This window comes from Pollicipes pollicipes, unplaced genomic scaffold, assembly GCF_011947565.3.
Source record: "Pollicipes pollicipes isolate AB1234 unplaced genomic scaffold, Ppol_2.1 Scaffold_6138;HRSCAF=7277_pilon_pilon_pilon, whole genome shotgun sequence".
Classification (NCBI taxonomy): domain Eukaryota; kingdom Metazoa; phylum Arthropoda; class Thecostraca; order Pollicipedomorpha; family Pollicipedidae; genus Pollicipes; species Pollicipes pollicipes.
In genome coordinates, this window is record NW_023596818.1 from 6654814 (window position 1) to 6725697 (window position 70884).

The 70884-nt window shown below is 53.6% G+C and overlaps 4 protein-coding genes and 1 long non-coding RNA gene across 5 annotated transcripts in view; 3 read left to right on the plus strand and 2 right to left on the minus strand.

Moving 5' to 3' along the window:
- Positions 1–10579: 10579 nt before the first annotated feature.
- On the plus strand, positions 10580–27360 carry LOC119106128 (beta-galactosidase). Its single transcript, XM_037229726.1, has 3 exons — positions 10580–10645; positions 13878–14348; positions 25347–27360. Exons 1-3 carry the CDS (start codon positions 10580–10582, stop codon positions 26688–26690), a joined length of 1881 nt encoding a protein of 626 aa, XP_037085621.1. The 3' UTR covers positions 26691–27360.
- A 5512-nt stretch (positions 27361–32872) lies between these two features.
- Rab2 (RAS oncogene family member Rab2) lies at positions 32873–38719 on the minus strand. The gene is made up of 6 exons (XM_037229423.1): positions 38546–38719; positions 37404–37475; positions 35276–35343; positions 34830–35005; positions 33729–33909; positions 32873–32971 (listed from the first exon to the last, which is right to left on the minus strand). The coding sequence occupies exons 1-6, from the start codon at positions 38589–38591 to the stop codon at positions 32873–32875; spliced, it is 642 nt and encodes a 213-aa protein (XP_037085318.1). The 5' UTR covers positions 38592–38719.
- A 1899-nt stretch (positions 38720–40618) lies between these two features.
- Positions 40619–53933, minus strand: LOC119106401 (uncharacterized). The gene is made up of 6 exons (XM_037230045.1): positions 53670–53933; positions 52997–53113; positions 52237–52401; positions 42282–42464; positions 41504–41684; positions 40619–40937 (listed from the first exon to the last, which is right to left on the minus strand). Exons 1-6 carry the CDS (start codon positions 53706–53708, stop codon positions 40750–40752), a joined length of 873 nt encoding a protein of 290 aa, XP_037085940.1. The 5' UTR covers positions 53709–53933; the 3' UTR covers positions 40619–40749.
- On the plus strand, positions 50860–51749 carry LOC119106402 (uncharacterized). Its single transcript, XR_005095128.1, has 2 exons — positions 50860–51029; positions 51539–51749. It is a non-coding gene; the product is annotated as an uncharacterized LOC119106402 (long non-coding RNA).
- A 9452-nt stretch (positions 53934–63385) lies between the features above and the next one.
- Positions 63386–70884, plus strand: part of LOC119105828 (mucin-5AC) — a 10458-nt gene continuing 2959 nt past the window's right edge. Inside the window, exons 1-3 of the mRNA XM_037229370.1 lie at positions 63386–63672; positions 69214–69330; positions 70239–70646. Coding sequence (XP_037085265.1) covers positions 63577–63672; positions 69214–69330; positions 70239–70646 — 621 coding nt within the window. The 5' untranslated portion in view covers positions 63386–63576. The remainder of the gene's footprint in view (positions 63673–69213; positions 69331–70238; positions 70647–70884) is intronic.

Sequence of the window (70884 nt, forward strand, 5' to 3'; positions counted from 1 at the left end):
GCGGCTGAACTTGTCTGCATTATTACCAGCTTGTACCATTTACATAGTACCTGGACATAGCAAGCATAGCAACATAGTGAACAGCTTACGACGGAAACTTACACAGTAAATTTAAACGTCGGTTGTATAGTTGTAGGTTCAAATACGGCTCCGAGAGTGCTCTGACATGATAATGTCCAGTGTGTGATGCACAGTAGGGTGCGTCATCGAGTTGGTGAATGTCTTGGATTCAACTGAGACAAAGTTTTTCCCTGACACATGGATTAAAATAAACTTTTAGGCCTGTCGCACCGGACCAATGTTCATGTTCGTGGAGCAAGAGCAGTTTTTCTTCGATAGGCCAAGAAAATCATATTCGATACTAGCGTCACCTATATACTATGCACTGGCGTCATCCTCCAAGTTTCAATCTTGTCACTTTCCACCCTATTGGTACCTGGTGGATTAAGTATGAAAAAGATATCCCGAAGAACACCAGGAAAGCATTGCCAAACAGCTATGTAGTGCACTTTTTATCAAAACATGAATTTTTGGTAAGAACCAAAACTGTGTAATTCTGAAACTGCTCCAGCGGACCGGGGTAAGTCCATGGTTACAATTGTTTACGCATCAATATGACGTTGATTTGCAGTTTAAATTTCTGTTGTGTGGGCGATACAATTTCAACGAATAACGAATAACGGATTCCAACACGGGCCCGTATATGGTAGGTGACGACAACGCCGACTATTCGCTCCTGGTGAGACCGCTGTCACTGCAGACCGTAACGTTAACGATCTAACATCGCTCTGGCGGTTGACAGCTACGGTGGTTCAAACCGGGCCGCTGCTGCTGTCATCAATGCCTCCCATCAGGGTGGCACAGACAGGCTGGCTGCTTGAAATCAAATATCGTAGGTCCTAAGAAGATATGGCGCGCAAGAGACAGAGCAAGGAAAGAGACGGCTCATTAAAATGCTGAATCAATCTACGAGTCAGGTTTCACCATTCTCTACTTCGACGACCGCGAAGACAGGACCTACATGAGCCACACACAGCCACGCGTATGCTATCGAAAAACACGTGGTTATCATCACTGAGCCAGGCAGCCGCCCCTGGCTCACTTCACGTCCAAGTCCTGCCTCGCCCTGTACTTGCTCAACCGGCCACACCCCGTGAGCCCGCAGTGCGACGGTCACATCAATGTGCTCGGCTGCGACGGCACGGCCGTCAGCACCCGGACGACAGGCGGCGTGTTCCGGCTGTTTGAGCTGGTCACCGAGTCACCCGTACACTGATTCATCTATCAGCGGCACGACAACGAGCTGAATCTCTCCACCCGCTGCTGAGCCTGGACGGCGAGACCACGTAATCGGAGCCTGGACGGCGAGACCACGTAATCGGAGCCTGGACGGCGAGACCACGTAATCGGAGCCTGGACGGCAAGACCACGCAATCGGAGCCTGGACGGCAGGACCACGCAATCGGAGCCTGGACGGCAAGACCACGTAATCGGAGCCTGGACGGCAGGACCACGCAATCGGAGCTTGGACGGCAAGACCACGTAATCGGAGCCTGGACGGCAAGACCACGCAATCGGAGCCTGGACGGCAAGACCACGTAATCGGAGCCTGGACGGCAGGACCACGCAATCGAGCCTGGACGGCGAGACCACGTAATCGGAGCCTGGACGGCAAGACCACGTAATCGGAGCATGGACGGCAAGACCACGTAATCGGAGCATGGGCGGCAAGACCACGTAATCGGAGCCTGGACGGCAGGACGACGTAATCGGAGCCTGGACGGCAAGACCACGTAATCGGAGCCTGGACGGCAAGACCGCGTAATCGAGCCTGGACGGCAAGACCACGCAATCGGAGCCTGGACGGCAAGACCACGCAATCGGAGCCTGGACGGCAAGACCACGTAATCGGAGCCTGCACAGCAAGACCACGTAATCGGAGCCTGGACGGCAAGACCACGTAATCGGAGCCTGGACAGCAAGACCACGTAATCAGAGCCTGGACGGCAAGATCGCGCAATCGGAGCCTGGACGGCAAGACCACGCAATCGGAGCATGGACGGCAAAACCACGTAATCGATAGGCTATGCCGGGGCACGTGCCGAACCTGCCGTTCGACCTGGTCCAGCGGCTGAGCACCGACTAGCAGCTGCTGTGCCTGCTGGTCTGTGACTTTCAAAACTGTTTCGACCAGACCGCGACAGCCAGTCGGCGAATCGGACCATCGAAGCACGCCTGGTAAATATGAAAAAAAACATTATCTTCGAATCTATAGCCGCGAACATTTCGAATTTATCACGTATCATTTGGTATTTTATGCGTTCACTGTTGAGCATTTACTCATCAGTTGTTGTACCATAGTACGTCAAATCATTCGCTCGTTGGCTTATGCTACGTAGTATATTTGCTGATATGGATTTCGCTGCATTCAAGGATTCTGTAAAGGATCCGGCATGATTACATGCACTAAAGAGGCGTCATCATTTTCGTATGATCTAATGCTCAATTCGAAACGAATTATTGTTATCTATTCGCTTTTCTTTCAGATGGTTGGCTCTGGCCGCTCTGGCTGCTCCTAGCTTACATCTCTGCCGAGACCTCCAGCAGCGCTCTCAGAGACCCCGTCCAGTACGTTATTGACTGTGTGCTGTTGTGGTTCCCCACCAGGCAGAACGGCAGCTACGACTTTGGCCCGCGCAACTTATTCCGAAGCGTCGCATTCTTCCGCGAGCTGCCGCAGTGCATACAGGCCACGGTACAGCCAGTCCCCCAGTGCAAAATGTCGAAAAGGGTCGTAAAAAAGGGTCGTTCTGGGCCCGTCCAGAACAGCTGCTGCTGGCCATGGCGGCGGACGAGAACTGTATGGTCCGCAAGCAGGCGGTTCGGATTGTTGCGCCACGTGTGAGCAGCAAACCGAGGGTCTTCTTCAGCCCAGGGTCTTCGCCATCCCAGCGATAAGTTTCGAGGCCGTAAGGTACAATGAACTGGTCTTCTGGCGCGGACCAGTCACACAGCCTCCACTGCGAGGCCTCAGCGACGGCGTGCTGCGGGACAAGGTGCAGGCTCCGCTGGCCATCCCACCCTATCCGGTTCACACCCAGGCGGTGGAGAGGGCTGCGCGTACTGTCAACCGAGGCGTGTTCGGCGGAGATGGGAGAAGAGGCACGGGGTGTCCTCATCGCGGCCAAGCTCAGGAAACGCTAGATTCTCCCCGGCGTGAACTCGAAGAAAGACCTGTTCTGGATGTAAGCTGGTGGTTGTTAACTTATCACATCCTCAAAAGTATCACACTCCCGTTTCCACTTAAATCCATTATACAATCGCTCTAATCTTTATCTATCTTATGTCTCAATGGGTCAATATGAAAATATGCAACATGCTTCTGGCTCAGCAGCACGGCGCCAGGCAAGTTGGAGACGTGCAGCCCACAGAATGGGGACGGCAGCGCCGCGTATCTCCCAGCCTGGCAGCTGCTAGTGCAGCAGTGCCTGGCACGCGCCGCATCGCAGAGTGAGACCACCGCCACGCTGTCAGGAATGTCTGGGGCTTGAGCTGGAGCTTCGGCAATATGTAGAGTAGGGTGTGTCATCAAGAACAAAACCAAGTGGGACAAAGAAGCTCCTTGGCACTGGAGTCTAAAAGTACACGGCATAGCAAAGGTTCTTCCCAAATTTGCCAAACAATTGGCTACGAACTGAGCATTAGATCATACAAAAATAATTGCGCCTTTTTAGCGTATGTAACTATGCTGATACCCAAAGTCCTCAAATGTGACAGAATACGTATCAACAAATATGCTAGTCAGCATGAACCAACCAGTGAATGATACGACATACTACGGCACAAGGTATGGCAATAAGTAAATGCTCAACAGTGAGCACATGAAAAATCGATTGATACTTGATGGACTTTAAACACTCATTGCTATAAACTCGAAGAAAGTGCGGTCTTCATATTTACCTGACGTGGTGCCATGGTCCGATTCGCCGCTGGGCTGCCACGTTTCGGTCAAAGCAGTTTTGAACTCCGGAGGCCAGAAGGTTGGTGCTCAGCTGCTGAATCAGGTCGACCGGCAAATTTGGCACGCGCCCCGACCCAGCCTTGAATGCTATAACGTCCCTCCCCAGGCCTCTCCGGCACAGGTCTTGCCGATAGGTCCAGAAAAATTTCGATCCCGTGGTCGTGCCGTCCAAGCTCAGCAGCAGATGGAGGAGGTTCGGCTCGTTGCCACGCAGCTGGCAGATGAACCAATGTACGGGTGACTCGGTGGCCAGCTCAAACAGCCGGAACACGTCGCCTATCGCTTTGGTGTTGGCGGCCGTGTCATCGCAGCCGAGCACATTGATGTGACCGTCGCACTGCGGCCTCACGGAGTGTAGCTCGTTGAACAAGTGCGGGGCGCGGCCGAACTCAGGCGTAAAATGAGTCACGAGGCGGCTGCCTGACTCGATGATGACAGCTACGTAATTTTCGACGGCATTCGTCTGGCTCTGCGTGACTCATGTAGCTCCTGCCTTCGCGGCCGTCGGAGTAGAGGATGGTCAAACCTGACTCGTGGATTGCTCCAGCATTTTGACGAGCCGCCTCTTTCTCCCTCTATTTCTTGCGCGGCAGATCCTCTTAGGATCTACGATATTTGATTTCAAGTAGCCAGTCCATCTCTGCTGTCTTGTTGAAAGGCGATGATAGCAGCAGCGACCCGTTTCGAGCCACCTTAGCTGTCAACCGCCAGAGCGGTGTTAGTCAGATCGTTAACGTTATAATCTACAGTAGCATTGGTCTCAACCGGAACGAACAATCGGCGTCGTCGCCATCTTCCACCATGTACGGAATCGTGAATGAGTACATGAGTCCGTTTTCTCACCTGACTCGCCAGCGCTGAGACCACTTGGTCACGTGCAGGCAGGCTCGTGGTCCACGCTAGCAGCCAGCGCTGGCTCGGCAGGCGGCGCGGGCTCGACAGTCGGCGGGGAAGGCGACTCAGGTTCAGCAGCAGACACCGCCTCACGGGCGGCCGAGCCACGACGCCCCTGGAGTTGTCTGGCCACCCTCCGCATCTCGCGAGCCTCCCTAGTCACAATCGTATTCCGTCCATATGACCCCTGGGTAAGCTTCCGCTGCCTGCACTGGTCCTTCATGGCAACCTCCTCCTGATACACTGTGTAGGCAACTGGGCATGGAAAGCTGCACTGAGGCTTGCACTGGTATTTCGCGACAGTAAAAAGCTTGTTGAATTTCGTGGTGGCGGCGTTGCTGTGTCACTCTCTTTCTTTCTTTGATTTCTTGCTGACAGCTCTGTTGGGATGATATCAATCACTCTCGATCAATTTTGTCACATATTTTAGATCATGAATAGGGATCGTCTCGTCGGTCCACAGTACTCTGATTTCTACCGTCGCGGTCTTGGAGATGGTATTAGTGAGATTCCTCTTCGATTCGCTCAGTCACCTGATGTAGCTCAAGGCTTTCTCTTAGTCGGCAGCTGGTGGTGGGACGGTAGAGCCGGGTGGCCTGTCACATATTTTTTTGTGCGCGACCGTGTAGCCTCCGGCATACTCACGCAAGTAATTGTTCGAAAGAAATGTTTCAGTACTGGCAAAACCAAAGTAATAGGCCCATATCCCCCACGCAAAAAGCACAAACTGCAAATCAACATCACAATGATGCGTTAGCAATAACAAACTTGAGCCTAACCCGGTCTGCTGGGGCATTCTCATAGCTGCACAGCTTTGGGTTTTACCAGAAATTAATGTTCTTTACTAAAAAGTTAGCTTAAAAGCTGTTCAGCAATGTTTTGCTGGTGCTCTTTGTGATATTATTTCATACTTAATCTGCCAAGTACCAGTAGTGTGGGAAATGGCAGCTTTGAGACTTGTTGGAGGATGATCCATGTGCGTTGAATAGGTGGCGCTAGTATAGAATGCAGTTTTCTTGGCCTATCAAAGAAAAACTGCTCTCGCCTAACGAATATCAACATCGGTGCGGTACGAGAGACTTGAAAGATTTTCATTAAGCCGTGTGCCAAGGGAAAGCTTTGTCTCAGCTGATTCCACGGGATTCACCCGCTCGATGACACACCCCGATGTAGAGCCCAGCTGCGACAGTATTGTTACCGTGCGACCTCCGCAAACACGCGTTTTGGGTTTCCGGTGTACAAGCAGTCTTGTTTGGGCTGGTGAATCGAATATGCAGACTCGGCCAGGAACAAGTTGTGCTTAGGATCACCACGCCCTCCACGCCCTCCACCCTCCACGCCCGGGGTGCAAACTCTAGGGCCTTGCTATATGCATAAAGTTGTACACCAGATAAAATATTCTGAGTCATATGGTATGCATGGTTTTGTTTTCGGCATGTGAGTTGTCTTCGAGGAATGAACGCCTGAGACAATACTAAACAACATACTCGTGCAACGAGTTCGTACTCAACAACGCATAGCGTTGCCGTGATTAGGCAATCAATCGGCAATGTCTGGTCCGCATATTTGACCTTAGACCGGGACATTTTTGTACGACGGCTTGAGAAGCCCTCGGTAGCGTGGTTTCCATACGCGAAGCTATTTTGAATCGGTTGCCGCCCGCGGCATGGTGCTACCTGCGACGGCCTACGGCGCCCAGCATACGGTGACTGCAACGCCGGGCGCCAGGTTACAGCAACATTTGGATCGGCTTGCGCGTCTCGAATTTAAGTTTTTGGGAAAAACGTTTGCCATGTCGTGTACTTCTGGGCTCAGGTGCAAAGGATTTTTTGTTTTTCCTTGGCTTTGTTTCTGATGACACACCCTCATGCACAATCTGATGTGCATGCCTACTAACGTACAACGCATCGGAGTGGCACTTCCGTGTTTCTTTTGTTAAGTATTATATGCATGCACATGATCCATAGAATGCATGCACATAGTTGAATAGATGCCTGCCCACAACTGAACATACGCGGGTATATGCTCATTATATACATAAATATAATTCAAATGTAAACAAATCATTTAATGGATGTATGTGCATAGCTCAATAGATGTTTGCTTAATTGTGGGTAGTGGGGAAAACAGAAATCACGAGTGGTTGCACGCTTGCTTCGCTGCGCAGATAAAAAACGCAGAAATTTTGATTATCCATCTTTTGCAGTTTAAATCACGGTTCTAGGTGCCCTGGTGGCCGAGATGTGGCACAAAATGTGAAAAACAACCGGCACCGGCCAAATCTGTCTTGCTGGCTCGTGCATGCGTTACACGCAGTACGTGCGACGTGACAATTCATGCAACGTGGTGCACGTGGAACGCGGCACGTGCGACATCACATCTTGCATCACGTGATGGCCAGTTCGAAGTGGCACGCTTCGATAAGGAATTCTGAGTGTATCCGTTTCTTGGGTGCAGAGATTTGGCAGTGTGAACCCGCGGAAGAGAGATAAGTTAATCATTGAGCGCGTGCTGTGTGGTGCATGCGACCGTGGCATTTTGCATGGCACATCTTCTCGTGCCACTCCCGGGCTGCTCTGACCCGCCGTTGTCGAGATCTCGGTGAGAGATGGCGTAATCGGTCAGATGCAAATTATTATGGTGGTCAGTCACGTGATCAGACGGCCGTTCAACCCTTAAACAACCGCAGGCATCACCCGAAACACCGCACAGCGCCGTTCCGTCGCGGCGTAAAAAGCCGCCATGCAACCCATTAATATAGGCTAATTACGGAGCAAACCATTGTAAAGATATGCTATCAACAAAAGGATGGTATAGGGAGAAAATGAATTGGCCAACACGCTGGTGTAGTTTTCAACGCTAAATCATGAATAGTTTTGACGGTAGCGGCTTGTGTTCGGCACTGGTTTTTAAAACTTGGCCGTTTACAGCATGCTTGCAATTTGCAGCGCAACGGTCCGTTGTGTCCACGTGCACAACCAACAGCAGCCTCGCGTCTCCGAGTCCGGTGAGTGCGCGACCATACATAGTAGACAAACGGTGCGCCTTATATACTAGGACCATCGCAAACGAGTCGTCGTCGCATGTTACGGAAATGATGTGATAATTAACCAATGATAACCGAGTACGATTTCGTGCGATGGTCGGCTAAGCCAATTACAGAGTGGGGTATTGCCTTGCGATCCCGGAACTATCTGCTACAGTGGATAGCTGAGTGAGGGCGACTTCTTAAAGGAGGTATTGAACCTCATTGTTCGTGCGAAAGGGTTCGTTAGTATTCCGGAGGACCATCGACTTGAGACGCCGAAAGAATAGAGTCTCTATTAGCCAAAGCGTTGCAAGGCAAAGGTGAGAGGGGCTGGAAGGGCGGCGTCGCACACTCCGAAGTCGTCGTCGTCGTAAACGCTGTCGCGGCTCGCGTCCAGCCGCGCCGGCGGAGTCTGAACGTGGACTGACCGGCAGGGACCGTGCGTCCCCGCCCGCGTGTCCCCGTAAACCCACGTGGGCTTATGGGCTCAAGATGGTGAGAACCAATCGGCAGAGGGGTCGCTCACACCCTCGCGGAGCCGCCGCCGCCGCGCCGGCAGCGATGGCCCGTTTGCTCGCTAACACTCATTACCGCAAGTTCCAATGGAACAGATGGCATGTGGTGAGTGATCAGTTTGTCCCACGCCTGGGTTTGAACGAAGGCGAATGTAGTAGCTGCACATAACGTAACCAAGTGTTTCACCACAACTTCTCTGTATTTTGGTCTTGCACCGCAGGAGCCCCTGACGGAGCACCTACCCTCGCTGCTCTCCCAACCGCGACTCCCCACAGCGGGGGGCGCGAGCCGGGGCCGTGCGAACGAGCCGGGGCCGTGCGAACTGCGGCGGCGGCGCGCGTCTGCCGCGCAGCCGGGGCCGGTCTGCGAACCTGACCACGTGCCGCGCCCCGCCCCAGCAGGGGCGCAGACACAACGTACAACTGCACTTCGAACACCCCACCCTGATCCTAATGATCAACAAGTACACAATCGCACGGGCCTTCGCTCTCGTCCGCTCCGACGCGGCAGCACTCGCTCGTCACTGTCGCCTGTCACACCGGCACCATCATTAGCAGCCACACCGCCTTTTCGGCCACGAAGCGGCTGGCTGTGGCCGGCCGCTGCTCAGCCGGCCTCGGGAGGCCAGCCCGTCGCTACATCGGCAGCGGGAGACCACTCCAGCGCCCCACCGGCCGCGGGAGACCGACCCGTCGCTCCACTGTCCGCGGGAGGCTGCTCCACCGCTCCACCGGCCGCGGGAGGCTGCTCCACCGCTCCACCGACCGCGGGAGGCTGCTCCACCGTTCCACCGGCAGCGGGAGGCTGCTCCACCGCTCCACCGGCCGCGGGAGGCTGCTCCACCGCTCCTCCGGTCACGGGAGGCTGCTCCACCGCTCTACGCCATCTGCAGCACTGGCGCTGGCGTCCGCCCACTTCCAGGCGACCGTCCACGCCTGCTGCTCGCCGCTCTCTGCCCCCGGCCATGGCCGGCCGGCTCGGGTGACACGACAGCGGCTGCGCTCGCATCACAAGCCGCTGCCTCCACCGGAGACGCTGACCCAGCCGGCAGTGCATCGACCCCGAACTGCACTGCATTCGACGCACTGACGGACACGCCCCGAAGCACCCTCACGCCGTTCATTCCCAGAATGAACCCGAAGTTCAGCGGCTTACAGACAGTCACAAGCACCTCTATTCGGGCCGCACCCAACACTGCGCTCGCAGTCACTTGTCCGGTACCTTCGCACGTGTAGCTGTCTCTACTTTCTCAAGCCAGTCCATTTTGCCGAAATGGCTTGTAACGGGACGCTAAGTGTTTCACCACGTGTTTTTCGCTAAGTGTTCTCTTCTCCGTATTTCGGTCTCGCACCGCAGGAGCCCCTGACGGTGCACCTACCCTCGCTGCTCTCCCAACGGCGACTCCCCACAGCGGGGGCCGCGAGCCGGGGCCGTGCGAACTGCGGCGGCGGCGCGCGTCTGCCGCGCAGCCGGGGCCGGCCTGCGAACCTGATCACGTGCCGCGCCCCGCCCCAGCAGCGGCGCAGGACACAACGTGCAACTGCACTACGAACACGTAACCCACCCGGCCCTGCAGCTGATGTAATCGCGCACCACCCGACCGAGGGCAAGCCACTCGGCCGGCGGGTCCAGTTACTCAAGGTGTCCTAGAAGCGCCGGAACGCTTTACACCTCGCCGTCCGCCGTGCTGGGCGGACTGCGAGGAGAAACCAGAGAAACCAGAGAAACCAGAAGTTTCTCTGGGCGGCATGTCCTAGCTCCACCGAAACCACCATCTCCGTCATCCCCGCCCCGGATGCGCTCCTGGAACATGTTCTTCCGCTTTGCAGTGTTTAGCCACGTCGATGCGTTCCTCGCCAGGTTCATTGTTTCGGCCACCAGCGGCACTTCTTTTGCTTCCTCAACAAGCGTTAGGCCCAACACGTGGCTGGGACAGTGCGCGATGTTGGACTTAGGCTGCTTCTGGAAAAGCTTGCCTGCCCTCCAGACACCCTGCGATACATCTTACTGTCACCATAAACACAATCGTTCGCACAAGGTCCGTGCCACTAAGCAATCTGATCATGGCATCCTTCTCAACACCAAACAAAGACACGGCGCCAGCGTTGGGACACTCACACATGCCCATGAAGACTTCGTATGGCTTCGAGTCATCCACGTGCCTGAAGCAGACGGACAGCTGTTCGGTAGCTGATGCGTCGGTGGTGACGTCCGCGATCAGCGAAAAGAAACGCACCGCTCTCACCTCCTGGAGTAACTCCTGCTGCTCGCATCGCCACCATGATGCTCAGTAGGTCATGTTGAATCTCATAAGTCAGGAAATTTGTTTTGCGGTTAACCCACGAGCTCATCTCGAGGCCAGTGGCAATACGATCTGGGATGAGTCTTTTCAAGTTACCATCGTTGTCAAAATGCCCCGGAAAGCCATGCCGCACCGAGCCTAGCCTTGCAGCTCACAGATCACTTCAGAGCAGGCTTTTCGATTCGCGGCCTGCTCTCCTTAAAAACAGCTCTGGCTTCGACAGTTGAAAAACGTCACTTTCCAAGCCTAACGTGGGTCATGTCTGAGTTTAACCAGACGTGACCCATCCCGGGCCTGAAGGATGAGAGGTGCTTTTTCGGCACATGAGATGCCTATCTTCTCAGCCTAAAATGGACGGTCACTCCATTAATAAGAACTCTCTTGAGCCGAATATGGCCCTTCCCTGGCTTGAAAGGGTCCCTTCGGAACCAACCAGGTGCCTTCCCTACCCAAAAACGGGCCCTTTTTTATTTTACGATGAGCCTTTCCTGATCGCAGATGTGCCATTCCCAGGCCTTAACTTACATGGACGTTTCTTATCTGGAAATGGGCTCTTTTCAGACCTGAGACGGTCTCATCATATGTTAGAGGCGGGGCGCATGCCGGGGGGGGGGGGGGCATCGGGGGCACATCGTGTCTCCCCTCTGGTCCGGGCGGGCCCTTAGGGCTCCTCGGGACCGACGATCAAAGGCCCAACTAGTGGTCCCGAAGAGTTGGCCAGAGGCTGTATCAAAGGAACCCGACCTGCAAATGCCCATCAGAGGGCCTCTTGCGCCGACTGGGGGGGGGGGGGGGGAGGCCTGGGAACATTGAGGGTCCGCCAGTCGATTGGCCACCAAGAATTTCGAACGGTCTGCCCCGTGGCAGCCTAGGGCTAATTTCCAAAGCCGGGACCGTCCTGGCGCCTGCGATTGTCAGTCAGAGGACCCTTAGCATTGGTCAGCGCCCTGGAGGCAGTGAGGGACCGCTGTGTTGGTCCCTTAACCCCTGACTGGGAAAGACAATGGGGCGCCCCAGTGTTTTTCTTACGGGGTTCTTCTGTCCGCGAAAGGTAAGGGTCCCTTTAGTGTTCAATCCACTGGGCCCCTCCACGAACGCATTCGTCGGCATAATGATGCAAATGGAGAAAAGCTGGGGCTCCTGGAAATAAAATGGGCCCATTCTGCTGGTTATTCGGGGCACCTTTTCACAGGGAGTCCTTGATCAAACTGCATGCCGCCTCCATCCCTCCCTGCCAAAACTGTATTACCTTGGCCTGTTTGGCCTCTCCCCTGATATGAGATGGAGCTTGTGGGATCTGAGACAGGTTCCTTTTGGGACTGTGTGTTTAGACAGGCCATTTCCAGACCTGAAATGCCTGCTCTCTCAGTCTAAAAAGTGACATTTTGTGATTTAAGGAAGGTCCTACCTGAGGCCTACCATGGGCTTTTTCCAGACCTGAGAGGGCCCTTTCTGTGCTCACAATGGGCCCCACCCAGACCTGGGACGGACCACTACTCAGTTTGTGGTGGGCTTGTCCTGATAAGAAATAAGCCGTTTTGAGTCTACAATGAGCCCTTTTCAGACCGGAAAAGACGTCAATATAGATATCCCGTGCCTGAAACTGTTACAGGGGTTTCCTGCTTTGAAATTGACCCTTTCCGTGCTTGAGATGGGCTCTCTACGATACTTTGATAACACTAAATAAAAGAATGTCTTCAACAAATCCGCCGGGGACCCCATGTGGGCCACCTGAAATTTGTGGGAAAAGTAGTTTTGACCCTTACCTCATGCATGGGGACAGCTTGCCCCGCGTATACACCGCCACTTGCTTTCTGAGCCTACAATGGGCCCATTCCGGGCCAGAGATGGGTCCTTCCCAGGTCCGAAAAGTGAGGTAGGTCTTTTCCGAGTCCGAAGCTCTCCGTTTGTCAGCCTTTACTAGGTCCCTACCTCACTTAAGACGGGCTGTTTCTGAGGTTATGACTCTTTCTCTAACTCTACTCTTTCCAGACTAAGGTGTAGAGATAGAGGGCCTATTATTGACTGTGTGACTATTTTGGGCTGCATGGGGCCCAATCAGGCCTGAAAAGGACCCATTTCGATCCGTACAATGGCGCTTTGGGGCACGTCTGCTCCCCTTAGGCCCCTCCGGACGAACGATTAGGGGTCAGAAAGGCTGTCAGACGTTGCATTAAGGGGCCCTCGAATGCCAATCAGAGAGCCCTTCGCGCCAATTACGGTCATCTTGGGTTGATGAGGGCCTGTACATCGGTCGGACACCACCAGCACTGAGCAGTCAGCTCCGTAGGCAAGAGTGGAGCAGATCGGCCAGGCATAACACAGTGTGGGGTTAAAAATGAGACAGGGTGGAGGTTACCACTGACATCAGAACATAGATCCGACCTGCCACGATAGCCTCTAAGGATATTTCGTTGTAGCACGCTCTTTACAATTCAGTATTGGTTTCTACCTTTCCTTTAAAAAGGTCCTTTATTCATAGGCTGCAGGCACGTAGGGATCCAATGCCCTAATCCGGTTTGAAAATCCAGGCACGGTAGGCAATGAATGCGGTCGGCCAGTATATGCGAAATACCGCCGAGCGGTTTTTTGAAGTCCGAGTAACATCGTACTAGCTTTGCCGCAATGTAATCCTACCGATGGGTGGGACCTTTATCATGGTTGAATCGAGAATATAGCCCCTTAGTGAAAATCTACGCGAATAATAGATGTTTCCTGCAAGAAGGTTGCTGGTATAGGGAACTGTCCCCACTCTATCCGAAGATAGAGTTGGACACCTCCCCCTCCCCCCGCTGGCGCCGCCCCTGGCTGTGTCTGTCTGGGAACGGAACACTTCCATTCTCCAATCCCGGGGCTTGCACTGGCCCCGTTGAGTCCACTGGAGCCAATCACACACGTTTTGCGCAGTTGGCCGGCAGCGGACGCCGCTGATAACCGCGTTCAGGGCGGCCTGTGCTGCCAGGAGCGCCGACAGCCGCGGTCCGGCAGAGCACAAGCCGGCAGCGCACGCCGGCGCCAGTACAGCTCCCAGCTCAGCACCCGTCTCGCCATGCGCTCAGCGGTGGCTGCTCGTGCTGCTCGTCGCGCTGCTGACGGGCGTCTGCGCCGGCCGGCAGACGTTCGAGCGGCACTCATTCACCGTCGGGCCCGACACCTTCCAGCGCGACGGCAGGCCGTTCCGCTACGTCTCCGGCTCGGTGCACTACTTCAAGGTGCCTCGCGCCTACTGGCGGGACCGGCTGACGCGGCTGCGCGCGAGCGGCGCCAACGCGCTGCAGACGTACGTCCAGTGGAGCGAGCATCAGCCCGAGGAAAACGTCACCGACTTCAGCGGCCAGCGCGACCTGGAGGAGTTCGTGCGGATGGCGCAGGAGCTGGGGCTGCTGGTGATCCTGCGGCCGGGGCCCTACATCGACGCCGAGCGCGACCTGGGCGGCCTGCCGTACTGGCTGCTGCGGCGGCCGGGCGTGCGTCTTCGGACCAGTGACCCTCGCTACATGTCGGCCGTGACGGCTTGGTACGAGCAGCTTCTGCCGCGGCTCCGGCCGCAGCTCTACGTCAACGGCGGACCCGTCATCATGGTGCAGGTGGGCCAACCTCACAGCACACTGGTTGCGGCAGTGCTGGGTGGGGTGTTGCTCGTTTAGGAGGCGCCTTCCCATGTCGGCTGCCACTGATCAACTGGTGCATTCCTGGGATTATCCCAAGCTCATTATCTCCTTGCGTGCTCGCGACCCGGATCTCTGTGGTCGTTCGACGCGTTAGGCGATGCATGCAATGCACACAGCATCGCTCATTGCAAGGCAAACCAAAGGGAACCGGATTTAACTGTTAAATGGAGAGGTTGCTGCCGTGAACACATAAATGCAGCCATAAAGAAGATGATCGGAACACCCACGATGTTAGAAGTCCAACACAACATTTATCATGCCAAAAGACGCATCGTGCAACGTCGTAGTGTTCAACTACGTAGTGTTCAACACCAGGGCAACTGCTGCCACCTTCTCGGTCGTCACGGAGGATTAGTTCCGGTGAGACAACCTTGTTACGATATAGGCCATGCTGGCGCCCGGTCTGATGGGCTGGGCGCTAACGGGGTCGGCAAGCAGGTCAGCTAACGGATCACCAGCTCTCTGGTTAGGCCACGTAACTGGTCACCAGCTGACTGGCGCCCCAGCCCGCGGGACAGTGCTCATTCGGTCGTTCGCGAATGCACATCGCTGTCGGGAGGCCAGATACGAGCCGAGCCAAGATCCAACCGGTGAGAACAGAAGATGGCGCGGTCGGAGACACATCGGTTGAGTGCGCGTGTGGCATCGATTTTAAGAGGGACACGCGATTTGCGATACGCCGGCACTCGAGCCACAGCAGTCGGCTCGCTACGGACGGCAGCACCGTTCGCACTCGCCGACTCACACAGGCGGCAAATATCCACCGCCTTCTGCAGAGTCAGCTTTGGCTCGTGCAGTATGTTCTTCAGCGCCTCCTCGTCACGTGTACCGACCACTATCCTGTCACTGTACCGGACGTCCATACACGCGCCACAAAAGTCAAAATAAGCGAAGATGTCTTTGATTAACGGCACGAAATCGTCGAACATCTCACCGGACTTCTGGACACCCTAGTAGAATTCCGTCGGTTTAGGATTAGACCGCGCCGACCTCGCAGATGAGCTTCCATCGTGTCGAGAATGGTTGTCAGGTCCACGTCCGGGGCGCGCTGGAGGCTGTGACGCAACGCCCATGTCCACACGTCGTCAAACAGGGACATCAGGGCCGCCTTCCGCCCCGCGACGGACGGCGTCTCCAGACGGGTCAGGAATCTGAAGTCGGTGAACTTCTGGCGCAGCGCGCCGAACTCCGTGAGAGACGCGGAGGATGTCAGGTGTGACGCCGAGGTAGCGCTCAATCCGTGAGAGCGCGGAGGATGTCAGGTGTGACGCGCGAGGTAGCGCTCAATCCGTGAGAGACGCGGAGGATGTCAGGTGTGACGCCGAGGTAGCGCCCGATCCGTGAGAGACGCGAGGAGGTCCGATCCGTGAGGAGACGCGGAGGGATGTCAGGTGTGACGGCCGAGGTAGCGCCCGAATCCGTGAGAGAACGCGGAGGGATGTCGGTGTGGAACGTCCGAGGTAGCGCTCAGATCCGTGAAGAGACGCGGAGGAAATGTCAGGTGGTGACGCCGAGGTACGCCCGATCCGTGGAGAGACGCGGAGGATGTCAGGTGTGACGCCGAGGTAGCGCTCAATCGTGAGAGGACCGGAGGAATGTCAGGTGTGACGCCGAGGTAGCGCTCTAATCCGTGAGAGACGCGGAGGATGTCAGGTGTGACGCCCGAGGTAGCGCCCGAATCCGTGAATGAGACGCTGGAGGATGGTGCAGGTGTCAGCGCCGAGGTAGGCGTCAGATCCGTTGAGAGACGCGGAGGATGTCAGGTGTGGGACGCCGAGGTAGCGCCCGATCCGTGGGAGAGACGCGGAGGATGTCAGGGGTGACGCCGAGGTAGCGCCCGATCCGTGAGAGACCCGGAGGATGTCAGGTGTGACGCCGAGGTTAAGCGCTCAGATCCGTGAGAGACGCGGAGGATGTCAGGTGTGGACGCCGAGGTAGCGCCCGACGCGTGAGAGACGCGGGGGATTCAGGTGTGGACGCCGAGGTAGTCGCCCGATCCGTGAGAGACGCGGAGGATGTTCAGGTGTGACAGGCCGAGGTAGCCGCCCGATCCGTTGAGAGACGCGGAGGGATGTCAGGGTTGACGCCGAGTTAAGCGGCCCGATCCGTGAGAGACGCGGAGGATGTCAGGTGTGGACGGCCGAGGTAGCGCCCGATCCGTGGAGGAGACTCGGAGGATGTCAGGTGGTGACGCCGATGTAGCGCGCCCGATCCGTGAGAGACGCGGAGGATGTCAGGTTGTGACGCCGAGGTAGTGCTTCGGCGGGATCTCGCAGCCTCGCACCGTGGCGGCAAGCGGCGGACGGCGACCTGGTGCGCGAGACGGCTGGGGAACGGCAGCTTCTGACTGGGCAGCACCCCGCTCCAGCATGGAGGTGAGCTGCTCCTTCCGCTGCGCGCCGCCTGCTCGGACCTGCTGCAAGACCCAGCAGTGCCTGCCCAAGCGCTCGAGCAGCTCGCCCGCCACTCACCTCCGACGCGAGCGGTCCAGCACGGCGAGCACGTGCGACAGGTTACTTACCACCTCTTAAAATCGGTAACACAGTGTGAGTGGTGACCCGTCAGCTGACCTAACGGGTCACATGACCCGACGCCGGCAGGCCTATATCACAACAAGGTTGTCGCACTGGAAATCATCCTCCGTGACGACCGAGAAGGTGGCAGTAGTTGCCCTGATGTTGTCCTCAGCTGACAACCCAAGCCCCCGTGCAGAACAACACCAGCGCGTATGCTTGTACCTCAGGGTCTGTGCTACCAACCTCCTGGATGCGGCCCAGTGGCCGGGACTTGTATTTCTGCGGTGGCTGCGCTGGTGCTGTCGGAAACATGGCTGTCGGCATCAGGATGATGCCGACGCAGAATGACAAAAAGGGAAATGCTCCCTCCAAAGGGAGGCAAGGCAAACGATCACGGAAAGGCAAACTCTGTGGTCAGGCTACACGGTACGTTGTAACATCTCAGCACGTTTGGCTGTTTGAATTACAGCCTTTTGGACCAGAAATGATCTTTCCAGGGCTATGAGATGAAGGAGAATGCATGGCGATGGGGCAGGACTACATGCACCTGGAGGGAGGGGGGGGGGGGGGGGGGTGACCATCGGGCCTAAGCCCACGCAGGGACCCCTCGGAATGTGCGTTGAACGTCCGGTGGGGGTCCCCCTTCAGGTGGGCGCCTCTCGACCCACTCGTGACTGACGCATGCAGCCTGCCCCGGATGAGCGGGGTGTCGTGAGGATGCGGGATGAAGCAAGAAAAAGGATAAAAGGGTCGGGGTGTTCAACGCGGCAGCCTCAGCACGGCACGTGTATGAACGGAGAGTGGCGACACCATTGCGATGTCTGTTTGCCTTTTCTGCCATCAACGGACAGCAGATAGCGACACAGACAGCGATCACTAATCTGTAGTTCAAACGCTTACAACACTGTCCACCATAAGCACACTGTAAACAAACTAAACACACACAAGCCGCTTCACGGCGTCAGTAGCACCGAACAGTCGGCTCCGTATCGGTCTGGGCCCGAGAGCCCATTTGTTCAACAGGAATTAGACCGGAGTCCACGTGTGACAGATTCCGGACTGCTAGCGTGACAACTATAACGGATTTCTGACTGTTAGCGTGGTAGCTATAACTAGCGCAGACCTCGCTCGTGTCAGTCTTGCTCGTGAATCAGTTAAGGAGAGATCTTGACAAACTATAGCTTTTATTTTTAACCCACTTGCACGCACCAACGCTCACACCACGACGTCCGGCGACACAACCAACGGCGGTCTTGCTCATGCGAGCCCAGAGAGAGTAAGAGCATTCATGGTCACCGATAGCACGGCCTTTATATGCTGTGGGCGTCGGAAATTATTCAAGGTCACAGGGTCCGGAAATGATGTGATAGTAAATAAACCAATGCAAAGTGAGTACGCCGATGGTTGGCTAGGCCATTCAAAAAGTAGGACATAATCTTGCGATCTTAGAACTATTTAATGCAACTGACAGGTAGTGAGCCTCTGAAGGCGACTTTTAAGGGAAGTATCGAATCGCGTTACGAAAGCCAGGCTTAGTTCAGGCTCCGACCAAACACATAGAATACAGTGAAATAACAGACAGATGAACAATATACAATAGCAGCGGATAAACAATAGCAGAAGACTTTTGCTATTATCTCGATAAAGACATGTTGCCAAAATAGCAACCCAACTATATCTCCATTCTCATGGTTTTTCTGAGAGGAATAAAGCTTATACTATTGTCTAATCTATGTGAAGAATGTTCCTCGCTAATGCACTGAACAACTTACGTAATACGATTTGCATGTACAATTTACGTAGACCGGACCTCCAGTATCACGTAAGTTGTTCAGTGCATTAGCGAAGAACATTATTCACATAGATAAAACAGTAGTACTAGCTTTATTCCTCGGAGAAAAACCAAGAATATATATATATATATATATATATATATATATATATATATATATATATATATATATATATATAGTTGGGTTGATATTTCGGCAACGTGGCTTTATTGAAACAGTATCAGAAGTGAATTCCAAAACAAATGCAGTAGTATTAGATAGTAGTATTAGTAGACGACAGTAGTATTAGCCTTATTCCTCGGAGAAAAACCAAGAGAATGGAAATATACTTGGGCTGATATTTCGGCAACGTGCCTTTATCGAAACAATAGCAGAAGTGAATTCCAAAACAAATTCACTTCTGCTATTGTCTCGATAAAGGCATGTTGCTGAAATATCAACCCAACTATATCTCAATTCTATTGTTGTTTTTCTCCGAGGAATAAGTCTGTCAGACCTCCAATATCTCTGTACAGTCCACGAAAAATTTCAAAGAAGTCTTTTCAGTGCTATCAGATTTGAAAGACTTAACTCAACCAACGGGAAATGACTAGTGTCGACGGCTTTTTCCATGCTCTCATGTAAAGCGTGGCTCCTTCAGGCTATTCGTTTCCAAAAAGAAACATATTTATTATGTCTGATAACTTCTGGCTTCGGTCTCAGTTAACAGGGTGGGGGTCAAATTGACCCTCCCCGAGGGTTTTCGAGAATGATTTCCGAACGTGGCATAAACACGCCGAACTTGGCATAGCTGTGACGAATCGAACCGCATATCTTTTTATGTAGAAAACAAATGCACATTGTGAGGTCACTGACCTGTAGCAGGTCAAAGCCAGACCATAGCTATCAGCGAGGAGCATTTCTAGGGAATCGTTCTATATGATGCAACATCGGAGTGCGAGACGAAGCCATACAAGTCTGAGATAGTTTCCTAGGCAATAAACCAACTTAGGCAATAACCATTCCCATTGACCTGAGGTCAAGCATAAAAGTCAGAATGAGGTCAAAACTAGTCTGCTTTTTGCCGAAGAGCTTGGCTTATGTTTGGCTTATGGGCTAGTTTCTGGTGCTCATTTCGAATTTGTTGATGGCAGGGACTGCAAACAATATGATCCTTGGGCATTTTTGAAGGTTAGAGTGAGTTACTAGCATAAGATGATCCGGGCCAACATTTTGCTTTTGGGAACATCCCTGCCTGGCATAGTTCCTGACGTTTATTCGAATGGCGGAATAGGAGCAATTTCGTAGTCATTTGGTCACCTTGAACTTATAAGGGTCAAACAAGGTCATTTACGTTAATGAACACCATTGATCTTTTTCTTAGAAGAGGTGTTTAGTTTCACGGCAGTTGTGTGAGGAGGTCTGGGGCATTTGACGCACCAATCTGGTGTTTGCCCTTGTTTGGCTTTATTTGACCCCAGAGTCATGACCTAAGAACCTAAAATTTTGACACAAGTGTGTTCACATACAGGTTAACGTTATTCAACCGCCCACCAGGGTGCGTGTTAAGGAAGGTAAACGTTAAAAAACAAGAAAATCGTCCACTAAAAATTAAATGATATTCGTTGATTTGTTGTGAGGCTCGTTTGTCAACCCAGTGCTCTCCTCCCCCCCCCCCCCCTTTCCGTCCTTACCAAGCCCGTGGCTGCGACCCTGGGCCCACGAACTTTTAATTGCAGCATTGCCCACTTGGGTGTGCTTGATAATAAGTATACGTTTTACCATGTATACGTTTGCTAACAAGTATACCTTTTACACTATTGTCGCTTATAAGCACTTGCAGTAGAAATAATTCAGTGGATAGGTAATGGGTAAATATATTTTTGAATCAGAGCTAGTGAATGGTAGAGCTTTTTTGAAACACATACTGTTTTTGTTTTTTGTTTTTTTTTAAGTTAAGTACTCATGTCAATCGGGGCTTTTTGCTAGAAACACGTGCACGCTCAGGTACAGTTGCCGACAAGCCTTTGTCTCACTCAGCATCTGATATAACTTCCCCAAGTAAAAATAATCATATTTCCTTCAAAGTCCGGAAATGTGTTATTTTATTACACAAATATTGATCATCTTGCGGAGAGGGCATGGCTTGGCTGCTCCCCCTGTTAGCGTGAGAGGAACACGACCGAGTGGTGGCAGACGACAATAATCAGCATCACTGACGGCAGCGCTGAGTCCTGATGGAGGCGTCTCCTGGCCTGGGACCGCAGTACTCTGTACTTAGACTATACAATCAATCAATCTCGGGAGGATGTAGGATTAATCTCGGGAGGATGTGGGTGAGGCCGGGCCCCTCATTTTGCCATCTTCTGCTGCCGGAAATCAGGCGAAAGGCTCCACGGGTTGTCCATGGTCTTTTTAAAGCACGGAACAAAACAACAGAAACACAGTGAAGTACATTGATTTTGTATTGAAAGGGAAATGATGGCATTGTGAGACAACTATCAGCTTAACAACACATAGTTCGCATGCAAGTGGAAGTCGACCCAGTGCGCCAGTGACTGAGTCTTACTCATTCCAGCTCATCAAAACCATTAAAAGCAAGGGACCGCTACTTCCCTCCCAATGTTTGACGCTAACTCACGTACAGTGACAGTTTGAACACTCACTGGGGGTGCTCTGTGGGCCGTCTGAACACTCACTGGGGGTGCTCTGTGAGCCGTCTGAACAATCACTGGGGGTGCTCTGTGAGCCATCTGAACACTCACTGGGGGTGCTCTGTGAGCCGTCTGAACATTCACTGGGGGTGCTCTGTGAGCCGTCAGTGACCCCCTGACAGTCTTGGCCGTAGCCAGTTTGATACTAAACGCATCCTCCGCTCGAAGGACTTCTCCTTTTAGTACGAGGAAGCCTACCATCTGCACATTAGCTTTACCCTGCACGAACTGGCATAGCTTCTTAGCGTAATGAATTTGGTCAGAATGGAGGCGCGACAGGCTGGCACTGGCAGCAACCCGTTTTTAATGTCCCCAACTCCGTCGCAAGAGTTCTTCTGTTGGGATGTGGAAAAGAATGTCACTCGCACGTCACACCAGATTCCTCCTTATCAAAGCAAACCGGTTCAAAAAATTGAACCTGTCCTTGTATGCAAGGACGGGTTCATTTTTTTAGCTGATCAGCTGTGCCGTGCACTGCACAGGATATTTTTCTGAGAAGCAGTGCACTTTTTCCATGTCTGAAATCAAGCTTTTTTCGGTAAAAGGTACTGTAGAAATGTATGGGCCACAGTAATGCTGTTTCAGCGCGTCTGATAGCGCATTAACTCTTGTGTGCAATATTCTTTCATGCGCAGTCGTTAATTCTAACTTCTCAGCCTCTCGTCAATGTACCAGGAAAGGATGCAGCGTGAATTGCGGCGCGTCCCAATGAAACGGCTTTCGTTGAAATTTCGTTGAATTTTCAATGAAACGTCGTCGTGAACGGCGAACATGCAGTTTTCTAAAAAATTAAAAATAATTTTTAACTTTAAATACAAGGTTTGTTCAAGACAATCCAAAACGACCTGAACATTATCTCCAGCTTCATCTGAGTTGAGGTAGTGCTCGTTGAATTTTGTCCCTGGGACTGGGAGCTAGGTAACTCGCACTTCGGTTCCGCGAGAGGAACCGCGTTATTGCCCCTAGGAAAGCTTCCAGGGTCTTAAGTAAGTTTCTTGCGACAGTTGCAACACAGAAGCGCTTACGTTTTTATTTGCTAATCCTGGACACTCTCTCGTTTTGATTCCCGAATGAATCGGCACAACTGACGTAGTTTGAGCGTTCCATTGTCGCAAGACACACTGCCAATACTGCTACGGGATTCAACCGTACACCGGGCACTGACCCGAGGCACTGACCCCATCACTGGGTCTTTGTTTGACTTCTGAATCATCCCTCGCAAACAAAGACGCGCCACCCTCGCAGTACGCACTCACCTCCCCGTCCCCTCCCGGTCCATTTAGCCCGGTCCCGACAGGCCACATGGGGGGGGGGGGGGGGGAGGCAGCCGGCCGCGGCGCCGCGCCGCACGCCCAGTCTTCGTGCGTTACGTATGATTCCTCGGTGCATGAACCGGATCTTTCCAAGAGGAGAACCACCTTGTGAACTGTTCTATGTTGGGTTAAAAAAACTACGCTTTTTCACAGATAAATGAGGAATAGATCAGTAGGATATACGAGCAATGTTTTTTGTGGCAAAAATTCATAGTACCCTGACCATTGTCGCTATTTTTTTTTTTTGTTGTGCCATGACGCTTTCAAGAATAGCATAACAATATTCTGGACAGCTTTCTGATCCTTTTAACGTTTAGGTTTGCCAAGTTGTCTTTCAAGGACGTAAAAACAGGTCACCGAAGGTAGCCTTGAAGCCACGCAACTCGAATTTGCCGAAGTCTATGACTCCGAAACGGTGCCACTGAGAGATCTACCAATTTCGCAGGCGACATCAACGCTGATGACAATCCTGTTATCCTAATTCCATCAAAAACAGAGGGATGAGGATGTAAGACGCATGTCGCTTTGTCGTGCAATGCCGTAGATGATGGTGCACCTTGTAAAAAAAAACAGGATCGATGAATGCGAGCGGCTGGAGTCTCTGGGGCTCTCGGGCCTGAAGGTTCCTAGTGCCCTTGCTCTGGGCATGCGTAGGCAGGCGTCCAGGGTCAGGACGCGCGATTTGCGTCTCTTGTGCTCCTGTCAGGCACTTTTGTTTGGCGTATGGGTAAAATGTCTCGCTTCTCTTTCATAGGCGGATCGTGCGGAGGAGGGGGGCCACGGGGCCATGGCCACCCCAAAACCTCTGAGAGTATGTTTTGGCCCTCCCCCCCCCCAACATTCCCAGAACTTCATAAAAGTTTCGTGTGCCTACCGTCTGTTTTGACTTTGACTGTTTTAACTGTTTTGTTTTAACTTCTGTTAAATATTCAAAAGCATTTCGGTGCTTTTTTCGGTTTTGAATGGTGTCCCTACTAGGTACTCGCGGGAGGCACCATGCACTGGACCTCGGATCCCACACCAGACAGCTGGCGACGAACGGTTGCCCCCACCCAAAAAAAAAAAAACAACTCCAGGCTAGATCCGCCACTGTTCTCTTTGTGCCGTCATGGTCATCTTTCCATCATTATAAAGCGTTGCTGGTGTGCGGTGCGCGTACATGCAGCATCGCATGAGCCAACTCCGGATCTCTTGCCCAGCATGGTGCATCTCAGTCGCTCACATTTGTTATCAACAAATATCACCAAACATTCCACTAAGATTCACTTTTTCTGTTCCGAGCTAGGTTGAAGCCATTAGCCAGCATGTTACAGAAGTTAAGATTTGGATGTTGCATTGGTAACTCATACGCAGTGATTCACATGGCACTCAGATGTAGGCAAAGCAGCATTTAGGCTTAGATGTTCAGATTCAGTGAAGCCTTTTTTATGCTTGGTGGCTTTAAGTGGGCTAGGACTCGGATGACATCGGAAGAACAGCTGAAAGGAAGGCATGTGCCTAGTATGTGTGGTTAGACAGTATCAGATGATAGTGAAAGATTCACATAACATGGGGAAAAGAGTAAACATTATTCCTCACAGGGTGTTGTTTTACCCCCAACGTCATCAATTCTAGTACAACGCCCCTGGAACTTGATGACCGCCACCTCCCCACACAAAGTCATCAGATTTCGGCCACGTTATTTTCAGATTCCAATTTTCTAATCAGTAAAATATCTGGTACCAGAATGGCCCACTGGGCTTGCTCCACTTCATTTTTTTAGCCTAGTTTTCTGTATGCGTTCTGTATGCGCAGTTATCCGTATTTCTGGTGAACTCCAAGATTTGGGGCCGGTGTTCCTTCAGCTCAAGGGGGAGGGGTCACGACCCTACGGCCCTTTCCTTTGGATCCGCTTAAGCACATACACATCTTGGCACACGATATTGGTCTGTTGCTCCCACTGGTCCGCCAAAAGATTTCTCACTGAACGTAATGTCAGCGGACAATTGTACAAAGTTATAACAAATTGACATGCCTTCCAATACCATCGGCGTACTCTGGGTAGCTGAAGCTATAGATAGCAACAATATCAACATAAATTATAACTACAATGAAAGGCCCATGGCCACCCACCATGGCGTTCCCGATCACTGAGTACTAATGGACATTTAAATAAACTGGACATATAAATAAAATAGAGATAAATACAAAATGGACAAATTCCTTCCTTGAACAAATTTGGACACGGAAAATAGAAACCATGAAAACTGTAGCAACTAGATCCACACAGTAATTCCTAAGTGATTAAGATACTGGGAAAATGTTTTAAGTAAATAGTCTTGTCAGTGCACTGCTTTCCCAGGCAGTCGGAATGTGTAACAATGACAAGATATTCCGTGTAACTTCCCCGTCCGGTACTTAGATACGTCGATTCCGGGCGGCTGGTGACTGCAAAACCAACGGACACGGCAAAATTTAGGGTGTAGTTACGTCCATGTTATGGCTGTTGACGAAAACTTGCGGACAAATCCTGTTCTATGACGATCCCCGCGATGTCGCAAAATTCCACCGAGACAGGATTCTAGATGTCCCTGAAAATCGTCTGATATGTCTGCTGCAGGTGGAGAACGAGTACGGCAGTTACCCGGCGTGCGACGCGGTGTACACGGCGCAGCTGCGGGATCTGCTGCGCAAGCACCTGGGCGACGACGTGGTCCTCTTCACGACCGACGGCGGCTCCGACTACTACCTGAAGTGCGGCCCGGTAGCCGACGTGTTCGCCACGGTCGACTTCGACACCAACGCCGACGCGGAAGCGGCGTTTGAGGCGCAGCGGCGCCACAACGCCATAGGCGGACCGCGCGTCAATTCCGAGTTCTACCCGGGCTGGATTAACCACTGGGGCTACCCGCGCAACACCGTGTCCACGCAACAGGTCGTCAACGCCACGAAGGCATTGATGGCGCTCGGGGCTAGCTTCAACTTCTACATGATGCACGGTGGGACTTCCTTTGGCTTCGCAGCCGGCGCCAACATGGGCGACACGTTCGAGCCGTGCACCACGTCCTACGACTTCGACGCGCCCATCTCCGAGAATGGCAACACCACCGACAAGCTGCTGGCTCTGCGCGAACTCATCTACCCGTACACCAACATGACGCCGCTGGCCGTGCCCGATCCGCTGCCGGTGGTCGCGTACGGCGCCGTCGCCATGACCTGGCAGACGGGCCTGCTGCAGGCCGTGTCCCAGCTGAACGTCACGCGCGTCTCGCACTCGGCCGTGGTGCCGTTCTGCGACGTGCACCAGGCGTACGGCTTCGTCGCCTACTCTGCCGCTGTGACGTGGAAGCCGACCGCGCCGGCCGTGCTGGACGTGCCGGGCCTGCGCGACCGCGCCTACGTCTGGGTGGACGGTCGGCTGGCGGGCGTGCTGACGCGCCAGGACAGCGTGCTCCAGCTGCCGGTGATGGCCGACCGCGGCAGCCGACTCACCCTGCTGGTGGAGAGCCTCGGCCGCCTCTGCTACGGCGATGTCGACGACCGCAAGGGCCTGATGAAGGAGGTGACGCTGGGCGGTCGCCAGCTGAATGACTGGAACGTCACCACCGTGCCGCAGCAGCTGACGCAGCTGGTGCCAGCGGCGCCGACCACGCCGCTCGAGCCACACCAGCCGGCGCTGTATCGCGGCCAGTTCAACGCGCCCAGCAAGCCGGCCGACACCTTCCTCCACCTGGACGGGTGGCGCAAGGGCGTGGCGTTCGTCAACGAGCAGAACCTGGGCCGGTACTGGCCGGCCGCCGGGCCGCAGCTGACGCTGTACGTGCCGGCGCCCTTCCTCCAGCCGGGCAGCAACGTCATCACGCTGCTGGAGCTGGAGGGTGCGCCCTGCGGGCCGGGCGACCACTGCACGGTCTCCCTGAAGGACTACCCGGTCCTGAATGGTCCGACACCGGACAGATCGTAGACAGAGCCTGATCGCGGAGCGCAGACCTGAAATCACACCTGGTCCGCGTTTTGATTCTCCCATGGTGACGGGAAAGGCGTTCAGTCGGGCTTTCTTGGTGATGCTGTGTTGTTGCGCTGCATGACGGGAGAGTGAAAAATAGCCGATTTACCGGATATGATTGGAGACAAAATTGTCATTTTGCCAGCTTGGGGGCTTTAAGGACAAAATTGTGAAACTGGAACGATTTACAGCAGACCCCCGTTAGATAATACTCCACTTAGCACTGGTGTGTGCTCACCCACGCTTGCACACTTCCAAACTTAGAAGCACGATTCCTGATAGTTTCTAACAGGTGACAGAAATCTACTACGCAATATAATTTATCAGTGTTAGCGCGCAGATCAGTGGTAACGCGCGTATTTATTCGGGCACGCATGCTAATTCCACTGCAGGCAAAAATGTTATGCAAAGCTATCACAGAAGTTAATGTTTTCCCGGGCTCTTAGAACCTTCTGCTGTACTGCGGAATATCAGAGCTTCGTGAGATGCCCCACCGAAGCAAAGGCCATTCATTCTTCGACTCGCGGCCCGGTTCAGCGGACCGACGCATCATCAGCCGAAGGTCGGACCAATCGCTTCTCCTCAGACGCCAGCTGACCACGTGCAGCGAGCCGCCGAGCCGGTCCGTCCCGGGGCCGACGCTCAAGGTCAGCGTCTGGCTGCTCGTGGGGGGGGGGGGGGGGGGGGCACAGACGCGCGCCAGGCGACCGCAGACGTCGGGACGGGCGACGGCGGGCGCGGGGGCAGGTGTCGGCGACGAAATCGGCAACCCTGCATGGCGCCCGCGTCACGGCACGCCTGATAACCGATTACCCACTCCACACCGTACTCAGGGGAAAGATGGGCCTATCGATCCGCCAGCATTAAGCCAGCTTGCCTTGTCTAATCGCTTCCAACCACTTCTCCGGCAGTATTGAAGACGTACTGTTTTCAGCATTTCACCCTTTCGTCGGGACCGGCGAGACCTCGACGCTGTGTCTGACGACAAGACTGTGCTACAGTCATGCGAGAACTTCAATATTTCATCCCGGGGAAGCCGGAATGTCATGGGATTGCTGAAGAACGGCGACGGCCATTGGGTGTGAGTGCCACTGTTTAGGTGTCGGTTTTATTATACATGTTTATCGGTGGTATGTTTTGCCGCTTTCTTGCCGGCACGCTCCCATTGCTTGTTATCAGTTCTTGTTACGCTGAAAATATATGATGAGTCTTGTACCAACGCTTTAACCAGAAAACCGGCTGGGCATCAAACCACCTGGAGCGTATGACTGACGGTGATAAGTGTGGTTTATGGTTGCGTTCCCCAATAAATGAATGGCGTTAGAGCAATCGTAAAAAATCTAGAACAGGAAAAATGCCTCGCGTCTAGAACATGGGCTTTGTCAGTACAGGAGGGAGTTAAATGGAAGGATGGGCTTCGTGGCAGCATAAGTAGCAGTGAAGGATCGATAGACCCTTTGCACAAAAGGAAATTTTGAGTGAATACTTAAGATGAGAAGGAAATCAATTTGAATGCAATGGGAGGGGGAAAAAGCACTCAGCTTATGAATGAGAAAGATGGTGGTTAAACTGGAGCAGCAGCCACACTTCCAAACATTACTTTTACGTAGTATGTTATGGCCAGTGGTTAGCCAGAGTTAGTGTGTGGTCTGAAGCAGTTGAAATGTAAAGGAAAAAAGGTAAAGGAAAAACTTTTTCGTCAGCCGCACATCGAACGCTTCGTCAGCACGCGTGACGTCACGTATTCCAGCTGACAATTCCAAATGATTTGCCATGAAGGGCATCCCTGGCAAAAGCGTGAGAAAGCCCTGCCGATCCAGGAGACTAATCGTTCGAGGATACCAGAGCTGCAGCTCCAGAGGGCCCATGCGCCCCTCCAGAGCTCCAGCTCATGTGCCCTAACCCCCGCTCCAGAGGGCAACGGAGGACGCTCAAGCGACACATGAGTAGAATTCATCGGCGGCTTTCTGCTGCTGACAGGTGCATCGACTTTAGGGTGATAGGCTGCTAGTTTAACTGGTGCAGAAGTGCTGCAAGTATGACCCTAGTGCTACAGGTGCACCCAAATGCATGATATTGTTGCTTTCTGTGTGTCGTGTGTCTCAGGTCATGCTGTAGTGCCACAGGGATGCAGCTTTGTAAAATACGTGGGAGGCTTGTAAATAGCTGTAGGGCCACAAGGATGCAGCTTTGCAAAATACGTGGGAGGGGAAGGGGCTCAGCAATGTAAAATGGCTGAAGTTACCTCCAAAATATATCTAGAACAGACTTCTCCTCAGATCTGACCCTCTTTCCTCTCAGCATTGTGAGCCACCGCCCAACTAAATAAACCGCCTCCCTGTAGGGCTAGTTAAGTTGGATATTCTGTTTTTCTATAACGTTTCGTATCATTTATGACCTTTCTGTGTTATTTTGTGGATATATTAATGAGTATTGGAGTAAATGCTGTTATATTAATGATTTTATACTTAGTTCTATTTTGTGCTAGGACATTGCTTAGGGGCATCCAGTTGAATAACTGCACTGAAACCAAATCTGAGCTAACAGTGATGATTTTGAAAGAAGCCTGACGCATGGACACCTGACAACGCTTTGACTTACGTAGCACACAGTGTTTGTAATCAGACAGTTGGCTATCAGACCTTTGAATTTCGATATGAAATTCATGATCACCCTGTTACATGTCGGATAGTTGTAAATATCAATATGGCATATATATATATATATATATATATATATATATATATATATCTATCTCTCTCTCTCTCCTCTCTCTCTCTCTCTCCTCGCTCTCTCTCTCCTCTCCTCTCTCTCCTCTCTCTCTCTCTCTTCTCTCTCTCTCTCTCTCTCTCTCTCTCTCTCTCTCTCTCTCTCTCTCTCTCTCTCTCTCTCTCCTCTCTCTCCTCTCTCTCTCTCTCTCTCTTAAACGGCAGAAAAGGAGGTCAAAAGGTTTGACCTGAAGTCTCCTTTCTTTACAGTGCATAAATACATCGCGAGGTTTTAAAACGAAAAGGGCCGGGTATCTCAGAGAATCTCCGAAGGGTCGGCGATTCCCCCGTCGGGCTGACATTTTGCAGGGTGTAGGCGCCGAGCGCCCAGCCGTTGGCGCGCCAGGCCCATACGGTCTCCCATCACCGTGTCCGTCTCAATGTTCCCCCGACAGCTGACGGCCGGCTGTCACTGGTGCGGCACCGTCTGAACGTGTCAGTGGCCCGCTGCACCGGCCACTCGTACACTGATTCTTAAGTCCTGACTAAAGGGACTTGACATGGCCGGAAGATGAAATCCTGCAATGGACACTTATTTTAATGTTAATGACGTTCATAATACATTGCATTTCATTTGTCTGTATTTTGGGTGGTCTAGCGCATTTAAAGAAATCCCTTTTGGGAACATCTTTTTCGGAACCTTATCTGTTACCCTGAATCCGGTAGGTTAATCTAATACCGGATACCGGTGGATCCGCGCATGAATAGCCGCACTCTTCGTGCGAAGTATGGCTTCTTTTTGGCGCATTTTGGCCATCACGGTTGAGGTCCGCTTATATGTAAGAAAGGCGCCGTCAATGCGCCGGGATTATTTGAACAAAAAGTAATAGCTCATTGCTGCCGATGAGGCGATTAAAAATTCGCGCCCGACTGTGCTCCCACAGTTGCATTGTGTGCGTATGATTGCCATCTACGCGCGCTAGTGAATGTGTTTAAATTAAGTGTTCTTACTCTGGAAACCGCCGGTGGCGGACGCCCGTGAACACTGAGAGACAAGCTGACGTATGGCTGACCGAATACAAAGAAAGCCGGAATCAAAGAAGCTTGTTGTACTAGCATCTGACGTCGCTGTAATAGCGAAATCGATTGTTCACAGTCATACTCTTAGCGACAGCAATTTTCCCTGCCGCAGTATTCGGGCGCTATGGTCAAGCCGGCAAGCAAACAGGAAATGTGCCGCGGGGCGTGATTCAACAAATACACGTCCTAACGGCCGATGACCGATTTCAAGTGTAGGACGAAAGTCCCCCAACACTGACAATCGTGTGCACCCATCGTACACGACCTTAAGAAGTACTTCAACGTGGATGTTGTTACTTCGCAAATAGCCGCTGTGGACATGCTCCCACCACTGAGTGGTCCGCTGTCGGGGGAGGAGGTTGATCAGCTGAGTAAGATAAACATCTTAATATGGAAATTGCGGTATACTGACAGCCGGCAGCTGTATTCCAGCGTCATCGCTCACATTCTCACATTTCGCGCGCGATTTTAGGCATGTTCCCGGGCTGTCGTTTTCTGGCCATCACGCCACCAACCGGCAGGCCGCAGTAAGGCATGGGTCGCCAAGGTATAGGTTTGAAGCAATGGATGTCATATCGGCAGATGAACGATTTAGATTGTCTGGCCGATAGTCCAGGAACACGGGAACAGGGGGGGGGGGGGGGTGGAGAGTAGGTCAGCTCACCCCCAATCTGAAAGCGGAGGGGGGGGGGCGGTCCCCCAACTTTGAGGACCCATGCTGGTGAGTGAACTCCGGACTGTGAGGGAATTATGTAAGCATGTCAAGTTCATTCCGACCTGTCGAAGGCTCATTCTGGCCTCTTAGGATCCATTCTGAGCATTCATTCTGAGGTCCCTTTTGGGCCTGTAGAGGGCCCATTCTGACCCGTAGAATGTCGATTACTTAACTGCTGAGTGCCCATTCTGACCTTTGGAGGAATTTATTGGCTGCGGAGGGCCCACTCTGGCCTGTAGAGGGCCCATCCATTCAGGTCCGTGGAGGGTCCATATGGCCTGTAGAGCCCGCCTGACATGAAAAGTGCATATTATTGACAATGGATGGCTTATTCGGACCTTTAGAAGGCCCATTCCGGCCTGATGAGGACCCATTCTGACCTGTAGAGGTCTCATCCTGACCTGAAGCGGGCCAATGTCAGCCTTTAGAGGGCTTAGTGTTGACTGTCGAGGGTCTATTTTACCCTGCAGAAGGCCCATTCTGACCCGTATGGGAGCCATTCTGCACTGGACGGGGCCAATCACTGACCAAAGGGCCTATTGAGGCCTGTAATTCCGCCTCAATCTCGACCCCGCTTTGAAAGGACATCTGGCGCATCGCAGAAGTAGCAGCCACGAGCGTCGGACGTCCTTGAAATTGCATGCCACTTAGGTTCTAGTTGAATCCACGAGAACCAAATTCCCAACAGACTCACAATACATTGCTTTATGAACACCGCTCATTGAACAGGTTCGGCTGAACCACACTGGGCTCGTTGTTTCTGGCGTCACCTGTCTCGAAAACGCGAACAGCTGAGCGCCTTACGCGATAACGTCAAGATCGGAACGAACCGCATCGCGACGCCACACTCCTGCCACTTTAACACACCAACCGGTGGTCACAGGTAATGTATATAGTTTATTCAGTATTGAACAACCAATGCTTCGCACAGCGGGCGCTAGCCCCCGCGACGGTGGCGACACACCGCTGCAGCGGCGGCGCGAAGAGTTAACTTACGGTGAAAACGGGACACGGAAAAGCACGGGAGGTACAGCTGTGAAAGTCAATGCCCAAAATGAAAGACACCTCACAGGAGACCGCGCCACATTCACGCCAGAATATAATTTATAGGTACGGTTCCCCAGGCGTCCACCGCTCACGCGCCCACGCACACCGACAAGATAGCACACAGCAGAGACAAGCGAGCGACAATATCTACCCAAAAACGTACACCCGGGCGGCGCCGACCGCATCAACCGCAACGCACTCGATTTCCCTAGCCGACCGACGCCACCCAGGTCCAATGGAATGTCGGCGGGCACCGGCGCTGCCGCGGCGGGGTGGCGGCCGCGGCTGACCCGGGCGGCCGCGAACGATGCCGGCCACGACAACCGCGCTGGGTCGCGTCTCGAACAGAGCGGAGCGCGTGCTGGATACACCGGGAGGCGCGGTAAGCACACTGTGGGTCGCACCGGGCCGCCAGCAAATCATACGAGGACGCCGACAATTTACCGCTAACATATATAATCACGGTGAAAACGCAAACGACCGGGGCATATAGCTATACTCAACACAAATACGTACGCCATGCATGGACGCACACGTGCAGGCGGGAGGGGGAGGGGGGCGGCCGGAGCGCGGCGCGGCGCGCCTCCCCCCTAGCAGCAGCTGCCACCCTGCGAACCGCCCAGACCGCCGGCCGCCATGCCACCGGCCGCCGCCGGCGAGTGCTGCGGCCCCAGCTTGATGCCGTTCGCCTGCCGGTCGGAGGGCGGGTTAGCGCGGGGCGGGGGCGGGGGCGGGGGCGGGGGGCGGGGGCGGGGACGGAGACGGAGACGGAGACGGAGACGGAGACAGATATGGAGACGGGGGCGGAGACGGGGACGGGGACGGGGACGGGGACGGGGACGGGGACGGGGACGGGGACGGGGACGGGGACGGGGACGGGGACGGGGACGGAGACGGGGACGGGGACGGGGGCGGAGACGGGGACAGGGACGGGGACGGGGACGGGGACGGGGACGGGGACGGGGACGGGGACGGGGACGGGGACGGGGACGGGGACAGGGACGGTGTCGGCCACGCTCCGTGCAGGGTGACGAGCCACACCGCGGGAGATGTCAAAGGTGTCGGAGTTGGGGTCCGTGTTGGAGATAATTGTACAGGAGTCGCATTTCTATCCCCTTCGGAGGTGCCCGCCTCGTGCTGACGTCGATTATCAGCCCGCTACTCTTCGTTGCAATACTTTGGCTTGTGCTTTTCCGCACTCAAATCCTTTACGACTTCATTCATCCACACATGTCACACCTACTCTACACACGATAGTTAACAGGGAAGGGCATCACACAAGCGGGCGGCAAGCCTGGAAATCTCCGCTGGCGCACACATCACGCGCTCGTGGCCGAACACACTACGGCAGCGCGGTCCGCAACAAGCCACGCACACAACCGGGCCCTCTGGGACCGACCGCAACGGGACCACGCCCCCCCCCCCCCCCCTCCGCCCGATACGCACCTCGTTATTGATATCGAACACGCCCTCCTGGATCTTCTCGTAGATCTCCTTGGCGGTGTTGATGAACGCCTCCTCGACGTTGGCCGCCGTCTTGGCCGACGTCTCCATGAAGATGAGGCCGTGCTCGCGGGCGAACGCCTCGCCCTCCTCGCGCTTCACATCCCGCCGCGACTCCAGGTCACTGGGGGGTCGGTCAGGAGCCGTCACACAGCGGCCCGTCTGGTCAGCCAGCACGCCAGGTCAATGAGGGGTCCGTCAGGGAGCCGTCACACAGCGGCCCGTCTGGTCAGCCAGCGCGACTCCGGGTTACCGACCCTCCAGGTCACTGCGATTACAGTCACAGTGACTCCAGGATACTGTGACACCAGGTCCCTGAGACACCAGGTCACTGAGACTCCAGGTCCTGAAGGTCCGCCGGTACCGCGTCCAGACCGACAGCAAGGGCCGATACGGTCGGCAGGAGACTTGTGCTGCGTTGGAGCCGAGTTGGAATGGACTGAATGGACTGTATATATATATATATATATATATATATATATATATATATATATATATATATATATTATACTTCGTTCGAAATATATATATATTATACTTCATCGGCTTACCCCAATTCATGGCGGAGCCCATTCCCCCTACAAATTCAGGGAGTCGTGGACGGAATTATGTCAACTGTTTCCTTTCGAATCATCGATGAACCCACCTATAAAAGTCAGCTATGGTTACGACCGATGTTTTAATGCCGACACTGACACACTCTGAAAATGGATCAAACGCTCTCACTGCTGTTTTACCGTTGCAATCAATGTCATATATTGATCTACACCCGACGCGACACGCCTTGTATTTCAAACAACGGCGAATGCAGTCGACTCCGTAGAAATCGATTAAGGACTTGATCGTATACGCACTTGACTTCACATACCAGCGCAGTTACCATCCGACGCAGCCAGCGCAGTTACCATCCGAGTCAGCCCCAAATGGGGCGTAGTTTTGAATCAGAGCCCCACTAGCTTTGCTTATAGTCGGATCGATTTCCCGGCAGCAGAGCCAAGCGCGGCTCTCGCCTCGCCACCGCGACGCACGCCGGGCCACACCCACCTCTTGTTGCCGATGAGCATAATGACCATATTGGAGTTGGAGTGTTGCCGGGCGTCCTCCAGCCACGTGGTCAGGTGGTTGAAGGTATCGCGCCGCGTGATGTCGTACACGAGCAGGGCGCCAGCCGCGCCGCGGTAGTAGGAGCGCGTGATGGAGCGGAACGCCTCCTGGCCGGCCTGCGGCACACCGCCCCACGCCCGGCTGGTGACGCGGCACCAGCTGACGAGCCATACACGACGAGATCGAGGCTCACCACAGGCCTTTGGCTTTCTCTCGATAATTTGATGGTGTTGGTGGAAAAAGCGGGTGAAAATGTGAAAACAGGAAACTTTCGATAATTCATACAAGAAGTCGCAAAAACATGCACGTTTATGTAGGCCCTGGCTCACTTCAGCAGAAGCCGCGCCCTGATCGACCCTGCTCCCTCCCCCACACAGGTCACTCACCGTGTCCCAGATCTGCAGTTTGACTTGTTTACCATCGATTGTGATCATGCGGGCGCCGAACTCCACACCTGAGCACAGGCAGCGCCGTTAGCGACGGCAGCGGCCGTCAAGACGGCGCAGCTATCCACTGCCCGGCACGCACCGCTAGCGATGGCAAAAACCTGCACGGATGCCCCTGGCACTCTGAACCCCCCCCCCCCCCCCCCCGGCAGGCGCCGCGACGCGAAGTGGACATCACGGCGGTGGGCGGTCCGCAGCTTTAATGCACAGTTGGACTTCTTCACAAAACTTAAGTCGACGCGAAGTGGACATCACCGCAGTGGGCGGCCTGCAGTTTCAATGCACAGTTGGACGTCTGCACAAAACTTATATCCGGGATGCAGGGCGACGACACCCTGGCGGGCTGGGGCCTGTTACACAACAGTGCAGATCTCCGCGGCAGCCACGGCCTTATGTGACCGAGATAGCAGCCATGCCCGTGGTTAAGACTCGGAAAATATCGAACGCACACAAAGTGCTCCTCCACAGATCCTACCAATCATGACTTAACACACGGATTGGAATGAAATTGTGCCGTAACCCTCTCGCCCTGTTAGGGGTGTCGATGTGACCCCCCCCCCCCCCCCTAGCCTCTGGGGCATCAACTGCGCGTATTTTGACACCAAAAAGGTATTCCTCAGTTTAATGATTTCGGAGCAGCGGCGGTTTTCGAGGAACACTGTACGTCGATCCACGCCCCGTGGGGGGGACAGCCGACGATGCTGCGGAACGCGCGCGGCAGGTGTTAACATAGTCATACATCATAAACATATGCTCAAAATACACAAAAAAACATACACCATTGTACCCAGAATTGAACAAGAAACACGGATGTTTAGGTTTTGTGTTGCCATGAGCCCTAGTCTCATATTGTGACGTTTAAAAGCTGAAAAGGTGCAATTTTCACGGAAATTTTACCTTTGACCTGGCATCATTTCACTTATTGAGCAAACATGAAAGCATAAAAACTAGCAGCAAACTCAAGATCTTGTTGAAACCAAGCCACTGATGTTTTCTGCTAAACTCTATCTTCATTAGTTTGGAAATGCTGAGACTGTCATCCAAAGCCAAAAGGCTTAAGTGCTATGTTAACTAATGATTCTTAGGCCATTTTGCTTTTGGATGGCAGAAGGGGTCGCATCAGACCCCTCCATATTTGTCAGCATTGCAAAAAAATAGTGAATCAGGGTGAGGGATAAAATAACAATGAACAAAGGCAAATCAAACCCAAACTAAACAGACATCATTTCCACTTCAAACTACACTTTATCTTTAATTTTCTATTTCTATCTTTTATTTTTCATGCATGAAACTACAAAGCTGATGCATCAATTACATAAGGTTGGGAAAATGTGTTCTGAGGGAGCCACGCCACTGATTCAAGTGGCCAAACCAAAGAAATGTGTAAGAAGCCGCTGCACAGGGTCATGCAAAACATGATAGAACCATAAAACTTCACTGCTGATGTCCCTGCCATAAAAGTTATGCAGCTTGCCATTAAGCATATGACCTGAATATGCTGTCATAACTGATAATAGGATGACACAAGAAATGTAGCAATAATGATAAGACTAACCTTGCTACCAACATGCCTATTGCACTAAAGGCACATTACAATCTTGAACTTTAGTTTGCTTTGAACACATTCATAACACACAGCTGTGCCAGCAATAGGGAGCAAATCCATGGGTTGTGGAAGAGCTAGCAATAACATCATCAACAAAAAAGAAGAAAATAGAAATGGCAAGAACCATTTGTCAAGACAAAATCTATCAATGTGTTTGCAGCAAAATTACCAGGCTGATTTGTGCTTATGCACACTTTGGCTGAATAATCATACACTCAAGATGATGCATCCTACAATATCAAATGAATCATGGGCAATTATCAGCATGCATGAGAGCAGACCACTGCTTACTTGATAATGCTGCTCAGCCAGTGTCTCCAGGTCTATTAAAAGCCAGTTATCATCAGCTTATTACCCCTAATTTATAGGACTAAAAAACAGGAACTCAATGCCTTTTTTGATTAACCATGTGCTAATTTCTAATCCACATCCCCACTGCTTCACATACATTAGCATACTTACCAATTGTCAGGTCATGAACTGGCTGGAATCTCTTGTCTGTGAACTGCAGGAGAAGGCAGGATTTCCCAACACCTGCCAATCACAGAGAGCACTGTCTATCCAACCATTCAGTTGGAAGGTTCTAGGACCTCAGTATGACATGGTGTCCAAAACCTATTTTTAATCAAAGAGAAAATATTTTAAAAATAATGTTTAGATACACATAGGATGCAAGGATTATGTGTAGATTCAACCACCAACCAAAAACAAAGAATCAATGAGTTATCAACCAAATCATGAAGTGAAATTCTGTTAGTGCACACCACAACATTGAGAAACATATCATGAATGACATGAAATGCAAAAAGCTTAGACATATAATGATCTGCTTTAATCTGCCAAATGAAAATACAAGCAACCAGCCAGTGAAACATCTATCAGACATATTTAAATGCAATTGTACCTATATACCCAGATGAGAATTTATTAGCCTCTACTATGTCATGTGCTTCATTGAGTTCTGCACTGAGCTAAATGCATAGCAATAGACCAGTCTAGAAAGTAATAAATCCCAAGAAAACCCTTTTAGGCTGGAATTAGAGCTGAAACATAACTGAGGACAACCTTCACAAATTGTGCAGTGACATTCTTTAGTTAGGCATCCCACAGTACTAACAATGTAAATTCTTGAAAAATTATGTTCTAGGAGTTGGTTAAAATACAGAACTTTACCTTAATAAGTAAGCTACAAAAAGTTAGCCTATTTAGGGCTTTATTCAGGCTGGCCAACACCTAACTAACATGTGAATGATTTCCTATGAGCTGAAAAACTCACTGTACACGCCACACATAGATTTTTAGCTGCCAGTGCATAAGGCATAGCTAAGACTGTGGCCTGGTCAGGAGGATGACTATGTTTATAGATATGGGTGCAGCTTTAAAAATTGAGAGCATGCCCAATCTTTAGTTTGGTGTAGTGTTGGTAGTATTATATCATTAATACACTAGTTGACAAGCTACTAATAGAAGTTCAAACATTTGATATTAGTATCGGATTCGCCTGCCTAGGAATTAACACACATATGCATCGAATTGTCTCGTCACGGACAAAACCCACAGGAGGTACCAATTCAGCGCACCACTGCCAACAATTTCACCGTTACCTGTGTCGCCTATAATGATGTACTTGAAAAGATATGCGTAAGACATCTTTGAAACAGGGGCTTGGGTCTAATACAACCACAAATATATGCTTATGCGTCGGGGCTGCGATGAACAGAACGCAAATGAAATGGCGCAGCACCACTGACGACGCAACACAACCACCACAAAGCATCAAACAGCTGATTCGGCCATGAACGGAGGCTCCACGCAGCTAAATCATTTTCCCCCGCTGCCTCTACGTATTAGTGCAACAAGTCTCGCACATACGCCATAGTAAAGCGTTTCTTGTCCGAAAATACAGGAAAAAGATAAGAATCTAAACTAAGTGTAACTGGCATGATGACATACAATATTGGTTATTTAATTGCAGGCATACACAGAAGTATGTCAGGCACGGAGGTGTAGTTTCCTCATGCAGTTGGGTGGGCCCCAGCCCCGCATCTAACTTGGGCCTCAGGCCCCCCCCCCCCCTCCTCCCCAACATTAATATCAAGGCCAAGTCTGGGGTAAATCCGCTTGTTGGGGGTTTTGCTGCATGCGCGAAGTCGTTTTTCACTGTTCAACAACCAATCAATTTCGCGAAACCGCGCCCCTGACAGGTCATCAACAGGCCAAGCACGCTTGTTGTCAGGGCCGCATGCACGATTTCAGGACTTCAGTCAGGGAGGGGGCAAGCTCAGTGAGCACTCATCACGGGAGAACAAAAGCAGCTATTTTGAACGCCATAGGAAAACTGAAGGGGCTGTCTCCGGTGCGGAAGTAAAAAAGTAAAAACCAAAAATTAAGTGAATTAAAGGACGGGGTGCCCCTCACCTCCTGGCTGCGTCACTGCCTGTGTAAGCCCTGGGCTCAACATTTGCCCGTGATGCGAGTCATCGGCAGATTTCCGGACGAACGCACGTGCCGTAATGCTCGGCATGGTTCGTTCTGCCCTTTGACATCACCTGATCTTAAGCGCGGCGACTGTCACTAGCTGCGACCCATTCCAATCGGAAAGAACGGCTCACCCAGCCACGAGTGGGCAAATCGTAAGGCAGGCACAAACCATTTTAGCTATTGGAACTAAATTAACTGAGAATTAGGCGGAACTGATCTTGAGATGGTTCCTCTCTATGCAACATCGTAGGTAGTGTTAACCTCCTCCCGGAAATAGGGTCTCTTCCCTTCGTCTGCTCTGCACCCGTACCGCCCTTCACAGGTTGACGGAGGCAATGATCGAGAACGTTTTCGATCAATCATCGATCAAAGCTGTACTCACTTTGCAAGGCAGGAAACATTGCCTTTTTCTACCACGCTCCTGAACTTCCATCCGGCCCAATTTCAGAGGAAACTTTTTCTGCCCATGAATTGATGCGCATTTTGATTTTCAGTCGGATCCCTGATGTACCTGACGGCCTCGAATTTTATTTGGGATGGCTGTGAACCTCAAACCTGGAATTAAGGCCAGCAGCGGCAATGGCATGCCGTGCTATGTAGTACCTTGTACCGCTTATGAGGGGCTTTCCTCCTCAGGGGAGCCGCTCGGCTCCCTCGCATTGACCACTCCGAGTCGCCCAGATCACCACCAGAGGCCGCGACAGTGAAGCCCAAGTTCAAATGGTCTGTCTGCAGAACACAAACCTCCGCTTTATGCGAGCAGAGTACTCTGAGCCGCCCATCGGCCACACTCGCTGTCTTGATCCGCGACGGCCCACGCCGCAGTGCGCCGGGTCCGTGTCCCCACTGCTCGAAAAATTAAGGGACGAAGCGGTTCAAGACATCGCTTTTCTGGATCTATTTTCCATCCGTTGGTTTGACTGAAGACACCAGCAGCTGAATGCTCCGATATATTCCACTAGTCAGTTCACAGCCACACAGCTCCTTGGAGCAAAAGTTAGCTGCAACTCGACGCAACAAAATATTTTCGGCAGGTACCAAATCCCATCTACGCATGAGATGCACGGAAGTTTGCCTCAATTTACGCTTTGACCGACCCGTTGTACGTCCCAATTAAAGCATGAACTCATGCACCTTTAATTCCACTTCAACCCCGCTCATGATCTGGTTACATGCGCGTCGCAAAAAAAAATATCCTCGAGCATCCCGCCTGCTGCTTCGCGCAGACTGACAGGGCGCGGTATGGCAGCGTATATTTACAAACACACAAAAACAGGTCATTGCATAGATCGAAGCGCACATAAATAGGATCTGCATCGTTCAGGCGTTAACAATCCTCGAGCCGGGGCAGCTCCGGTTCGCGCAGGAGGTCGGCGCAGTGCGGCGAAGAGCGGCGCAGGAAGAGCGTCACGCCCGACCGGTACCAGGCCGGCACGGTCACGTGCGTGGTGAGCACGCGCCGGACGCCCGGCGGCGGCGCGTCCAGCTCCTCCCGCAGCACCGTCACCACCTGGCCTGAGGAGCGAGCCGGCGGCGTCACGGTCCGGCCCGGCAGCAGCGCCGCACCCGCCACAGAGCGGCGGGGACGCCGCATGAGCCGGCGGGGTCACCGGCGGCAACCACCACTAAGGCCATCGCACCGACGAGCCATGTGAGCGCTAAACGATAGGTGCGGTCCACAAGACGGGAGTGAGTTGTTTGAGAATATGTCATCGAACGGCTGTGACAAATGAACCCGAACCACATATCGGGTCGGACGAACACGGCAACATGAGACAACCTATTCACATTAGACAGACTACCTTGGAAATCCAATCTTCCGTAACAGTCAAATGGCCTCGAGTCGTGAAAGCGAGTCGTAGTTGCTGCTTTGTCGAACGCTGGGCAACATGCAGACTAACAAGCACACACCAGACAGACACACAGTTCATCCGCCCTATCGAATGTGTCACTGGGGCTTTCGGGCACCTCGACTTCGCTGCCATATCGCGGCCATCGGGCAAAGCATCGGGGCAGCCAGAGGTGCGTCATGCGAATCCTGTAAGAGACTGGCGGTTGCAGGGGCGCCGCGCGGTACCCACCTAGCACGTTCATGCGTCGCCAGCGGGGGTCGGCGGCGTTCATGAGCGGCTGGAGGGCACAGCCGTCGCGCCACCGCGAGGTGATGTCCTCGCGTCGCACCAGCAGCACGGGCTCGCTGCAGAGCTGCTCCCCGAGCAGCGAGGCCGACACGCACTCCAGCGGGTTCGTCAAGTACACGCCCTGGCGGCGGCGGCCGGGCCGGGTCAGGGCGCACGCGCAGACGCGCTCACAGGGACAACGCGGCCCACACGGCGGCCAGCACCACACGGCACGCAGGCAGGCGCAGAAGGGCAGGGATACCCCGCCAGCGGGCAGCCACGAACGAAAGCCGTGGCGGGCGTCCGACAAGTGACTACAAAGTATCACGGCCGGCCACTGGAGGGTCAGCCCACACAGAGGTTGGGCTCGGTCCAAATGAAAGCAGAGTTGTGGTCTAGCACACCTCGAGTCCGACGCGTGCTTCTCCTTGCCGCCGGTTGGGGCGGGTTTTACGGCCGAGATTACACACCGCCACATGCGCCACGTATCAGCAGCGCACAGCCCTGATAAGACACAGTTTCCGGCCACACGTTCCCCGAAGTCAGATAATAACACAAAAGACCGCCAAGCCAAGCCCCTTCCCACTGACACATTCCAAGCTCCCCCACGACCGTTTAGCACGGATGGCGCGCGACCAACATCAGCTCTCGGCGTCAGTAACTGATCTGCCTGACGAGCGCCTCGCCGCGCCGGAGCCCGGGCCGCCACGGGGAGCCAGCACGCCGCAGCCCGACTGACCTGCGGTCCGACGCCGAACGCCATCTGGTGGTGCCAGGCGTCGGGCACCGTCTGCTGCGGCGGCACACCCCGCTGCGGGTTGAGCGTGGCCACGGGCACGGCGCCGCGCCGCAGCCAGCCGCCCAGCCAGCGCACCAGCTGGAAGCTGCGCCGCGGGTACATGCTGAAGAAGCGGCCACACACCTGTCCGACACGGCGGGGCGGGCGGGCCGTCAGTCACGGTCGGCGCGGGCCGGGAGGTGGGCGTGACCGGTCCCCGGTGGGCGCCAGCGGAACACGGCCAACCGCGCACCGGCGGGTTACAACAGTGATGAGAGTACACAGAGGGGACGGTCACAACGCGGCCGCCTAGTCGCATGGGCAGGTCAATCGACACTCTCACACGCACTCATGACGCACTGGATGGCTGCCCGTTTCCACGCAAAGCATGTTCTAACCATCTGAGACGCCATGTTATTGAAGGCACATAAACCCTGCACGTATGGCATCTTCAACGCACTACTTATGTGCCGCCTGCATGGTCAAACATGACAACAGAAATCGCTACGATTTTTGCGTTCGTATGTTCTGTGGAAAGGGACAACAGAGTACATATCTTGCAACGTCAGGGAGCAGAAATCGCCAACCGCTGGCCAGTTTGTCTCCAGCCACCAACAGTCTTTTCTCACACTTATCGTGGCCCCGAGCCAACACCCCCGAGCTCGCCGCACCGCTCATCCCGGCCAATAATGGGCGTGGCGCCAGGCACACGTTGACGGGGGCGGCCGGTCGGCTGAGCCGTTCTGGCGTCCGCCGCACCAGCTTCGGGGACCGCAAAGGCGTAGGACTGTTCACGGCGTCTAGAAAATAATCCGCTGCACGTCGATTCTACCCGAGCTTAGTCCGGGATATATACGGGTGCGTGCGTGTACTGGGATTCTGCGATTGTTCCGTCCGCAATTTCCGATGGTCTGCCTCTCACTGACTTCAGCGCATCGGTCACCAGGCCCTCACGAGTGGACTTGTCGCGAAAATCAAACAATGACGACTAAAAGCCCAATCTCTGGCGCTGAGACCAGATGCATGATGCCACACTGCCAGTGCCGGTCCGGGTTGTTAACGGCCAGGCGCAGCACCCGCTAGGGTGTGGCGTCCGTCCGACCCACGCCGCCCGGGACAGGCGCCAGAGCGCCCTGCGGCGCCACTGGTGGCGACGGTCCAGGGGGCCGCGCGCCGCAGCTGGGCCAGGACGCACCGAGACCGACCGACCGGACGTGCCGCCTACCAGCGCCTCTGACCGTGTCTGCTCCCATTGTGGCCAATGTCACGCCGCCGAGGGCCGCGTGTGTGCGTGCGACGGGCGGGGAGGGGCTGTCGCCCGTGTCAAGCGCCAGCTGACGCAGATTCCCGCCACACCTGTACAGCCCACAAACTGCTGTGGCGCTCCGACGCCGCGCTCGGGGCGGCTACTGTCAGCTGAGGGGACGGCGCGCGCCGTGTGCTAGTGCACCCGCGGGCGGGCCGTCATGAGAGCAGCGCGCTCGGGCAGACCACTGCTGGTGCGCCCGCGGCGGGCCGTCACGAGAGCAGCGCGCTCGGTCAGACCACTGCTGGTGCGACCGCGGCAGGCCGTAATGGGAGTGAATGCAGACTGAGAGCAGTTCGCTCGGTCAGACCACTGCTGGCCGTCATGCGAGTGACTGCAAACTGGGAGCAGTTCGCTCGGTCAGACCACTGCTGGCGCCAGACGCCGACGGCTCGCGCCCTCCTGTCCGAACAGGGACGCGTCAGGGCCGGCGATCGAAAGCCGGTCGATGGAACCTCTTCACGGGTGGGGGGGAGAGGGATCCTGGACAGTGTTTTTTTCAAGGGGGTGGGGGCACGTCTCCTCTTATCATATGCGTGACATGTATAAATAGGCATAAGTGTGAATGTCGGTGATCACAAAACCACGAACAGGGAGCTCTGATCCCCGACCCGGCGAAAGCGCCTCCCATTCTCAAGACATCATGCCGGACTCAATAAAAAGGGCCTTCCAACGCATAGAGGAATCTCGTTATCGAAAACATGGTACTTCCAGCAGACAAATAGAGCCTCAAAACTCAGCAAAGGATTTCATTACCCCAAGACAGGATATCTTGATCCAGATTAGCGCACTTCTGACACATGGCAGATTCCCGACTTTTTCCCTGGCTCGTAACTCCCGGCCTAGAATATAGGCTTCTTCAGATATGGAGCATGCTCCCTGACCCAGAAAAGGAGACTCGATAGTTCATAACGGGGGCCTCCCAAGCCAGCTGAGGACTTTTAACAAAAAATGAGGCTTGCTTATCCGGATAATGTGACTCTTGATACAGAAAAGTCTTCTGAGCCCCGATTTCGTACCCCTAGCTCAGTTACAATTGCGGTGGTTATTGGGCTTCCTTGATCTGAATTTCGTTCAAGTATGTGTAGCTACAAAGCCTTCAGCTTGGGCAAAATAAACTTAAGCCTTCCTTAAAATTTGAGGCGGCAAAAACGTCCCCTCGCCCCTCCCCCTTCTGCCTGTCTGCCGGGAAGGGTTGACTGCCCCTCCCCTGCTGCGCCGCCGTCGGTCGCAGTAGGCGTGGTCTGGTCACACGCCGGGACCGGCCGCCCAGCGACCCCGCCCGGCCGCCACGTGACCCGAGCGACGGACGGTGGACGCAAGCATGCATGGGTTTTCATGGTGGTGGCGGTGACGACGGTGGGGGACGGGTCGATGCCTCTGACGAACGGGCGGTTGCAGTGATCTTCTGCCAAAGCTACCGCGGGGATAAGACAGTAGATATAGCGTTATTCCTGGGAGAACAAAACCCAGGAGAATGGAGATATAGGTGTATTAATGTTTCGATAAAGGTATATTGCCAAAATATCAACGCATCTTTATCTCCATTCTCCTGCCTTTTTTTCTCCGGGGAATAACGCTACCACTACTGTCTTACCTATATGCATGGTGCTCCTCGCAAAAGCGCTAAACAATCTACCACGGGGATACCAAAAGCATTGAGAAACATCCAATCCAATGCAGTGTCACATGAGATCTAATGAGACTTAGCATTTCACAGACTGAGCGATACACGGAGCCTTCTTCCAATCGATCGGAATCCGAATGTGAATACGAATTCGATCCGAATCCCACTAGTGGATGCATGACTGAATGAACGGATTTCAAAGCAAGCTCAGGAATGCCATCGAAACGGACGTATAACTAAAAAACATACTGACCAATCTCCCAGTGCCTAAGATGTGATAGAACGCAAAATGTCTCCTTTTTGTATTGGATCAGGTCCATTTCTGCTTTCCAATAAAGGAACGCGACCACGCTATGTCCGCATACGCATCAAGAGTGTTTACAATTACAGCTGGCAAAACGTGGCGGCACAGAACTCAAAATGCTTCCCTCAAGCTTTGGGCCAGGGCCATTTGAAAGCTTTGCTATTCGCCGAGCGCAACCATGTAGTCACCGCGTAAAATCATCACCTCCGCCCACATTCGAATTGCAGCTGGCGGCAACAAAAAATAAATAAACAGGTGAAGAAACAGACGACAGCGCAGTAACGCTTCAGCCTGCGCCGATCGCAGCGCACGCGAGTCTGTTCCATGCCAAGCACGGCTCGTCTTGGCGCAAATACCGATCAGGCGGGCGTCGCCTGGTAAATACCCTGGACGGCAATGGCCAAAGGTCAGCGATAGCTTCCTCTTTAGCCGACTGAGGTGGTTAGGGCTAAATGGTGGTGGAGTAACGTCAGCTGGCTTCTTACGACTCTCCTCCGCAGCGCGCTTGAACTAACAAAATACGCAATTTGCAAATATTTCATGAAGTTTCTTTTAGGTTAAATATCTGAATTCACTGAAATGTATTTTAATGAAGAATGTGAATGCAGTTGAGTAATAGTTAGTAATTCAACATTTCGTCGAACTTAAAATCAAATCTCAATCAAACTAAGAAAACTGTAACCCTAGAATACAACATAAAGTACACATCAAAATTATCATAAAACGTTCAGCTGAAATTTCACTATGCCTTAGAACACATTTCCCGAATTGGTTGTTCTTCGATTAGCTTGCTATTCCGTGCTACGTGACACGCATATGAAAAACGAAACAGCGACGACTTAACACTCAATCGCTCTCTCGTCCGGACAAAACCCTGTGCATTAAAGAGTGGCACCTTTACGACTCTTCCGAGGCTTTCCTTTTACGTTTTACGGAGAAAATAAAAAATTGTGCTTGTAGACTACCATACTGAATGGATGTTCCTAACGCAAAAACTAAGACAACACCCACCTGAAAAAGAATGATGTAATGACACTATAACGGCCATGTATAGCTTGAAAAGTCACTTTATCTTCCAGCGGTAGTTAGTACTTGTGTGAACCACCGACAGCCAATAATATCGACACATTAATATCAGCCGGCCTGACCTCGCCGCTGGTCGAACACTCAGCTCCGCTGTCAGAACGGGCGCAATAAAGCTCAATAAACGACTGCTGGCCGCCATTAGCCGCTCCAGGCGGCAAGGACGTGCGATGGGCCGTAGCGACATCGGCGCGTCCGGGGGACACCGGCGCGCGCCGGCGGAGCACCGCGCTCGACACGGGCGAGCGCGCGCGGCGGTGTGCTCCACCCGCACCCCGGAGCACAGGCGGCCCACCGCCGCGGTGCAGAGGTGGCTGTGCCCTCAGTGCACCTTCCGTACTCATGTTGAGACCATCCCACTACGTTGTGTCAACTACACAAACACACAGCGGTAATTTCACAGGAGCTCAGACACACGCAACGTACACAGACGTCCACACCTGACCGAGTGGTGCTGAGATCAGGTGCCGCCCTGGCCGACTCCCGACGACTACGTGCCGGGCCCCGTACATCAGTACAAGGGGGTCTTTGAAGCACCGGCCGACTCCGGACCGCCGTCGCGGGCCGGGCTCCCGCACGACATCAGTAGGGGGAAGCCCCCCCCCCCATCAGTAAAGGGGAACGCGCCCCCCCCCCTCCCCATCAGTTGGAGGCTTTGAAGCGCAACTGCACGGCATGCAAACTCGCCCATCTCAGTGTTCCGATTCCGGTTAACTCCCGTTCGTGCTCCAGCCCCGTGCTCCTCCGTCGGGCGCCTGTCGCTCAGTGCGCGCCCCGCCAGGCCGCGCGGCTCCCGCGCGCCATCAGTGGCTTCAACAGAAAGAGCGCATGATATGCTGCGGGGCCTCCCGTCGGCCGGCAGCCTCTCCGGTTTGCGCCAGACATCAGGGACGTCCCTGATGTCTTCTCCCTGGGCGCGTTCGCTTCGGCCCGGTACCGCGCGAGCACAGTGGAACCAAGAGCATCATCTCTGAGCGTATGCATGATTGTGCTCTTACTCTACCCAGGAGCATCACGACGTCGCCGCGAGTGCGATTGCAACGTTATTGCAACCGAGCGAAATTGCATCGTGGCACTTGAATGCCTTCGAGGCAGATCCAAGGGAAAGTGCGATGTAATTTTGCGCATATATTGCTGAGAGAGAAGTAGCCTTATTAAGGCCATGTAATGGGTCGTTAAAGGGCGTGTATGCTACATGAGGACGCACAACCCCACTTTTTGAGGCACCAAGAACACTTTTTTATCAAACATGTAGGAAGCGCCGCGTCTCTTGATTCATACAGTGGAATGGCACATTTACGCTTGCGAGTTCTTCAGATGCACGGCGCATTTTCTGTGCGACTTCAATCTTAAGAAAATGTACGTGAACACGCGCTCGGGTGGGAAGAGAACCCGCTTTCCCTCCCTCCCTCACCCCCAAAGGTGTTTACAGAATGGACTTCGAACGGCGCGGCGTTACCGCGCCACATTTTATAGATCCATAGACAATTGAATAGTGAATCGTTTGGTGTCAAAATTTAGATACATTTTGTAATGTCACTGACCTGCGGCAGATCAAAGCCGGGCTATGGGTTCAGCGAAGCCAATTTCTAGTGAATCGTTCAATCCGATGCAACAACCGAGTATTAGACGAAGCCATACAGCTCTGGGATACTGTATAAGGCAATACAACAAGTGAATGAACAAATTTCATTGACCCAGGGTTAAGAAAACAAAGTTAAAACCAACCCGTTTTATTACTCTAGAGCTTGCTGTATGGAGTAGATTCTGGTGCTCGTTTTTAATTGATTGATGACAGGAACCGTATTTTATATATTCCATTGGCTTTTAAAGGTCAGAATAGACCGCTGACTTCAATGCCCACGGTCAACATTTTGTTTCAGGAGCGTACCGCCTAGGGTGATCTTTGACGCCTACTCGAATGCAAAACTCAAAGTGGTCTTAAACGATTTGGTCACCATGACCTTTGAAAGGTCAAACGATGTCACTGACTTAAACAAGCATCCGTGACCTTTTATTTAGAACAGATATCTAGGTTCTGAGGGCACTCTCGACACCAACCTGGGGGTTGACGTTTTTTACCTTATCTGGCCCGAAGGCCACGACCTAGGAACCTCAAACTTTGACACAAGTGAGTTCACGTACCGGCCAACAAACCCCGTGAATTTGGTGCCTCTAGCTCCCTTAATTTCTGAGATCTCAGGGGGCAAACTGACCCCCACTCGAGCGAAGGGTATCCAACCGGCCACCCGGGCACCAGTAGTCACCACACTGCGCTGATATCATTTCAGTAGTGCTTTGGGCCACATCGCCATGACACGACGAGCCGACCAAGAAGTTAGCAGCCAATAACAAAATCTATGCTGGTCTGCATAAAATAACTTAAAATAGCTTGCGGGTCACCAACGCCAGGAGTGCGGGATACGGCAGGGGAAGAGAGATCGCCATCCCCTGACCCTCTCCACACTAACCCAACTAGGAAAACTCCAATTGAACCGCCCGGGTTTGCAAAATATCATCAACAAGGCAAAGCTGAGTTCAAAACGAGCCCCATGCTAGTCATATGTATATGTATTTATATATATATATATATATATATATATATATATATATATATATATATGTATATTTATATCGCAATGGCGTAATCTTCAGCGGAGTAAAACCAGGCAAGCGTGGTCTTGGGCATGATTTGTGCGGCGTTTTCCATGTAAGGCACGTTAGGAAAGGTCGCTAGTTGTGGTTTTCAACATTGCTGTATTGTACCAAGTAACTTAGAACAACAGCATACAGTAACCTCTGATGTCCTGAAGCAAGTTACTTCTTAACCTTATACCCGACACAGGCCACTAAAACCTGTCGGTTCAGCAGGCTGTGTTTTGGGCAGCCATTGGTGCGGCGCCGTATGAGGGTGCTACGATGTGACAGGTTGAATGACTGCACTGATGCTCTTCAGGGAAATGTTGATGACCTTGTACTCGGTGTGGTCATTGGACGCTCCAGTTAAGACATCTGTGCTTTCAGCATCCTTTAGTATAGAACCAGGCTTTCGGCATTACAACGCAGACGCTCGAAAGGCTGATTGTTTTGGTATCTTTTTCTGGGCGGTCTTCACAGAATGGGAACATTTTTGTCTTCGAAGTTGTAGGCATTTGCAACTTACTTGATGATCAAAATTATTTATCTGAGGATATGATAACTGACTTGAAACGTCGAGCATTCTATCATATATATACTTGTGAATTCCTAATACCTTCATATAACAGTACCACCTAATAAAATGAAGGCCAGTTATTTCAAGTGCAGCAACCCACAATGCCGAAAACAAACTAACTTTAGGGCTTTTAGTGTCAAGAAGCTTCGGTCCACCCGTGCATGTTGCGAGAAAAGGCCAGCATACCACGCGCTCTAGCAGTCAGGGAAGGTCGAACATACTGACGGATCACTTATGCATGCTGAGCAGCGAGTATGTGTGTGCGCCGACGGCCTATCCCTCAGCCAGCAGAGCGCCAGCCAGCTGACAGTCTGCTGACCCGAACGGCGCGGGCAGCGGGGCTGACCTGCGGGGCCGGGGCGGCGCGGCCGCGACCAGGGCAGCGCCGGCCAAAGCCTCCGCCCATCACGGGGCGGGCACGACACCGGGGCGACAGCGGCCGGCCGGGCGCGGCGGCCGTGCTGCCCGCGGCGCCGCGCTCACGCGGCCGCCGCGAAGGCCGCCGCCGCCGCGCCGCCTTAAAACGCGCCCTCCTCCGGCAGAAGGCATCCAGTGAGCCGCCGCACCGCTCGCCAACATGAACGCCCAGATCCTGGTGAGTGGGGCGGCGGCCGGCGCCGGGCGCCTGCTGCCGACAGCGACCGATCCGGGTCCCCACGGGCCTGACAGCCGCAACGCCGCCGCGTCCCGGCGCCGGCGAGCTCGCCACGTCGGCTGCTGTCGTCGCCCGGCCAGCGCAGCCCCCGCAGTGCCATCCTGCAGCCTATCGACCGCAGGTCATAAAGCGGCAGCTGACTCACGACCGCGGTCCGCCGGCCGCGGCGGCCCGTCAACCGCGCTGTCAGGCCCACCTCGACGCAGGGCCGAGAGCTCGGCATTCTCCGCGGCGGAGGGCCGTCCCGGAGCCGTGCCCAGTCCTGTCACCAGTGTGCCACCCCTCCCCTCCCCTCGCCCCGCTAGGTCTTGTTACAGCCTCCGCTGGCCGTGACCGGTCATGACCGGACGTGTCTGTTGCAGCTGTTGTCTGTCCTAGCCGCGCTGGCCGTGATGTACGTCGCGGCCGCCGCGCCGGCAGAAGATCAGCACGACCTGGCCGCCGAGGAGGCCAGATACGCCTACGGCTACCGCTACCCCTACTACAGCCGCGCCCGCTACGGCTACGGCCTGGCGCCCCGGTACGTCACGGCTCACTCCTCTGTCGCCCGCCCGGCCGTGCGAGGCACACGTAAGACTCACAAGCACTCAGAGCCACAGGCACGAGGCACACGTGAGATACGGAGGCACTCACAGGCACAGGCACGAGACACACGTGAGATACGGAAGCTCTCAGGGACACAGGTACGAGGCACACGTGAGTTACGGAGGCACAGAGGCACAGGCACGAGGCACACGTGAGACTCCGAGGAAGCAGCCGAGAGCGGTGCCAACAGTCCGACTTCTCTGGCGCGGGACGCCTTGTATGGCGGACGCTCAGTTTGCGCAGCCAGCAGGCCGACCGAGGCCAACGCCGTGTGACAGTGTGACAGTGTGTGACAGACTGATGCGCGGGAGCTGACCGCCAGCCGACGAGCACAGTCACAGCTGCTCCCAGCACGGCCACCGCCACTCCGACGGCGGGCGTACAGTCTGCGGTGTAGCGACCCCCCACGCTGGCCCGCCCCTGACCGGTGCTGCCGTGTTGCAGGTACCCGTACTACCGCGGCTACTACGGCCTGTCGCCGTTCGGGCTCTACTAGACGGCCTGACCGACTCCGTACCCGTTACCGAGTACTCGGTACCGGACCCCACTCCAGGACCGACGGCAACAGCTCCCTGCGCTCTCTGGCCAGTACCCTTCTGCTCACTCTCCGGCCAATGTAGTGGTGGCCAATAAATGCTAGACTGCACGACACAGAGCCGTTTGTACCGATCAGGCCGCGTGATTCACAGTCTGAGTGACTCACGGTGAGTGGGAGGGGGGCGAGGGGCGATGGCGGGAACGGTGAACGGCAAACAGCGGGGCCGCGGCCGGTGCGCCGCACCTGCTGACACCAGACTGGCAGGAGCAGCGCCGGTGCGCCAAGTCACCATCCAATAACGTCGCGCCACATCGCATCCGATGCTTCCACCAATACCCAGCGCCAGGGCGACACCAGCGTCGGCAACGCCGTTTTCAAAACCAGGGGCGTCACCCAACGAAAGCTGAGGTTTTAGAGACACAAGCCGCCACGATCGTGCACGGTCCCGCGGGACTTGTCGAAAGGCGGCGAAGGTCCACTACCGGGGAGAATCCCCCGACCGTTCGCAGCTGACAGCAGACTATCAACCTCCTGCCGCCCCGGGTCATCGCTGAGCCCCTCGCTGACCTGACCTCGCCCGCCCCCGACACCTCCGCCGGCTGACCTGGCCGTCGGTGAGCGTGTTGACGCCGTCGATCAGCTGTTTGTGCGTGCAGCCAGCCTCGGCGCGCGAGAACAGGTAGTCGGCCAGTGGCGCCGCCTCGCGGCGCAGTCGGGTACTGACGGCTGCCGCCGCCGCCGCCTGGTCCGGCTGGTAGCCCAGCGCCAGCTGACAGACAAGCGGCCCGGTCAGCCTCATGGACGAGCAGGCAGAGCGGGCCACACCGCGGGGAGCACAGCACACTGGGTCCGGCTGCGGGCGGGGATGGCCGCCAGGCCACTGTCCAGCCAGAGGAGATACACAAACCAACGACGACTGACCCACACAGCTGCAGGCTATTAGCAAATAAATGAGAGAAACAGCAAGACCAGCTCAGAGCCAGCTAACGAGGAAATATGCATCCGGCAGGGCGATATCTGAAGAACATTGGAACAACAGGCCAGCACCAACCAACTGGCAAACGAAAGCCAGCCTCGCGCCAACCTAACCCTCTCCCCCCCCCCCCCCCCCCGGCACCAGCTGGTCCGGTATCACACCCGCTGCTGTGCGACTCCTCACGTCCGCCAGCTGACAGCCGACCTGCCCGGCGGCGCGGTCCGGCCGCCCTCGCCCGGCGGCGGCGCTCGCGACCTGGCCGCGCTCGCTCGGCGGCGGCGCTCGCGACCCGGCCGCCCTCACCCGGCGGCGGAGCTCGCTCGGCGGCGGCGCTCGCGACCCGGCCGCGTTCCCTCGGCGGCGGCGCTCGCGGCGCGGCGGGCCTCACCAGGACGTTGATGACGGCGGTAGCGCCGCAGGCGGAGCGGCCGATCTGTGTCACCTGGCGGGTCAGCACCTCGCGCTCGGTCCAGATCATCACCTTCTCCGGTGGGCCGGCGCCCAGCTGGCGGCAGGTCAGGTCAGAGCAGGTCAGGGGCCGTGGATAGCCGACCACAGGCGGACGGACAGCACACATGGAGGCGTGGTGAGTGGAAGCGGTCTGGCGGCACACACAGCTCCATGGACCTCGTACACGTTAATTTTAGGAGAGTGGGGGCCGCTTATATCTCAATATGGCAATGACGGGGCAAGTGATCTACCCCTGACAACACCAGCTGAACACCAGAGGACACCAGGTGGACACCAGATGGACACCAGTGGAAAACCAATTATAAACAGCACACGTACATCGGATGACAAATTAAATTACCTACCCGACATACCCAACGCATATTTCATTCGTCCGCACATAACACATCGAATCTCGCTCAAACGTGCTGCAGTTACTATACCAAGCATCCTAGAAAACTACCTTCAACGAATGACTGACGGAATTCAGCGATCGCAGATGCCTGAAGGCCAAACGAGTCAACGGGCCAAACGAGTCAGCCGGCACCAGGGCCCCGACCCCGATCACACAGCGCCCGCCGCACCCGTCCACAGCGCCCCATCAGTCCCACCTCGAAGAGGCTGGCATCGGCGTCGCCCTTGCGCGCCATGAACGCCTTCTCGGCGGTGGCATGACAGCCGTCATGCTGCAGGTTCGGGTCGCCGGCGCCGGGGATGTTGAACACGGAGTTCTCGCGGCGCCGCAGCCGCTCGCGGCAGCCATCCGGCTGGCGGTCGCTCAGGTCGTTGCTGCAGCACGGCTGGTACTTGTCGGTGCCGCCGCTGACCGAGCTGTGGTCGCTCCGGCTGTGCGGCAGCGCTGCCGGCAGCCGCACCGCCGGCTCCGACGGCGACGCGGCCGGCGCGCTGTTCGAGCCCACGTTGTAGCGCGGCAGGCGCCGGTTGGTGACCTTGTGCTCGGGCAGGCGGCGCGCGCCGGCCGGCCGGCCCCACGCCGCGTTGTTCTCGGGGCTGCGGTCGCCGCCGTCGCTCGAGCACAGGTTGTCGTCCGAGTTAGAGCCGGCCATCGAGAGCCGGTTGAACTTGACGTTGTCGGCGGCACCGGTGGCCGACGGCGAGCCATCCCGGGAGCTGGCCGGCGACGACGGCGACGAGCTGGCCGGCGACGGCGGCGAGTCGACGGACGAGCCGCTGCCGACCGGCGACGGCGGCGACGGCGGCGGCGGCGGCGCCGCCTCCGGTACTGGCCTCCGGTCGGAGGGCGGCAGCGGCGGCAGCGGCGGCAGCGGCGGGGGAGTGATGCTGACTAGGGCGACCGACGGCCCGGCGCCGCCGGCCGCCGGCCAGCACGGCTGCGGCGCCGGCGCTGGCTCGTCCTCGTCGCTAGTGTCGAACGCGCTCGGGTCGAAGTCCATCTCGAGGAAGTCGAGGTCGGGCGAGACGCGGCCGTCGCCGTCGGCGGCCGGCGGCGCCGGCGCCGACCGGCTGTGGTTGCGGTTGTGGTCGGCCGACCGGTCGCCCTTGTACGTGTAAACGCACTCGTCGAGCGTGCAGTCGGACTCGCTGGCGCTGTGGCTCAGCAGGCGCGGGTCCGGCCGGCCGTTGGTACGCCGCGGCGGCGGTGGCGACGCCGGCTCCTCGTCGCTGTCGTCAGCCGCCGGCGGCGGCGGCGACGGCAGCGGCGCCGGCTGCTTGGGCCGAGCGCCGCCGCCCGCGGCTAGCGGCGCCGGCTGACCGCCTTGCGCGCCGTTGACACGCTCCCCCTCCTCCCGGCCAGCCTCCATGGCGGCGCGACCTGCCGACACGTCCGCCGCTTCCGTCAGGCCCGCGCGCCGCCCATCACATGGCACACCATAGCCCTGCACCCTGTGGTGCTCACAGCATGTGCTGGATCAGATGCATCGAGCCACGTCAGTGGAGGACAGGGGACGTGAAGATGCTGGCTAGCAAACAGCTGAAGCTCAGGCCAATTGCTGCATCACCAGAAAACCAAAGTTGGAACATATGGGGCTTTTCAGATTTCATAATGTGGTGTTCCAGAGTAAGCATCATCTCTAAAAGACTGATAAAGCCATCTCAGCAGCATGGTCTTCTAGTGCATATGATGGAAACCCTACTTTAACTGGCTGCATTATAGATGTTTGTTGGATGGATATTTGTGGTGACTAAATATGACAAAGCTATTTTGTATCTCCAGTCATAAAAAATCAAAACATCCAGCCATTTAAAGAACATCCAAACCACTGTGTCATGAAAAAAAATGGGAGAGCACTGGCACATGCTTCTGTGCATTGTTTACATTTTTCTACTGCATTCTTTCTTAATGTCATTTCAATGTCACAATCTGTACATTTGCTGATCCTGGTTCACATGTCTCTATTTCCTGCGATAAAGATGCCTATTTCTTGTCCATATGACAACCATAAGCAATGAGAAACTGTGTTAAAATTGTTAGTATCATGACCTGCATTGCATATATATCCTAACACTATTACTAGTTCAGAAAAAGTAAAAATAATATAAATCTAACTGATCTAATTAACAAAGAAGTCAATGATATTATAAACCATATAAATGAATGTTGAGGTGAAAATAAAATGGCATCTGCATCAGATCCAACTGAACAGATAAAATCTATCTCTAACAATATCCTATCAATGTATGCAAAAGTTCCAAAATAACCATGCCAAGCTGCTGCACCTCAAGACAGTCTAATTATCTGTCACAGTGCAGTAAAAAAGGAATATAGACAACTACCTGGCAGTAAGTACATTGGCAGTGAGATGTGTACATAGAAGTGCCCTGGTACATTGTGGTTAAGGTCACTGAAGTGTTCAAGTCAGCCATGGCATGAAAGCTGTTGCTGGTAGAAACAAACAAACAATAATGCCTCTCAAAAGGGAATATAAATCTGCAAACTGATTTCCTTCAAGGCATTTATGCAGCACACCATAGTGCAATCATATGCATGCAATCATATGTTCAAATGTGACTACTGCTCCTGCAAAAGTAAATATAAAATTCACTTTGTACACATCTTGATTATAGTTGGAACATTTCAGTACTTGGTATAGCAAAGCAATTTCAGAAAGCTCAGGCGGGTCTCAAATTTTATTTTAGAAGACAGAAATCTATGAGATAGCAGCCTATCAGACAAACAGCCGGAAAAACTTGCAAATAGTCTATGGTTATTCTACATAAAATAATCCAATCAAATTTGATCTTCTGAGGAACTTAGCACCTCCTTAAGCTGTGAACAATGAATTGCAAAATTAATGCACATGCATCTATGATATATTTAGTGTTTCCTGCCTGTTTCTTGTAAAACTACACATCACAAATGTATATATATATATATATATATATATATATATATATATATATATATATATATATATATATATATATATATATATATATATATATATATATATATATGTATATATATATATATATAACCACAAAATTGCAATACAAACTGGCTCTCAGAGATATGACTGTTGGCAATCAGGTCAACACACAAACAAGTTATTTTTACAAGTAGCATTGGCATACCATTCCATCACATCCATTCAAATTAGATAAGGACATTCTAGTAATGGCAAGATACAGACATGACGATTTTTCCCATGTTCCTCATGATTGGACCTTGCATATCAAACAAAAGTTCACTTAATACCCCTGGATCTGCAGATAATACTGGTTCAAGTAAGACATCTCATTTCATCGGTGTCTCCCGATACATTGTCAGCTATCTTTGGCATGCAAACTCACAATGTCCACTTAAAATGGGCAGACCAAACACAGAAAACAGTCCAGTACCTCACGTTGCGGATCAGTGGCCCAAATTGTCACTGACGTCCTGCCGTGGCTCAATGTATAGAGACTGTCGGTGAGCCTCAAACATATCAATCACTTCCATGAGCTGGACTGGCAAAATAAAAAAGTCCGGTAACGACTAAGCAGCCCTCACAAAGAGGCAGCCCTGATAATGAAAAGCATCCACCCCTCTGCTTTTGCGCATGATCCAATAGGATTATCTCGTAAAAGGCGTTGCTTCCTTCGAGAACCTTAGCCAGGCGTATAGTTTCTGTTCCTTTTCTGCGATTGTTTCGTATCTTACGCAACATCCCAAACTACAGCCAATCAGACATACGTTTGCTCGGATCCTGTTGACAGAACGATGCTTTCATTGGGCAATATCAGCCGATCATCATAATATGTGCCGCTTTGAACGGTGCAAGAAACACAAGATCCCAGGTTTAATGACGCAGTACCTGCGCCACTTTGCATGCATGTCAATAAGAACATGACTGCCAATTTCAAGTTCGGTGCCAGTTTCGTATGCTTGCATAAGCCAATGTCATTACGTTCTCAGGGAAATGAAAATAATCAATGGCAGACATATCGCAAAGATATATAAAACAGTCTATCGCATGTATATTGCACCACATATCAGCATAGGGTCATGCTTTGGGTACACACAACTCTTGTATAAGTTTGGGTGGCTTTGAAGTCGCACCAAAACTCAGGGACACCACAAACGGCCCTTAATATTTAATTTCAGTACACAAATTCGGGATGTTAACCCCAGGAAATTAAATGGACTAAATCCGGGGGGCGATTCCTGCAGAGCATGTTACACTCATTAAAGAAATAAGAATTTGGAAATAAAGTGGCCGATATCTGGAAACGTCTATGTCAGCGGGGCACCAAGTTCCACGGGGCACCACAACAAAACGTGGCCTCTCCCTTGACCAAATCTCGGATCCGCCCCTGCCCGGCTTTTTCCCCAACCGTCAGGTTGAAGAAAAGGAAAACGCTTGCGGCACTTTTAAGACATACCAACGGAATGGTCTAATGCTTTTTGGGCCTTGTTGGCAAGGAAACAGCGAAACAGTGTTTCGTAACATCCCACCTTATGATATTTTTACGCATCGTTAGCTCACACGGATTCAGTTTCATCGGTTAAACTAGTTTTCCCGCAATCCTCCAGAAAAGCTAAAAAAATTATTGGAGGTAACCGCTTCGATGGGAGAAATCTCACTGGGCTCTCTCCTCGCCACTACCATTCATAATTCCTATTTGTTTGGCTTCGTTTGGCAGAAAGTCGGACGCCTCGAGAGTTTTCGGCCTTGTCTACAGGTTGTCTTAAGCTGCTCGGGACACAGTTGAATGTACGTTAAAGACAACGAGATGCGATGAGATAGTGGATATGTAAGTTCTGCTGTTCCGGTGTCTCGCCTCCGGCTCACTGGTACACACGTTACGTCCAAAGTCACTTCTGTATTTGACAGCCTTCGCAGGCACTCCCCACAGTCCGCCCTGCCGTCTGTCCTCGCTCCGGCGGCTCTCAAGAGTATTCGTCTATTACCAGCTCTTCTCCTGGCCCCTGCTGCCGCGTCCCTTGCGCGGGGAGCTCAGGGCAGGAGGAGGGGAACGCGAGTGCCTCTAACCTGCGCTCGCCAAACTACGCAGATGTTCATTGGCTAGCATATAGGTGTTCTCTGACACCCTACAGATACTGCTATGCGCACAGGTAGACCAAGAATATTTATCAAAATTCGGCCTGGAAAAGCTGTCTGTCGGGAAACTTGACAAATTTAGCAAACCGAAAGCGGGAAGCTGTCGATATCAAAATGGGCGGATTACGATGAAATACGGCATGGCGGCAATGTCCAAACAGCAGCAAAAGATAACGTGGCAACTGGCACACATGCTGGGCCTATCTGTCTTCTCTACAGATAATCTCGCCAGACCGTTTAATTAACGGGAATACGGGGTGGGGACGGGATGGAAGGTCCCACATTAGCTTCATGACATTACAATGCGCATGACGCAGATGTTCCGCCTTGTGGCTTGTCGTATGTGATGACTGTTCGTTAGCCCTTCTTTAATGATTACGTGACATGAAATGGTCCAAAAGGGTTGGGAACCGTTCTTGTTTCTCTCTTGAACAGCCCGCTATGGCTGGTTGGGCTCGCGCTTCTCAGGGCTCTTTGTTACGTTTCTAGTGTGGAGAAAACGGCATTTGCCTTCCACCATCTCACCTGCAATTAAGTACCCCCCCCCCCCCCCCACATTTGGCCACAGGGACGTCTTCCAGTCGACTTCGAATCGACGACTTCAAGACGACTTCCACCGTAGTGCGAAGAGAAGGTCGTCCAAGTGCACTCAGGCGGCAGTACCATGACTTGACATGGTCCGCAACGGCTGACAAGTGGGGCTGCCACATACAGCTCATCTGGAGTATTTGTTACCGATTGAAATCGTTTTGTTTATTTTTGAACGACTGCCCTGGTATCGCAACACACATTTTGTTGTAAAACTCGCAGGTTGTAAAAGCCAGCCGTGGTGTCACTGACAGTGCAGTGATCAATCACGACAGGCCATGTTGACCTTGCACCACGGCTGATCGACAGATCCATGCCCTTGACACAAGTGAGCACTTCTTTCATCGTATGTACAACTACTAATCTACAAATAACTACTATTTAACAACTACCTCACTTGGGGAGGATTGGACAAGTCGATGGCCGTAGCCGGCATTAACCAAACGGTCACACACTGCCGTCCCCCGACATGTCGCGGGTCGCATGCGATAACCGCGCTCATCGGCGGACGCGATGATCGCCTGCCAGGCTTGGACGGTGCCTCACACAGCGGCGGCTACAGCGTCGGCCACGCTTTCGTGGAGCGTCGATGTGATTCGCGCTCGAACCACGTCGGCGCGAAATGTCGCCACCCGCACACAAAGCGTGGGGCGCGCACGTGCAGCGGATGGTGGGGGGGGGGGGGGGGGGGGGGCTCGGCGCCCGGACTGCGCCGCCGGTCAGACGCACGCGCCGGCGCGTGGCGCTATTTGGCAGCGGCGTGGCCAGCGCCGCAGGGCACTGCAGTGCTGTCTCGCGGCATCCAACTGGATGTGGCAGAAGCTGTGGTAGATACTTCGCGAATTGGGTGCAGACGAATTATGAAACAGGCGCAGATAGCTTAGCACATAAGTTACGATGGCGGAGGCGGTGATGTGGGGTGTTTGCAAGAGCACGGCTCCCGTTGATTTCGGCTCTGTCCGCATCAAACCGCGCGCGACGTAACATGGCCTCATCTGATCATTTGATTGGATGAAGGAAACTTTCCCCGGCCAATGGCCTATTACATCACATCCCATCTCGAACCCGAAGTCAACGCTCGTGAGCAATTTTTGCTTCACTGCTCCTCAAGAACGCGTGACCAGAGGAGTGTCCATCCCTCTATCCCAAAGACGCAATAAACCGTGCGTCAACACAGGAAAACATAAAATCGAGTCGCGACACTCCCAGCTAAGAAGTAGAAACAAACACAAATAACGAGGCGAAGAGGTGATGAAGACCCGGCAGGATCCACGTAATGCAATAGGCAGGGACAAATCGTACAGTAGAACGCTATGGTAGCCATAGCCAAAGTCAGCTAATAACAGCCCGTTAGATACGCCATGTAAACTACAAGCTAACTACAAGTAAACTACAAGCACTCATTCACAGTGTTAGTGACGGTTATCAGTCACCCAAGTCGGAGGGGCAGTTATTGGTCATTTTCACGCTGGGTCTTGAGCTAAATCTCCAGTGAGTCAACCCAGCTAAGCGGAGCTTGTTGTCGGTAGAACCCCCGGTGCCAGCGCCATGAAGATGAGTACCAAATATATGAACATAGACAAGTCAGAACGCGATTATGGAACATGAAGGAGACAAGGTCTGGAGTGAGTTACACACCCGCAGGACACAACAAAACAACAACAATCATTCCAATAGCTTCAGACAGGTCGGCTGCGTCAGCATGTGTTGACGGAACGCTTGCAATGACAAGAAAATGGAGCGATACAAAAGCCAGATAGGCCGTATACACTCCGCTTTGCCAACCTGGTGCAGCTTGGGCCAACAGCGGCGATTGGCTTTGCTGCAAATCCAATGTCGAGAAGCTTGAACTCTGTACCCCGCATGCCCCAGGCGGAGTGTCACAGTCCCTTTGTGAAGCAGGCCTGGCTTGGCCCATCATCTGGACGTGAGTGGGAACCCTTCTGTCGATGGGGTCAGATTGTGGTTATTGAGCTGGTGAGTCATTCACGCTCCAAACGTGAAAGCGAATAAAATGCCTGAGAAATGAATAGCCTCAAAGTGAAAAGATGTCACAACACGGGGATCTATTCCAGGCCCAAATACATACCAACTACCGACGGGGCTAGAGGCATAGGGCTAAGGAATTGCTGAAGTATATCTGGACTAAACACCGTATCGAAATACAAACTACCGATTGATTGTTGGATATCCAGGAAAAGAGCATTGGTTTGTGCGTTCGGACGTTAGAAGAGCGAGCGGATAAGTACATACATAAACGCAGACACATTCTTCGGGGAAAGCGCATGATTAGGGATATGCGCCCCCAAAGACTAAGCATCGCCTCTCGAACTCAGTATCAAGGCCTCGCAAATAGCAAATGCAAGATGTGGCTGTCGAAACAATCATCAAATGGAGGGCAACAGGGGGTGGGAAGGGGGAGGGGTAAATTTCTGCGAACTGCGAAGCCGCCAATAGCCCGTCACATGTGTGGGTCACCGACGTGTCGTCACTGCTGCCAGCCCTGTTTTTAGCGGCCGGGGTTGGCCTCGTGCCAAGTGCGTAAGTCTAGGGTACGTGCATGTATGTGTGTCCCGGCCTGCAGCACGTCACGTATCACCAGGGGTGATTTCGGCATTCGTGCTTCGCGGTCCTTCCAACCAGTACGTACCTCTTTTAATAATCGTCGACGACTGCGTGGGCACACAAAAAGTGCTGCATGCATCGGGAAAATGTGCGTGCAAATGCTGGTCGATGATCAGGTCATGGTCTGCGACTCAGCATGACTTGCTCATTCACAGCAAGCATGTGTAGACAAGGACTTTGGCCTACCAAGATTCAATTATAACAATAAACGTTACCTTGCTTTCGAACAGCTCTGCCGTGTCTTTGCAGTGTTCGGTTCAGCGTAGTTATCGCAAAAGTTGACCCGTGCGTAATTAATAACTACACATGGGTCGACCAGTACGAAGTCGTCCCGTGCGTTGCCTCTGCGTGTGCTAATTCCTCTTGTGTTGCCGGCCTTGTCTGCGTAAGCCCATGCATTGCCTGTCTCTGGCACTGGCGACTCGTTGGCTGTGCGTTGTGCCAATTGTCCACAAATTGTCTCCCCCAGGTGCTAAGCATCCATGTGATGCCCATATCACGAGCTGATTGGTCGTGCGACGCCCATGTGGCGAGCTGATTGGTCGTGTGATGCCCATATCACGAGCTAATTGGCCGTGTGATGCCCATATCGCGAGCTGATTGGCTGTGTGTTGACCAATGGCCACACCGCCTACTGAGCGTTCGTGAGCTGTTCACCAATGCACCAATGGTCTGCTCGTCCCCTGTCCCATGTACTATGAGATCGAATGTAAGTCGTCCGTTCAGTCAGTACTGGGTGCCAGGCATTTTGATTGTCCGACTGTCGTCTGTCTCATATGGTAACTGTCTGACTGTTGACCGCGTCATGTCTAATTGTCCTGTGCCGTTTGGTGCTGTTTGCTAATTGTCCGTGTGTTGCCTATCCTGTGAGCAAATTGTCCGCATGTCTCGCGTCCCGAGAGCCCAGCTCCCTGCGTTGCATGTCCGGTGTACCAATCGCTCCGCCTCGCGATCCCTTTCCTTTGCATTGCATGTCCGGTGTCGCCACGTCTCGCAATCCCAGTCCTTTGCACTGTCTGTCTGGTGTGTCAGTTGTCCAGTTGTCAGTGTCAGTCGTCCCGGCGTTCACCACCACCTGTGCTGAGCGTCCCCGTATTTCCCGCTCCATGTGCTAGTGGCCCATTCTGCTGACCGTTCAAAGTGTTAGCCGTCTGTTCCGATGACCCCCTGGGGTGTTCGTCGTGCGTTCCGTTGACCCTTTGAGGTATTCGTCGTCCGTTACGTTGACCCTCTGAGGTGTTCGTCGTTCGTTACGTTGACCCTCTGAGGTGTTCGTCGTCCGTTCCGTTGCCCTTCTGAGGTGTTTGTCGTCCGTTCCGTTGTCCTTCTGAGGTGTTCGTCGTCCGTTCCATTGACCCTCGAGGTGTCCGTCGTCCGTTCCGCTGACCGTCCAGTGCGGTACCCGCCCGTATGTTGCGCATCCCTTGCAGCCGCGTGCTGGGCCGCCGGGCGTACGTGGCCTGAGGCCGTGACGGCGTGCCCGGACCGGTGCCCGCCCGGCCGGCGGCGGGCCGTCACTTGTCGCCAGCGAGTGATTGACATGACCGCTGACGGTCGGCGGGCCGGCGGCGGGCGCCAGTGACGGGTCACACTCGCTCCGCGCCGCGCCTGCCGACGCTCGCCCCCACCCGGAGCCCGCCCCAACGGACAGCCGGAGACAGCGGCGAGTCGGAGTCACAGGAGGGCCCGAGTGGAGTCACAGCCAGGCAGAGTCGCAGGCGAGTCGGAGTCACAGGAAGGCCGGAGACGCGGACGAGTCGGAGTCACAGAAAAGACCGAGATGGCCACGGCGGAGCCGTTCGATGCGTCGCGGGCGTTGGACGGGGGAGTCGAAGCCGGACCGGGAAAGGCGGACTCTCCGCAGCCCACCAGGAAGGTGAGAAACACCGCATACACACACACACACACACACACACACACACACACACACACACACACACACACACACACACACACACACACACACACACACACACACACACACACGCGCGCACAGAGGCTGGCTGGTAGTACGTTATCGCCGAGGCCCGCACACTCTATGAGTGCCCGACGCCTGGGGAAAGTGTCTGTGCTATTTTTAATCCTATCTTGAAGCACGTGGTTCATCTTATTCTCCACCTTTGGTAGTTTTCTGCAGCTGCATTCCAGAATGTTGGAGCAAGCGAGAGCCCTGAAACCTGGCGCCTTTTTCCACCCGCGACGTCGCGTGACCTTCCCCAGTTTGAGCTCCCTGCGTCATCCAAACACGCCTCCAGGGAATCTTTCTAGACGTCATGTCAGTTGACGAGCCAGCCTGCCTGTCACCAGCGTGCCAGCACGGGCTGCTGAAGCCGAATGTGCTGCGCACGGAACTTTAAACTGTATCTGCCCGATGTTTGGCTGAGGTGATGTGACACGGCATGTCGCATCAAAGCAGGTCACCTTTGGGTGACTTGTGATACCCCTGAGCCGCCAGGGGTGGATCAACGGCTAGAGGTTGCTGACAGCTGTAATCATGGAGTATGTGCTATTAACACATAAAGTGTATCAACCCTAAAACTGTACACGCAGAGGAGCCGTCAAGCGCTTAACACGAGCTTGGAGGGGCAGTTTGACTCACCACATGAAGGTTTTTCCGGAATGATTTCCGAGCGGCGAGGCGTAATCGCACCACATTTTGCATAGCTGTAGGCTGTTGAATAGCGGATCGTTTGGCATAAAAAGTGAGGTGTACCTTGCAAGATCACTGACCTACAGCAGTTCAAAGTCAGGTCATGGATTCAGCGGAGAATCTAGGGGGCGAAACTATATATTTCTGTGGTAGTTTTCTAGGCAACACAACACTTGAATCAACAAGTTTCGCTGATCTATGGTCGAGTATGCATACTAGAGTTTGCTGAAGGGGATATTTTCTGGTGCGCATTTCGAATTTATTAATAACAGGAGCCGCATTATAGATCTTCCATGGACTTATTGAAGGTCAAAATACGTCACTGACCTGCAATAACCCATCTCAACATTTTATTTTCAGGAGATACTGCTTAATGCAATCTTTATTGCTCATTAACATGCAAAAATCAATGCAGTCTTGCATTTTAGTCACCACGACCAACGAAAGTTTACACAAAGTCACTTACCCTAAATGGAAACCAGTGACGTTTTGTTTAGAACAGGTATCTAGGTTCATATTGGTTACATGGAAAGGTCTGGGTGCACCCTGGACACCAATCTGGAGTTTGACCTTGTTTGACCTTATTCAACCCGAAGGTCATGACTCAGAAACCTCAAATTTTGACAAAGATTATTTTATGCACAGGCCAATACACCTTGTGAATTGTGTCTCTAGCTCCCCTAGTCTCTGAGATCTCAGCGGGGTCAAATTAACTACCACCTGAGCGAAGGGTACCCAACCGGCCGTCCGGGCGCGTGTTAAATTGGGTGGGCTGCAGTGGCCATGCCTTTTAATGTCAGTCGGCGAACAATGTGCTGATGGCCATATTTCAAAGATGTCTATATAAATATATGAACAGTGTCGGAATCAGGCAATATGCATGAATGGCAATATTTTGATGCTAACATTTGGGACTGTATGGATTTTTACCAGTGGCAAATCGAGTTGTTTTCGGTTTATTTCTATAACAGCTGCCCACCACCTCAGTATTGCTTTGCACATGTCTTACAAGGCATATAGGGTGGAGTCAGGTAGCCTAGACAACAGATTCCGTGCAGTTCCCCCGGCCACTGCCTCAGGAGCACCGACGCAACATGCCGTGATACGATATCTCCAGAGGTAATTAGATCGACCCATTATTCAGTATTTCTACATCTGTGGGCAGCAGCAGTGGTTTGCCTGCGTGTTCCCACAATATTTCAGGTCTTATTGATAAGTGGCGGGCTTCGCTTTATGAAACTTTGACGATGGCAAAAACTTTATTTTTAACCCTTCCCCCTTTGACCCTGTCTAAGTCAATGTCAATGTAAGTCAAAATCAATAACGCTTCAAGGTCGAATTAGCTCGACAAAACTATAACTTCTGACCGCGTTTAGCATTCTCTAAATGCAAGACGTGAGGGAGGTATCAACCAAATGCGCAATTCACCCCAAACATGAAGACGAGCGGTTGCCGTCCACTGGCAGCTGTTTTCATTCCTAAGGGCTCACATTCCTGACATAAAGTTTGGCTCACGACTAGCTGCTGATAGATCAACGAGCCGCAGGCGGCGGCGAACGGGCTAGCCGGCTATGTGGGGCGAAGGGACTACTGAAAAAATGCCGAAATGTTCGGCAGTGCGTTTGGTATGCATAGTCGGCATTAGACCACGAATACATATTACATGTAGCTAACTGCTGTGATATTATGCCATGTAATAGTTATTGCATGTAACTACACGAGCATATGTAACTGTATTGCATGCAATTGTGGAATATTATATTACATTTATGATTATATGACTGAAAATGATATAGATCATATATGGCTGAAAAATACATTATTGGGCTGCTTTTGCATTCTCGATTGTATGAACCACGTAAAAGCATACCAATGGTGGTCGCTGAACGATTTAAAGCTGCTAAATTCGAAACGGCTTTTTGACATTACAATCTAGGAAGCCTCCTTTGCGCAGGACTGTTTGCTGATGGGTACCTGATCGTCGCTTAAACTGGTGCAAGAGAACGTAGCGCGTACCCCCGGGCCCGTCCAAAAACCAATTGGCGCCTGCGAGCGTCGGGTCCCTGCCGTCGCATCAGCGGCTGACCCTTGACCCCCGGCGAATCGGGAGACCCGCGGTCACGTGACGCCTCCTGGCACCCAGTCAGATGTAGAGCTCGGAAGACAGCGAGGCTGCCTCCGCGACAGGCCGCCGCCGCCGCCGGGTGAGCGTCTTCGGCCCTAAAAGCACATCGTGGGAATCGCAGCCGCCGTCCCACGGCTCCGTCGCCAGCGCGGCGGCTCCCACGAGCTCACAGGCGCCCCCTCCCAAAACACTACTAAATGGTAGCTGGGGTGCACACCCCACACAATCACACCACAACTGGTGAAGAGGCTTCCCCATAAAAGGTTCATGGTGCCACTTGTCCGTTCGTGGTGAGGCTCGCTTTTCTCTGGCCTTCCGCGGCTGCCGCTGGCCGACGGACGTGCGCTTACAGAGGTAACGGGCCTGAAGTGTGTCACTCACAGTTTGCCAGAAGTAACGAAGCATGCGCGTCACAGTTCAAGCCGGCCTCGTGCACATGCTATGCACGAATAGTGATTGGCTCGTTTTGTGTGTCCACCGAGCGTGTGGTTTACCCATGTGGTTTACCCATACCCATGTAGTTTACGACCCGCTTTTGAGGAAGGAGCTAAAATGTGCGATCATGATTATGATCGCGATGGCGCAAAGTGAACGAAATGAAAACTACGCCCCGAGATGATAACAACGCATCGCTTTATGAGAAACAAGCACATCAGTCATCTCGGGCGGATGATGTGAGAGCTCCCGTCCCTTCCCTCCCCGCTAGGTGTCCATCTGAACAGGCGACGACTGGCGGCAAAGCGCGATCCCGTGTCAGGATCAGGGAGCACGGCTCGCTCCCGTATCAAGATCAGGGAGCACCGCCCGCTCCCACGTCAGGAGCAGGGAGCACGGCATGCTCCCGCGTCAACAGCGGGGGGCACGGCCCGCTCCCACGTCAGGACCAGGGAGCACAGTACGTTCCCGCATCAGGAACAGGGAGCACAGCCCGCTCCCACGTCAGGAGCAGGGAGCACGGCTCGCTCCCGTGTCAGGAGCAGGGAGCACGGATCGCTCCCGTGTCAGGATCAGGGAGCACCGCCCGCTCCCGTGTCAGGAGCAGGGAGCACGGCCCGCGCGCACGCACGCCGCCGGCCCCTCATCACAGGGTTGAGCAGCAGTTTCATCACGCGAGCCTTTCGGTGCAAGCTCAGACAGACTCCAGCAGCGCGCGGCCGCAGGCACGTGCCACTGCGCGCCCCCATTTCCCCTAAGCCGCCCACACAGTGACGGCCGCCAAAGAATGCCGTCACGTGACGTCCTGCAGGCTATTGTCTTGCAGGACGTCGGCTGCCGCGCGCAGTGCTGGACGAAGCTGCACCGCCACAGCAGCGCGACAGGCGGGTGGTAGGTCTGTACCCGATGGACCCGATTGGTATGTCTGCATCCGTCCTCTCTTGTGGTGCTGCAGGTGTTCTTCAGCAGAGGAGAGGGTCAGACAGCACCATGCCGTACCTCGCTAACGCCATCTCAGTGTCGTCAGTGTGCCACAGCGCGTGTTTCATCGCCCGTTCTTATTCTAGTGTTGGTCGTGTCTATCGCTCACTGTATTATGGTCTTGTTATCATTATCATTGCCTTTTAGCTGTTCAGGGGAGGGACACCCGCTCCTCCTGCTCCAAGCGTCGTTGGAAAATTGTCGTACGTCAGATTTGCCGAAGCGAGCCGAAATCACCGAGGTACATGGTGATATTTTTCTGTATTTTGCTAGCCATACTTCGGTGCATTGACTTGACGCTGACAGCGTGATGCTATGCGTTCAATCCGGACATAAAAACAGCTGAAATGTTGAGCTATGGGGAGGAGACTGGGCGCTTGCAGAAGCGGCCGCCGCGCCAGCCTCGCACGGACGAGCAAACATTACGTGTCGCTCCCTCGTTTCTGCGAATGTAGTCACGATCCTGATGAAATTCGGTAAATACTCCCAGTTCATGCATGCACACTGTTCGGGAGGGCCGCAAAAGTTTACATATTTCGGGTCACATTTGAATGATCGGCCGAAGGGGCAAGCAGTTCAGCGCCGAACGTACTGCTTCGACGGACATTCTTAAAACAGCATTTGACATTGTACGTCGCGTACCTGTGCACCTGCCGTTTCCCGCTGGGATTACGTCCAGGACGGTAGCTTGCACACGTGCGTGCTTCACGTGGTGATTCCGACGTATCGTAAGTACCTCACATAGCTGTATAATTAAATCACTGACCGTGACCGAGTCTTTCAAAACTTAGCGCGTTTGACTCATCATGAACGGAACAGACGAATGGAACGTTACGCGCATCATACATCAAGCTGGCAAGCGCAGATTCCCGAATATGCCTTCCCAAAAAGGCAGACCACGTCGACGACATGTCCCCCCAGCGTTTCCAGCGTCTGAGCCCCATCTGTACCTGCCTCTCAGTGTCTGTCTGTTCCCAGTGTCTGCGCATGTCTGCAGGTCTGCGTCGCCGGCGTCTGCACTGTACTGTATTCGCCTCCCGTTGCCCGGCACTAGAGTGCGTGCTGCACGCGTCAGTCCCTCAGCGTCTGCCTCCGTTTCCAGTGTCTGCGCATGTCTGCAGGTCTGCGTCCCCGGCGTCTGCACTGTACTGTATCCGCCTCCCGTTGCCCGGCACTAGAGTGCGTGCTGCACGCGCCAGTCCCTCAGCGTCTGCCTCCGTTTCCAGTGTCTGTACATCCTCCTGGCCGTCAGCGGGCTCATCATGCTGTCCTTGGCCGTGGCCGTGGTGGTGCTGCTCGCCACCGGCTCTAGAACCAGAGCCGTGCCCACCTTCTACACACAGGTGAGCTCTCGCTGATACAAGTCAACCCCGTTCATGGCTCTTGCTGACGCTAGAACGATCTCCTGCTCACTACTCACCGCGTGGAAGCTTCGTCATCTTGTTTTGTGCGTAAACGGCAGTGCGGAAAGCAAATACACGAGTCATAACAGTTGCATCAATGTCGTCAGCATAATCATGCAACGGTTTTTTGCGCCACCTTTGCGCTGTTGGAATAACGAATGAATATTTTTGATCGCACTAGTTGGCTGCGAGTTACATTTGTGCATTTCGAATGACCGACTAAAGCGTCATAAGCCTGATGTCATTGTGTGCATGATGTGCCAGTGCATGATTAGGTGGCGGTGCACGTGAATCGGACTGGTGAGGGGACTAACAAGATACGACTAGCATCTCACAGAAAAACCAACCAGATCTTAGCTCGAATTTCGCTCACACAAAACCCCAGGGATCCTAGAGTCATGAAGGCCTTTTTTACCGGATCAAAGAGCAAACTCGAATCCTTCTAGCACTTCAGACTTCTTTTAAGTGCTAGACTTTGTGAAACAGTCTTATGTTTGACATCTTCGGATGAAACATCACAAAATTCAGCATCAGTTGTCATGTCACGGCTGCACTAAACATCGCACAATCTAGAATTATTTCCACCCGCATGATGCTGTGTTTTGGCGGTTCCAGATGTAGCTGGGTGATCAAGTGCATAAATTTCCCAACTTACGACATTGGCTGCCTTAAGTACTAAGACATGGCCAAGGCTTGTATTAGTCCCAACTTCCCCGCAATGCCTACATGGACTAGCGTGCGCGAGGGCAAAATTGGCGGGAGGGGAATGGTCAAGCCAATCCTAAGGAGCAACACCACGCCGCAGCGGGCAGATCCGTTGCTCTCGAGCTTAACCGTGCCTGTTGCAGGAGTCAAAACCACTGGTCAACAACACCAGTCATAAACGACCCGCCAAGGGCGCGGCACCCAAGGTAAACCCAGCGACCAAAGCCAACGCGACCAAAAGCGGCGCGGCGTCTGTTACCAAGGCAACGGCGACGACTGTCGGCGGGCACCCCCAGTCGGACGAATCCTCTGGCATGCTGCTCCACACTACCATCATGCCGGCGCCGGTCACGCATGCGCCCCGCAAGCTGCCGACAGCGACGACCACGGAACCGGTCCCCGTCAAGCCCCAACGGCCTGCGGTGGTTCCCACCCGGTCCCAGCCGACAGCCGCGGCCCCGGCAGGGTCCAGTCGCGGAACGACCGAGCAATCGGCCAACCTTACCCAAACGACGGCCCGGCCAAAGATGGCCGCCAACGGCACCAGACAGGCGAGTGGGAAACGAGCAAGCGGAGGTTCCTTCCATAAACTGTGGAGTTCTATCTCCGGATGGTTCTCAGCTCTGGGACAGTCCATCGCCAATGTCTTCTCTCCCTCTAAGAAAAGCCATTCTGTCAGTTCTTCTTCCTCGGCGGGCAACCAGACCGGCACGAAGAAGATGGCCGCGACGCCCGGCGGTCACGTTGGCCGCGCATTCCGCGTCACTAACGCCTCCCAGCCGGCCGGCT

Coding starts and splice junctions, on each gene's coding strand:
- LOC119106128 (XM_037229726.1), top strand. CDS start 10,580: ATGCCCATGAAGACTTCGTATGGCTTCGAGTCATCCACGTGCCTGAAG. Junction 10,646..13,877: donor AGCAGACGGACAGCTGTTCG/GTAGCTGATGCG, acceptor GCCGGCCGGCAG/ACGTTCGAGCGGCACTCATT. Junction 14,349..25,346: donor GACCCGTCATCATGGTGCAG/GTGGGCCAACCT, acceptor TGTCTGCTGCAG/GTGGAGAACGAGTACGGCAG.
- LOC119106401 (XM_037230045.1), bottom strand. CDS start 53,708: ATGGCGCGCAAGGGCGACGCCGATGCCAGCCTCTTCGAG. Junction 52,402..52,996: donor CCGCCGTCATCAACGTCCTG/GTGAGGCCCGCC, acceptor CTTGTCTGTCAG/CTGGCGCTGGGCTACCAGCC. Junction 42,465..52,236: donor ACACGCTCACCGACGGCCAG/GTCAGCCGGCGG, acceptor CGTGTCGGACAG/GTGTGTGGCCGCTTCTTCAG.
- Rab2 (XM_037229423.1), bottom strand. CDS start 38,591: ATGTCTTACGCATATCTTTTCAAGTACATCATTATAGGCGACACAG. Junction 33,910..34,829: donor ATGCTCATCGGCAACAAGAG/GTGGGTGTGGCC, acceptor CCGACCCCCCAG/TGACCTGGAGTCGCGGCGGG. Junction 32,972..33,728: donor TGTTCGATATCAATAACGAG/GTGCGTATCGGG, acceptor TCCGACCGGCAG/GCGAACGGCATCAAGCTGGG.